The sequence below is a fragment of the Tasmannia lanceolata genome, unplaced genomic scaffold, assembly GCF_043159265.1.
Source record: "Tasmannia lanceolata isolate RefF3 unplaced genomic scaffold, GAP_Taslan_0.1 ptg000015l, whole genome shotgun sequence".
Classification (NCBI taxonomy): Eukaryota; Viridiplantae; Streptophyta; class Magnoliopsida; order Canellales; family Winteraceae; genus Tasmannia; species Tasmannia lanceolata.
This window is the reverse complement of record NW_027518692.1, coordinates 55,899,967-55,960,914: the sequence shown is the minus strand read 5'-3', so window position 1 is coordinate 55,960,914 and position 60,948 is coordinate 55,899,967. Positions and strand designations below refer to the sequence as shown.

Sequence of the window (60,948 nt, the reverse complement as noted above, 5' to 3'; positions counted from 1 at the left end):
CCTTCCAAGCCAATTTTCTCGCTCTCTCTCTCTCTCTCTCCCCTAGCTCTTCTCTTTCAATTTTGGTAATGACACCCCCTCCCACTACTCTTATCAGGTTGGCAAACACTACTTATCACTTTCTAGGAGGTAACTTTTACCCGCAACTAGTTTAAAAGGTGGTCTTACCCCCAATTAGTTTGAGAGAAAGGCCGAGTTGAGTTGAGTTGAGTTGGGTTGAGTTAGTTGAGTTTAAAAGGACGTCTTAGATACTCTACGGAAGAAAAGGAGAAAGGGGGCCTAATATATCACTTCTCCAGACGTTTAAAAAACCATCCACGTACTCCGAACTAGGGTTAGGGTTTTGCAGAAGATCTGAAATCTCTGCAACTCCTAATCGCATGAAAACCGCCATGAATGGAAACATCAAAGAAAAACCGAAGGAGAAAGGCAAGCTCCTCCTCCTCTTCCACCTGCACCTCCTCCGCTTCCCTTCCCTCCGCCATCTCCAAGATCTCCGTCGCACAGATCTGCAACTCCATCGGCTTCAATGGCGCCCAGCAATCCGCTCTCGAAACCCTAACCAACATCGCAACCAGGTACCTCCAAACCCTAGCAAAATCCGCCTCTTCGAGCGCGAATTCCACAGGCAGAACCCACTGCAATCTCTTCGACGTAATCCGAGCGATCGAGGACTTGAATTCCATCCAAGGATTTCACGGCGCTTCCGATATCAAAAAGCCTCTTATCGATTCCTCAATCCTCCGTGAGATCATGAGTTTTGTTAGATCCATCGATGAAATCCCTTTCGCTCATCCGATCCCTCGCAAAAGTTCCTCTAACCAAATTAGGGTTTCAAAAACTTTCTTCGAATTAGGGCAAGATCCGCCGTTTTCTCACATTCCGGCATGGTTGCCTGTTTTTCCCGATCCAAGCAGTTATAAGGATAGTGGTGGTGGAATTAGGGTTAGGGTAATTGAAGAGAAGGAAGAGGAGGAGCGAGATGTAGGGAATTGCAGAAATGACGGAGAGAGTCGAGATTTGCCTGTGGAGCGGGGGAAGGTGAGATTGAGATTAGGGTTAGGGTTTAGACAGAAGTGTGTGGAGTATGGGGTTTACAGAGGGAAGGAAAGGGTTTTTTGGCGTGGTGGGGATGAGGAGGAAAGGTGAGATTTAGATTTCGCGTGTTTGGTTTTGTTTTGCCAAGTACAGAAAGATCCTTGTAACGGCTACTATTCCCTTTTTATCCTTTGAGAAATCAAATAACAGTTGTGCCAACTATAGTAAGTTTTTGGGGCATTGGCAATCTAGTTTTCTTATCAATTTCGAGTTGGAAAAAGTAAAAGCAACGCCTTTACTTACTTTGATAGTGAGAAGAAGAGATCGAACCTGAAACCTCAAGCTTGAAAATCAAAGCCACAACCGTTGAGGTACAGGCCCAGCCTTTGTAAGAAAAGAAAAGCTGTGTATATAGAATCAAGCCACATTGACCGTGATGCATGTCAATTTTGGCTCGGGCTCGAATCCTTAACAAGCCGAGCCAAGCCCGATTTAGGCCAGGCTCGGCTCGGCTCGTTAAGGCTCATTAAGAATTTAATATATATATATATATATATATAAGGAAAGTGAAGCTACACCGCCGGTGTAGCTAACTTAGCTACACCGCCGGCTTAAATACAATGGGCCCACATTGTTTTGGTGATCCAAACCATTCATTTGATTGGCCCTCACATAGATAGGGTGTCCACCAAAAATCAGCTCCATAAGATCATCCCAACCCTTCAAACTGTGGAGGCAAAAATGGACAAATTTGTGAAGGTTTTTACACGTTCATTTTTGCCTCCACAAATCGTAGGGTTGGGATGATCCTATGGAGCTGATTTTTGGTAGACACCCTATCTATGTGAGGGCCAATCAAATGAATTCTTTGGATCACCAAAACAATGTGCGCCCATTGTATTTTAAGCCGGCGGTGTAGCTTCACTTTCCTCTCTCTCTCTCTCTCTCTCTCTCTCTCTATATATATATATATATATATATATATATATATATATATATATATATATATACACACACACACACACACACACTAAAAGGGTTGTCGAAGGAGTGAAAGGGGGAGGCAAAATATGTCACTTCATTTTTAGAACCCCATTTGTTACTTGACCCCCCCCCCCCCCCCCCGGCCCCCCTGCGTAGTGTAAAAAAAGTAGTCATATTACACTAGATAGGGCTGTACAGGGAAGATGAGGGGTGTGAACTTAATATAACCTGAGCTCGGTAAGGCTTGCGAGCCTGGCCGAGCCAAGCTTTTGAGCTTATCGAGCCGAGCTTGGCCAAGCTCGGCTCGGCTCGTTTACACCCGTATCTACGTAGCATATCTCCAGTTAACGATAGGGGTGTCAACGGATCTAATTCGGATCGGATCTACCTATGTATTTTGGGTCATGGTCCGTTTAGATCCTTTCTGTGTATTTACTTTCAACGTCTTGAGTCATCAATTTAGGAGTGCAACTTAGGCGGGTTCAACCTGGAAAAAAGTCAGATTGGGTTGAGTTCGGGTTGAGGGCCTTGGCAACTTAACCCGAGTGAACCCAACATTTTTAATTAAAAAATTTTTAAGCTTAAGATCTCAGGTTGGGTTGGGTTGGGTCGGGTTCGGGTTGAGCGAATGGTTCCTCTGGTTGGGTTCAGGTTGGCCTCAACCCGAATGGTTCCTCTGGTTGGGTTCAGGTTGGCCTCAACCCGACCCGAGTTGCACCCTTAATTAGGGGTGGACATGGTTCCGGTTCGAACCGAGGAACCGAACCGAACCGGCACATATGGTTCGGTTCGGTTCGGTTCCGAAATCCGGGAACCGATGCAAATTCGGTTCGGTTCTGGGTTTGGGGTTCCGGAACCGAAAACCGAACCGAAAACCGACCCTCACCTTAAGTCCTTAAGTTCCATACCTCCTCATTTGATAAAATCACCCCACGCCCATTTTAATTGACCCCTTTATAAGTTTTAATTCATGCAGGGGATGGAAATATCATTTCCACGAGATTTTATAGGGTGTGGGGTGTGGCCCTAAAATCTAGTATTTTTAAAAAGTAATGTACGGCCCACTTCATAGGAATATCCAAACCGTTCATTTTCTGCTTTTTCATGCCTTAATCAAATGTAAAATGACGACAAAAAACAATAAATATCACCCAGGTTGTTACTAGCCCACTACTATTACTGTCACTATGGTTTGCGCCTTGTCGCATGACAGATGTAGATGTTTAGCAGAATTGACATCTACTAAATACTAAACAGAGGTTACAGGGCCATTGGTGAAGGTTGGGTAAACTCAGAACCGAACCGAACCGATTATATATGGTTCTGGTTCGGTTCGGTTCCATATATGTATGGTTCGGTTCTGGTTCCAAAATCAGGGAACCGATTATATATGGTTCGGTTTTGGGTTTAGCCCAAAACCGAACCGAACCTAACCATGTCCACCCCTACCCCTAATCATCATCGTTTTGAATAAAACCACAGATTGGTTTGTCCTGCACGAATTTTATATGAGAGAAATTATATGATGTGTGGCCTTATAAAACGTATTTTTATAAATACAGTACGGCCCACTGCAATAGACTATAGACGGACGGTGCATTGTGGAAACTAATATAGATCAGACAGTTAGGATCATCCCATGAAAATGTTTTTGGGGGCACAACCTATTTACGGTGTGGCCCAACAAATGAACGGTTTGGATCATCCTGTGGAGTGGGATGTACGGTACTTTTTGAAAATATGGGTTATTACGGCCACACATCACATAAAATCTCGTCCTACACAATTATAATTTTAAAAGAGATAAGATATTCTATACACCATCAGGTTGCGTTTGGATTAACGGAATCGGAATCAGGAATCAGGAATCAGGAATCAGGAATCAGGAATCAGGAATCAGAATTGGAATCGACAACATACTATGATTCCTATTCCAGATCTCGAAACAGAATGGAAAATTAGAAATAAATAATTTAATTAAGCAAACTCCAGTATTCATTTTGATAGACAGGAAACAGATTCTAGCATTTTTTTTTTTCTCTCCTTTAATTCTGCACCCCCCCCCCCCCCACACACACACACTAGAATCTGATTTTTATTTTAACCAAACACGGGAATCAGAATAAGACGTCAATTCCAGTGCTTGATTCCTGCAATCAAAACTTAGCCATAGTGTGTGAAGGTAGTTTAGTGAGTTGCATGTGTCCATTATCCATTACTAATCTAAACTTTATAAGCAAATTAATGCTAATAAATAAAGAAATTAATCTGAACTACATACAAGCATCTGGCTTTTAAGATTAGGTTGAAGGTCAGGGAAAGAGCTGAAAATGTCGACTTAAGACACTTCATTCAAAAGGAGATATAATAATTTTAAATAAAAACTTTATGACAAAAATACCCTTGACAAATACTCTTTCATTTACAATACGAAGGGTATTTTTATACATTACACCAATCAGATATACGATGCTCTGAGATTCTGTGACCATGTCGGGTCCAATCGGCACAATTTCTAACTTTAAGATGTACGATCGACGGATCTAGCCGTCGTGCCCAATTCCTGTCCAACTAAGATCAGACCCTTTGGTTCCGTAGGACCATCAATGTCCGTTGACACCCATAGCAAATGAGCATTATAAAGAAGAAAGAAAGAAAGAAAGAATAATGATGCAAAAATTTTCAAAGTTGATGGTTTTTCCATTGAACCTCTCAGGCCCAATTCCTTCAGCAAATATAACATTGCTTTAGGCATGCTTGCAATAAAACAAATTTATCGTATATACATATCACATATTGCATGAAGTTTACTATAACCGCAACACGTTTTTTACTTGTGTAATATCCGGTAGCAGACGATGTTTACCTTCTAGTTTAAGCCTAAAAACACCGAACACAATCTATATAGCTTTGGTGCGTGTACACTCAACAGAAATATTCCAATACTATACCAATGTTACCAGCATACTTGTGATGGATAATCACTTGCCGCACTTGAACCCGTGGCAAACCGACAGTATTATGATCAGAATCAATGCAACTAAAATCCCCAGAACAATCAACTTCATCTTCATGTTCTGCAACCACATTTTTCTCCTCATTTGTGTTCCCTGATTCCGAAAGGTTTGTGCCTGAAATTAAGTCAGGAAGTTTAATTAACAATGGTTGTAGATCAAGAGACAACATGGATTCAAAATCCAAATTCTGTCTATAGCTTTGATGGCCTGATTTTCTTGGTTTCATTCATGCAAATCTCTTTTGAGATTTTTTTTTTTTGAAATGAAATATAACAAGCACCTACCCCGTCCCGGAGAACCTCAGTCTTGTCTACCAGGACCTCGATCTTCTCCCCTCGATCAAGAACCTGCACAATCCATCCAAATGAAATTCTGAATATGGGTGAGGGGGTATATTGTACAATGTAAGTTTGTGGAAGATTATTGGTGGAACTACGTAGAGACATTGAGATGAATGATTCATATCTATGTGAAGTTTTATAGGTTCTACTGATCTATTCTTCTGTTATACTAACATGCTTTCATGAATTGCTCAGGTCTAATAGTTTACATGCAGAACAAACGAAAAGGTGGATGATTTCCAGATTCACTCAAGGTCATGCAACCAAGAAAAGATAGCATTGAAACTAAGATCAGCATAAACGGTGATCTATAGAGAAGGTTCTTTATTCCTTATTTTTAATTTGTGAAGATGAAATTGAGGCAACCAGTGATTACCACTGCATTGTAGTAGTGTATGTGTCTCACCTTTTTTTTTTCCTTTCTTTTATTTGGGGGATGTTGGTGGGCGGGGTGTTGTAGTTATTTTTATGAGTTGCAAGCCTATTTTCAGCTTCTCTTAAGCTTCAAAAGACTAAAAGAATTCAATCTAAGACTTATCGAGTCGAACAATTGCTTGTTGTCTTTTTATATTAGTATACAGTAAGAAGCCCCAATACCATTTTTTATTTTCAATAATTATTTTAAGAGCAAGTGAAAACCCCAATTTTTTATTTTGTCCCGAGAAAAAGTTACTTTATTGATTCCCAAAATTTGACACAGCTAATTTCAATTTGGTACGGAAGACAAGATGCCATCTGGCCTGATTACAATCAATGTAAAGCAAACTGTTGCACCTGCTACAAGCAAGAACCATTACTCGACTTGACACAATTACATCCATCTCCTGTTTATCCAGTCCTGCTTTGGCAAGTTTGTCCGCTTCCTCATTTACAGAACAGAGCATGTGAGAGAATTGAGGACGAATGGTCCTACAATAATTGCGAACTTGAGGTAATGCTTGACAATTTCCAAGGACTGGATGTCGTATCATTGGCCCACGCTATGACGTTTGAGGAATCTCCCCCTACTACCAAGGGAAGTTATAGATGCGCCGAGAACCACCTGATACCCCACAAAGGGCTCTAGCCTCTACCTCATTAGAGTCGCAAATTGACACGAAACCGACCGAGGGGTTTTAAATTCTCAACAAAACCGACACAAAACAACCAAAATATTTCTGTTTCCATCCCCACGTAAACGCATATTGAAACCAAAACTGTAAGCATATTAGCGGAGCACTATATAAGTACGTGTAACATAAGTATATTTATATGAATTGCCTGGAATTACATGTGAAATGCAGTATTATTGAATTAACAGACATGTGCGACAGAGCATGTCACTAGGTGTTTGATGTCGGATGGTTGTCTTCAAGATTGAACCAGCAAAGCTCAGAAAGGTTTCCAAGAGACTCAATATGGATTACAAAATTCCAATATGTAATAAGTTATTGTAACAAAAATACAACACAATGAACCAATTAGAGAAAACATTAAATATTAGTAAAAGATTAGATTGCAGCTTTATATGACCAAATTTAACTTCCGAAGCAACGAGTTGAACTTTTGCAAACTTCATCAAAGAATTGCCGGGATATATAATATATCAATGATAGGAAGTTTTAGTAGAGCAAGAAGCAAAATCTAAAACCTATACTTGTCTAGCTTATCCGCGTACCAAGTCTGAATTTTAATGAAATCAAAGTGTAGTTGGGTTTCTGAAATGAATCAACACTTACCTTATCAATATTATCCATCATAACACCTTTAACTTCTGAAACCTGGGCCTTCACTTTCGCAAGCTTACTTATCTCCTCTGGGTGATCTACACAATACTGCATGTGTTCCTTCAGTTTATGCCTGCAATATCAAGAGGTAATTTGCTATCAGGCAATAAAAGAAACAGATTGCAATCCCCATCCAGCCTTCCACTGCCTTAGGTCTGACAGAAAATACCCGAATTCCTTGTTGAGGCCATTAGCACCAGCTGTTGCTGCCTTCCCACCCCCATACCTTGACGTAAAGTCATCCTTGACACGCTCCAGAAAAGCCATGGGGATTTGCCTTCCGACTGATTCATCAGCAACCACACAATACGCTGCAATACCCCCAAAAAATAAAGAAAGAAATGAATAAATAAAATGTTAGTAAATATAGCATTCACGTAGGACAGACCATGCTCAAACTTCATATCTGCATGATTATAGCCACCAGACAACAAAAATATTGGGGATTTGCTACGGACCATCGCAGAAGGCATTTCATGGACAGGCTGTTGCACGCAAGAGCAGCCACCTCAGATGAACTAAATGAATAAGACAAAATCTGATTCGGCTGCTCTCTCATGCAACAGCTGGTCCGAGAAATGCCGTCTGCGTTGGTCCCTAGCAAGTCCCCAATATATTGAAGCAATGACCCTACTAGGAAACAGAATGAATGAATGATAGAAGAACCTAATGTTTCTTCCGGATCCTAACCTTCAACAGATGAAATGCTTGGAAAACATCCGTCGTACACATAATATGCTTGTTGAAAACTACAAGAATGTGTCCAAATAACTAAATGCTTCACAGTGTGGCGCTCTAATTCATTTTATACATATAATCTGTGGCTCTAAGAATAGTATAAAAAATTACTTCAACAGTTATATCTTTTCGGTTACGGGCTGCACAATAATAAGAAGATATTATAATGCTGTAAAGCAGATGGTAAAATCCTAGAAGTACCAAGTCAATATGAACCCTGTTAAGTATAAAAGATTAAATAACACCATCTCCAACTGCTTAAGCTTTTGGAGTAATTGGTTGCTTCACATGGTATCAGAGCAATTGGCTTGGGTTCAAAACTCCCTGATATTAAAAAATCCACATGAAATGGCCAACCCAAAAAGAGGGGCCACATGTGGCATGTGTAGGCCAACCCTAAAAAGAGTGACCACACATGAGGGGTAGTGTTAAAGTATAAAAGATTAAATAATGCCATCTCCAACAGCTTAAGCTTTTGGAGTAATTGGTTGTTTCACAAACCCCATGGAAACAAATTTTTACAATTCAATTTGAATCCTATTTGACAAAAAATGGCTCATGAATCATGCAAATGAAGTGGTGTTTCATGATTTTTTTATTTATTTTTTTGGTAAGTAAGCAGTGGTGTTTAATGATTGCAAGTGGTTTAAAAGTTAGTTTAGAGTACTGGTTGAAGGTTGATGACATGGAATAGCAAATAACACACTATCTTCTTAGTATGTCAGATCGGTCACAAGTCTGGATGCTCTTCATCTACATAGTTTTTTACACCATATAAATGCCATTGAATGGTATACACTGGCTAAATTTTAATGCGGGGCGTCAAGTATAGTTAATGACAAGTATAGTTAATTCACTTTATTTTTCATATTCTGAGGCAGGAATAATAAGAATTTTATTTAAGATATAAAGAAGCTAATGCCACTTTGAGGAGCAATTTCCCTCTTTTCCATCTCTTCCTACTACAATTACAATCCCGACAATTTAGCAATTTCAAATTGAAAGGGTTCCCACCACTCAGTGCAAATAACCATTCCCAACAAACTAGCTTTTACAACTATGAAAATTCAACCTCCTACCTCCACATCCCCTACAAGGACCCCATCACACCTAACTTCCTTTGTTCAGTTATCCCTTGTCAATTCAAATTCCCCTCTATTCGTGCGACATTCCCATCCCACAAAATATGGTGTGTTGCATGTCACCCACCACAAGATGAATCTTGTTCTAGATATCATTCTTCAAACTCGCACCATTGTTCCACGTGGCATATGGCTCCATGCCAGCCAAACAAGATTTTAAATTTCGCTTTCGGTTTCGATCATCAACAAAACGGAAACATTTCGGTTTCAGTACAAAATTTCGACCGAAATCTTGTAAAATCACGGAAACATTTAGGTACGAAATCAGTCGAAATCTTGTAAAATCACGGAAACATTTCGGTACGAAATCACGGTCGTAATGAAATGGGCAAATGAATTGGGTTCAGGCTAAGGGGTTTAAAGGGAATAACCCATTAATCAAAGAATCACAAGTAATAAATATACTAGAATCACTCGAGCATTTTTCATGATTTCACACCTAGTGACTAGAGACAAGGCATCACACCTAAGAAGGCTTGGAAGTCACACGCCAACTGCAAGTTGTTGAAGAAAATAAATTTCAAATGATTCCTTCATTTATCATCTATTCACTACCAAAATAATAATGTACAAAGAACCATATTTTAAGAGATGGGGAGAGATGAGTATAACTACCTGGTGACATGGCAATAGAAGAAGAGAGATGGGTATAACTACCTGGGAGACACATGGTAAGAGAAGAGAAGGGAAGGGCATAACTACATGGTTGACACGTGGTAAGAGAAGAGGAGAGTCGGAGAGATGGGTATAATTACATGGGTAATTGATGCATATAGTAGGCCAATAACTCTACAGGTTTCTTCTCCTTCCTCTATTCGTCTTCTCTTCTCATATTCTTCTTCTACTTCTCCCTAAATTCTTCTCTTCTACTTCTAATCTTCTCTTCTTCTTCTTCTTTCTCTTCCCAGTCCTACATAAGTAACACATGGCAAGAGATAATGAGAGATGTGTATAACAACCTGGGTGACGCATGGCAAGAGAAGAGGTGTATAACAACATGGGTGACACATGGAAAGAGAAGAAGAGCGATGAGTATAACTACTTGAGAGATGCATGGCAAGAGAAGATGAGAGATGGGTATAACTACCTGGATGACACATGGCAAGAGAAGAGGAGAAATAAGCACAAATTTCAAACCATCCTACTAGAAGTGGAGCAATGAAAACAAAACAAAACTTCAAAAACAACAAACTAAACATGTAAGTTCCAAAAAAAAAAGGGATAAACATATGACTTCCCTTTTCACCAAAAAAACTGATTTCCACGAAACACAAGCGCAAAGGCATAATCCAACCTAGGGCAAGAAATCGAGAATTCCAACCTCCGTTCGTGTTGGGAAAGTTTTCTTTTTCCTAAATTAACCAGGTAACATAGTTTTGGCGGGAACCAAAAGAAGAAAAAATTTCTGGGTTTTCTAAAACAACCTAAGCTTATAAAAAGGAGAGACAACATGTTTCTCTTTGTTGGGAAGCTCTTTTTGTGGCGGCAGCAAAGATGAGAGAGAGAGAGAGAGAAGAGTGCTTCTTCTTGGGCATTTTCTCGTGGGGTTTCTGCTGTCTTGGTTGAGAGGACAATGGGAAGGTTTGTGGGATAGTCCCATTGTAATCCATGTATATTCTTTTTCTAATAGCCGAACCACGTAAAATCTTGGTGTTCATCTTGTGGCTTGTGTTTATCTTTTTACTTTTCTGTTTATGTGTGCACGATCTAATTGGTTTTGCCCCGATGAATTTTCTCAACAATTCAAAGTTCAAAATAAAATTGTTACATGCCTAGATATGTCCCACTCAGGTAGAATAAATTAGTTTACATCTTGTAATATTTTCTCACTAGTTGCAGATAAGGGATATCTAGATTGGCTTAGGTATGAGTTTTAGAGGAAGCGATCAAATGGGTTTATGTGAATAGGTTTTTTCTTCAAAATCAATGAAGAAACTTGTTACAGAAATTGTATCTTTGTACATAGAGAAGGACTCAAGAGGCTGATCTACCCTCTAAGAAGATCAATCATAGTTCTGGGTCTGTAATAAAAACAGCTAAAAACATAGAATCAAACGAGATCTCTAATTACTTCAACCAAACTCAATTTCAGAATCTGAAAAGCACAGAAAGAAAGCAGATCAGAGAGATCAAAGAGACACTTACTAAAACCCTCGGCCACAAGATAGTTAAAGGTATGCCCATCACACTCATAGGTGAACTTGTTATTCGTAGCAGGAAGCTTCTTAAGGCAATCTGATGCTATGGTCATGAAATTCCCCGAGAATTCAGTGAATTCTACAAGAATTACTGTTCCACGAGCAACTGAAGCGTAGATCAGAGATTTCTGACTCATTTTTTAGGGTTTCTGTAGATCCTCTGTTTTCTTCTTCTTCTTCTCCTCCTCCTCCTCTTACTTTTCCCTCTCTTAGAAAAGAAAAAGGAAAGAAAGGAGAGAAAAAAAAGAAGGGTTTGAGGCTTTTGAAATTGCAGACAGCTTTTTCCCGCAAACTACACGGGAAATGATGGATATTGCTTTGCGTCTCGGCTACTATTAAAATAGTCTAAATAGAGACCTTTCTTTTGGCTTGGATCTATGGAAAATAAAATTATGGAAAAGAGTATTTTTTGAATGGAAAAATATTCCATAGAAAATAAAATTCCAGTGTGGATTCCAAGAAAAATATTTTGGACGGAATTTTTTTTCTTGAGATAAATATTTTTTTGGCACGATTTAGAGTGAAATGATATGATTACAGTTAATTGAAGGTCCCTCTAAGTAAAAAATTATTAGGGCGGTTCAAGTTATCTTTTTACAGAAGTTAAAAAAGTAATAAATTTTAGAAATATTTTCCTTTCCATGTAAAATGGACGGAGAACAAATTTTATGCCCATTTTATCACTTAGGTTCGTTTCTTTCGAACTGAGATGAAGGTTAAACAAATTTTATGGCCATTTTTTCACTTAGGGTTAGTTTCTTTCGAACTGAGATGGACGTTAAACAAATTTTATGCTCATTTTAAAGTGTAAAACGGGTAAAAATAAAAAATTTACCCCCATTCGACGTAAAATGGGGCTTAAAACAAATTTCACACGCATTTTTCTACTGTAAAATGGGTATCAAATTTGTTTTGTGCCCATTATACGTGGAAAGGAATAGAGCCTTAAAATGGACTTGTTAAACATTTGTTTGGTCTTCTGATCACGTTTACATAGATGTTTGTATGGAGCTGTGTACACTTGTTTTAGTAGCTAGTCAATGGGTTGTTGTTTTATTAGTTACTCAATGGGTTGGTGATTTTATATTGTTTGTTTGGTACGATGCCTTCTAGGTGATGTATTAGTAACTTGTGGTAGCATTCTTAACCTAATTAGTTTACTTTTTTTTTCTTAATTTAGAAGATTCTTCAATCTAACTTACATAAAACTTAGCATCCAATTTCTAAAAGGAAGAAAAATAAGTCAGATAGAGAAGAGATAAGGCTCAGTGAAAGAGAAACTCTCTCTCTCTCTCTCTCTCTCTCTCTCTCTCTCTCTCTCTCTCTCTCTCTCTCTCTCTCTCTCTCTCAGTTTGTTGGAAATATTTGCCAAAATAAATAAAGGGAAATATTTTACTTTTGAAAATGGGTTTTCAAAGTGATTTTGTAAAAAACCAATGGAGACTAAAAGTTTAGTCCTACATTGGGATTTGGGAGTATATAAAGCATTTCAGCTTAATACTAACATGGTGGGTCATAAGACTGTGTAACACATCGTCTGCACACGCATGTGAGGAACAAGAAGGTGCCTTAAGTGTTTTTTTTTTTTTTTTTTTTTAATATTGACATCTAAGTTGTTTATGACGATCAGGCTTGATCCTGGTCAGACATACCATTTTTATTTATATTGACATCTAAGTTGTTTATCACGATCAGGCTTGATCCTGGTCAGATATACCGATCATATGATGATCGGTTAAAGACAGTCAAGTTATATATCATTATCTAGACCGTAGGTTAGCGACTAGACACCTACCAAAAGTCGAGAGTGATCCTGACCATAGATTCACAATTAGTTGCAAAACTAATGGTCAGATAACGGATAGATCACGGTCCAAACGGTTGACTAACTATCCTCTGATGATTAGACCCATGAGTGTGTGCAATTTGGGGATAATCTAGATAGTATACTCACGGTCCAACAACCAGGATTTAGTTCACACTTATCAATGATGATCAGGGATGCTTTTTCATATTAGAGGTCACTGATAGGTCAATAAAAGGCCAATAATCCAATGAAAAAACACAATATGAATACAGAGTAAAACTATGATTTGTAGAAAGCATTGGAAGGAAAGCGCATATGTAAAGATGTTGGGGACAAATTTCACCTTTACTGAAAGACTCTAAGAAAAGCCTCAAACACATAACGGAGCCCATTATTTCCAAAGTAGAGGAAGAGTACATGCTAAAAGATGACATTGAAGAGCATGATTCTAATCCTTCCCAGGCTACCATGAATTGTGAATTCTCATCTCCACTGAGAGACCCCAGATTTATCATGAAAAACAAATTCACAGTAGCCAAACGTGCCCTTAGAATCGCTCTAAGTAACTCTGCCAAGCTTAGGAAAAGGAAAATGATAAGGAGACCTAGAGTAGGACATAAAACGGGACCTGCAATGAGAATATGCCATGTGTTAAAGAAAAAAGGGTGGAAATTTGATTCTGTCTCGCTATTTGGACGAGATTTGGAAAATCAGGCTTCGCGGCCTTAGGGTCGAGTTTGCCAAAACCATCCCTTATTATAACTTAATTATTGCTTCTCCATACTGCAAGCTGGTTATATCTTTCATCAATTAGGCTCCATTTCTTTCGACGTAAAAATGGACGTAAAATTTGTTTTGTTTTATGTAATACAAATTTTAGTGAAAAAAAAAAATGTTCTTGTTCATTTTACTCCACTTCAAAATAAACTAACTGTCACATGGTTTTCACTCTAAATTGAAAAATTACACTCATAAGAATTACAGTTACAACTCAAAGGATGGATAACCTCGTCGTGTACATCCACAAAAATGAAAATTAACGCCGGAACTCTCTTCTTTTTATTTTTTAACTTTTTTTGTTACCCATTACCAATTGAAGAAACCAGGGCCTCCCCGTGCAAGCAATTCCTTTCCCGCATCCTTTCCCATCAGAATCATATCTTCAAGGGCATATGGACCTCTTCTTGAAGTTTCAAGTACTGAAAATAAGAAAGAAGATAAGTACATTGTATTGATTAGACAATAACTTGGTAAAATTATCAAAGTACCAAAAGGATTATTACCTTTGGTTCCATCAGGAGAAGCCACCAAGCCTCTAAACACGCAGTCTCCAACCTCGTCGCGATATGCATAGCCTGCAATTGGAGTGCGACAAGACCCATCCAAGGTTTCAAGGAATGCCCTTTCACATACAACAGCCAATCTGGTTTCCTCATGATTCAATGAAGCTATGTACTCCGCCTGCATGAGTTAAAAATCTCAACTCTGGTTAGACAATTATCATAACATAATTGATGCAAAAGATTTTACTCCAAGTCTCTATAGTTCTTTCTAAGAATCCCTATAGATGCTTTACTCAAACTTGAAAAATTCCAGTTCACTCAGAATGCCCATCAGCTTTGACACTTTGAAACCTTGAGGTCACAGGTTCGATCCCAGCTTATCTACGGAAAAAACCTCTGACACTTTAAAACTGATGATGCCCTTTATAAACTTAACTATTTCATCCAAAGTTACCTGGTCCATCTGGCTACTCGTGAAATTGGCTCAATTCTTTGTGTTAGGCTTGGTTGGGTTGGTTTTTGTACCGTTTAGTCACCATGAGTCTCTCTATGGTTTGTTGAAGCAGATCATCAGATGTCATCTTTAGGGTCTCACAACCATATCTAACTACTAACTACACAAATCTAGTCGGTACCATACGTGGCACAATATTGCTTGAACTACACTTACCATTTTTTATCACAAATTTTAATATAATTTGAAGAATTCCAGGCTATCTCAGACACATTCTTTAAGTGGTGGTCAGGTTGCAACGGATAATGTTAAGACATACCATCTTATCATCATTGGTTCTACAAGCTATTCCAATGGCCCCTTGAGCAATTGCTGGAAGCATTTCATCAACAGAGAGAATAGAAGTGACATTATCTGTCATATCTAGGCGCTTCAAACCTGCCAATGCTAATAAAGTTGCTTGAACCTCCCCTTCACTAAGTTTTCTCAGCCTTGTCTGAACATTGCCTCTGAAGTTGACTACCTGCAATAAGGGAATTAAATTAAATAAATGCTATAAAGAACATGCAAAAGACACTTGCTCTGATATGAGAAAAGTGAACTCTTTGAGAGTACTCACACTGAAAGTCATTCTAATTCGGCATTCAATTTATAGAGATAAGAACTGGAAAATATCCAATTCCAAAATCAGAGTAATCAAATATCTATGAATGAAAGAATTTGATGGTAGAAGATATGGCACTCATTTTGAGAGCCTAAAACAAAGATCAAGAGGCCTAATGGCATATTGGAAAGCAAAGTTACTCCTGAGTTTGGGCATGTTAATTAACTTGCTCAGAATAGCCTTCCATTGAGTCTACCAAAATTATTAACCATTCTTATATTTAACATAAAATACTTTAAAAAGCTAACCGGAAACATTCTTTGCTTAAATGACGAGAACTAAAAGGTTTTGCAGGGTCAGTCCAATGAAAAAACTCATGAAAGCTCAATCTGTCAAGAACGAGGGCCCTAGTCTTATCTTATTGATTGAAATTACTCAGATATCAGGTAAGGTACATCAAAGTAATTTGAAGTTAAAGATGGTTTTCCTTGGCCATTTGACTGCCCACCAAACAAGGAATGCAAATTTATGGCACCCCAACCGACTCCAAATTGATCTCCTCAGCGAGAAATCCTTAGAAATGACTTCAACGTACCCCAAATGATCTCCTCAGCAAGAAAAAGAAAATAAGCAAATAAAACATTTTTTTTTGAAAGAGAAATAAGCAAATAAAACTTACACTATTGAGTTGACATTAAAAAAAAATTGTTATCTGTGGCCTGAATTGGGAGTGACCTGATTCATATCCTCTAATCCTGACCACCCCCAAACACCCACACACACAAATCATAACTCATAAGTCTGGAACAAACCATTCTGATGTCTTTTTTAGAAAGGTAATGGTAATTTATTAAAGGACAATGAATTCTGACGTTGAAAGTGAATGAAGACAAAACCACTATGATGTTATTGCCAAAGGTGTAGAACCTGGTTCATTGATTTTTTAAGGATTTTGATACATACATGCAAGGCTTTTTTTAACCGATGCTGTTTTACAACCTTCTTTTTGAACCACGGTAAAGAAGCGTCAAGACCAAAAAATGGGTTTAAAATGTCTATGGCTTAAGAAATTTTGAAAAAAAAAAGGCAACGGAAAAAAATGGGCTTAAAATGTCTACAGCTTAAGAAATTTTGAGAAAAAAAAAAAGCAGCGGAAAAAAACTGTGGGTAAAAAAGATGGCTATAAAATAGCATCGTTTCAAAAAAGCCTTGCATGCATGTATCAAAAATCCTTAAAAATCAACAAATATAATCAAGTTCTAAAATTTAAAATAACCCATGATTCATTCATCTCACATCATATTTAACTAACCCATATTATTTATAATGAATTCAAGTGAGGTGGTCCTTTTCGTTTCTTCTTAGATAAGAAACTGGAGGACCTGGGGATAGGGAGATATGGTCAAACGAACTACCAAAGATGCCTAGGAGAATTGGGTGGGGGGGGGGGGTGGGTGGGTAGCCAGAAAAAAAGATTTCCCATGTCTTAATATGATAGGGGAGGAAAGAGACAATTAAAATGGAAATTGAGATGAAGTGGAAGCAAGAAAACAGGGTAACCGATTAAAGAGCTGAACTGTTTTTGCAAAGTGACATCATTTAAAATGTGAAATCCATAAAACAAGGTTGAATGTTTAAAACGCGAAATCCCAATAAAACGAGAAGTATTGCTAACTATAGCTAGAACTGGTTCTTGAAAAGATTAATTTAGACATTGACATGATGGCGAGTTTGTATTTGAGGGAAATTGTTGCATCTTACACGTTATGGAATTTGGACGACATCTCTCAGAGAGTAAACAGATGCTCAAGAAGGTAGAAAGGAACTTATATTATATCTATCACAGGGAAAATCATGAAGCAGCTCTTTTGACAAAGAAACGAAGACACTTTGGCATTAGCTCTCAGCTCTATTGTGACGATAGACCAATTTACAAAGGCTCATGGCACCCAAATAATGGACCATTGTAATGGAGAACATGATTGTTTAAAGAGACTAAAACTACATGATTTTACCATTTATAGATATGTTGAATTTCAATCATATGCTTTAATCATCATGTTTGCAATCTCTAGAAATGTACTTTTTCTACCAAAATGTAACAAGTGGGTTTGAGGTCATAGCAAGAGATGGCTTAAATAACATGGTGGTGGAAGGGGACTCATTGAATGTGATTCGATGGCGCAATGGCCTTTAAAAGCCACCTTGGAGATTTTACAAGATGTCTGATGAGATGTTTGACTGGATGAGAGATTCCGCAGTAGTATTTCAGCATGTGCGCCGATCCGCCAATGAGGTGGCAAATAGCCTTGCTAGAGTTGGAGTTTCCAAGGAATCTTTGGTGCTTTTTTATTCTCTTCCTCCTTGATTAGTCTCTTAGCTTTATTCTGGTTCTTAATATTTTGTTTTTTTCCATCTTTGTATTGACCAACTCGGTCTTCTTTGATTTTTAATAAAAATTGGCTGCCTCTTTCAAAAAAAAAAAAAAAAAAACAAGTAATGTAACATCAAATTACGCTCTTACTTTGAGTGATGGATATCTGTAGAGTATCTGAGATTGTCTGCGGAGGGAAGCACTCCCAATAATGCTTCCAGCTGGAAGCTCAGTTAGAGAAGCTGCACTCAAGGAAATAAATGCATCTCGCACATCCTCCCGAGGAAGGTTACATGGTAAAATCATGCCATCTGGGAAATATGTAGGCACATCCTTCATAGAATGAACCGCAATATCGATTGAACCCTCCAAAAGTGCCTCGTCTATCTCTTTTGTAAAGAGGCCTTTACCACCTATATCTGCAAGTGGCTGATTTAGTATTTTATCACCTGTTGTTTTGATAATTATAATTTCAATAGCTCCTTCTTCGGCTAGCTCTGAATGTGTTGAAATGAGCTTGTCCCGTGTTTCATAAGCCTGGGCAAGTGCTAGTGGACTGTCCTACAAACACAACAGAAGGAATATCATCCAACAGACGGATTACGAATTCAAGCATCCATCACAAGATAGAAATAATCACATATTATTAAAAAGTTGGCAGATATTGAAATGAATCTGTTTCACAAAAAAGAATTGTGGATAATTGCATTCCTCTAGATAGAGAAAAGTTGGATAATTGTATTCCTCTAGATACAGAAAAGTCATACCAATTAATCCATAAAACTAACAATAATATGATGAGTCAAAATTATAGCAATTACAATACTCCCCTCAGAGAAATGATTTTCAAGAATCCATCAGTCCATTCCCTCCCTCCCTCCCTCCCTCCTACTGCTGAATTTGAAAGCCCATTCCAACCAAATAATGCCACTATAAAACCTATCAGCATTCTAACCAAGGCAAAATTCCATTAGAGCCAAATGGCAACCCATTTTATTTCCTATTTGCACCTATTCCTAGGCAACTGAATTTCTTTCACACAATATTTAAATAGGAAGAATGAATGACCTAAAAAATCCAATTTTCAAAAGCCCTTTTTCGATTTAAAATCCTCGAATATTAACTGCACCGTACAGATGATACCCAAAATTTGGAACGCGAGAAATCAACAATTGTAAACAGTAATAAAAGATCTGAAGTCATAAAAGCAAGTTCTGGAATCAGCGATTAACACATTCTAAAGTAAACTCTAACTAAAACTTCCAAACCTACAAGAAAAAAAGAGAGAGCCAAAACAGCAATAACCTCAGAAAAGAACCAATAAAGAAAAGTATTTAAAGCTGCCTTAATGTTGGAATTTTTGTATTTTGGAGCGATGATTAAAAATAAGAATCTCCCTCTTGCTTTGAAACGTCTTGTATTATAGTGTTGCCTTGAAACTTAAACCCAAGACCATGTGTGTTGTGAGAGTGTTTGAAATCCAATGCAAAACATTTAGTCCCACATTGGCAAGTTGAAGAAATTTTTGCCTCCTTATAAGAGGTGGTGTAGAGACAAAGGCTTGGGCCTTTCAAGGGGCATTGGATTTGTTTGGGTGAGCTCATTATAACATGAAGTCATGAACAAACGTAAACACACACATCCGCATGCCTGGTCGGGCAGTGTCTGAGGTCGGGTCTAGGTCTAGGTTTGGGTATTAAAACTATTCCTTTTTATTTCCCAACGGCTTTGTATTTTCCGTCCAAAATAGTGTGTTTGCTGTTCTAAATTTACAATTACTTTTTAAACACAAAATCCTACAATTTTAATTGCAGACATACACAATTTAGACATCCTTTCCTCTTTGTTGCCGTTTTTGTGGCTGTTTTCTATTGGTTGTGGATTGTCTTCTCCAAACAGCGATGAGAAGTGACTGTTGTAGAAAGACGTTTCCTCTTCTCCAAGGGGTGTGTTCTTCTTAATAAAGAGAGAGTAGTTCCAATGCCCAGTGTTTTGTAGAAAGACGTTTCGTCTTCTCCAAGGGGTGTGTTCTTCTCTATAAAGAGAAAGTAGTTCCAATGCCCAAAAAACACCGAATACAAAAAACGATCTATTCTCCTTGAGCATTTTTGCTTTTTGTTCCTCCTCTGTACCTTTTGAGCACAGTTCTAAAGTGATTTGAAGAGAACCAATAAGCGAGTGCACGTCTAATGGAGTCAGCGGGCTGTTTTATCTTGGAGCGCCTATTCGCGGATCCCAATTGCAACGTAGGGGATGAATACGATTATTAAGAAGAGTGACCAAGTGGCACAACTCAGACTTTTCTCTTCTTCAACAGTCAGCAAACATATCTTTCAATCAAAGGTTTTATCTTCAGATCGAGAAGTGCATTCGCCCCCATAAGTTATTTCGTATACTATTTTATTACCTTCCAACAGTCCCAAAACCGTAGTAGCTATATATCATAGATCATCCATTTCTATTTTATCCAACATTTAATCATTAGAAAACTATGAAGTAACCAAACAACAGCAAACCCATAAAATTATTGAATTAAGAAAATTTTAATTAAAATAACGAAACCCATAAGAAAACAAGGGATAACCAATACAGCACAACCCTAAAAAAACAGAAACAATGGAGCCAAAGTATCAAAAACTGTCAAACCCAGGAAAAAAACATGAGATGCCCAAAATAGCAATGACCTAATAAAAGAAATAAATGGAGCAAAGTCAAACTAGAACAACCAATTCCATGAGGAAAAAAAACAGATACCCATATCAGCAATAGCATTTTAAATGAGATACCTGAAGCACAATCTAAATTTAACAACCAAACCCATGAGAAATTAAGCAGCAGAAAAAAAAACCCAATAATTAATTTTGAATGAGGGTAAACATACCTCCCTCTTGTGCCTATTTTTATAAGAGAGAGCTTTGTTTGTAACTGCTGTTCAACAGCAACAGCAGCTCTCGTTACCATAAGCTTTCTGGCATGAATGGGGGTTAGGGTTTTCAGGGATGGGGGATGAAACCCTAGTGTTGAAATGGAAACAGAGAAATTGAGAGGATAGAAGGTGGGTTTGAGGGTGATTTTCTCCATTGCAGGAGAAACTCAGAACTGAAGAGGGAAGAGTTTTGGGTTCCAATATTTGATGCATATTGGGTGTTGTGGATTATTGAGTAGGAAGCAGATAATGTCAGGGGATTGACCAATCACTCCACGAGATATTTGGTTTTTACTTTTGTGGGCCCACTGAACTTTGCAACTTTAGAACTTCCATCAACCCTCTGGTGCATGATTAACCTGTTATTGCTAGTAATTTTGTGAATGGAAGTGAGGTATTCACCCCCCTTTCTTACTTGGGACAACCCTCTCTATTGTATTTATTGCTACTCTTTTACATTAGAAAGGGCTGTACCAAGTAAAAAATGGCATGAATAGGTCATTTGTGAGTGTATCATTTGTTCTAGAGAGAGAGACATTGAGAGATCTTATTATTGAAAAAATGCTAATTATTGTGGGAAATTTGTTTTGGTAAATGATATATTAACCCCATTTTGTAACTTGGGACAGCCCTATCTAGATTTTAGTGTAAAAGAGTAGTCGTTAATGCAGTAGAGGAGATTTTCCCAAGGGGCAAATATATCACTTCCCTTCTTTTTTTCTTCTAAAAATCACCCATGGCCATGGGGCTACCCTTTTCATTTTACTTGAATGAGTTAGTTGATATGGACACTCACAAGTCTGACCCATTCCTATAAGTTTGATCCTTATTGGACGATCCTAGCCCCTCTACTTGTATTACAAGAGTATAATATTATCATTATTTGGGCAGGGATTTAACAATGTTGTTATGTATATAAAGTGTATGTGAATTAATGTCTAAGCCGTTCTAGCTCAGTTGGTAGAGCGCGTGGCTTTTAACCACGTGGTCGTGGGTTCGAGTCCCACGGATGGCGATTTAGAAAGTGTGAATGAAAGTTTTGTTTTTTATTTCCTACACTTGGCAATCGTGCATATCCTCCGCAAGGAGGCCTAATGGGATCTTATTATATAAAGTGGAATGCTAGACTCACATGCATCCTTGCAAAAAATAGATACAAGGGCACCCCCATTGGCAAACATCCTAACTATGGCACGGAAAATTACAATCCCCTGTCATAAAATGCTAAGTACAGATTGAATAGGCCCGGTTAGGATTGCATGGATTTATTTTTTTTTTGGAAAAGTTTGGAAAAGAAAAACTTTTCTAAAATTTCATGCTTTCCCATTGTTTGACTAAGTATGAAAAAAAAAAGTGACTTAAATAAACCACATGTGACTTTTAATTTATAATAATATACTTAAAAACACATCATTTCACTTTAAACTGTGGAAGTAAAAAAATCCAAAGGAAATTTTTTCCTTAAGAACTGTTTTTCCTGCAATCCAAACAGGGCAAGGAATTTAAAGAGAGACTCCTAATTAATCAATACAAGTAAACAACATACGCTATGTGCCAATTCAATAATTTATTCAAGAAAACAACACATTTTTAGGAGTAATTTCTTTGTAACAATTAAATACCTTATATTTTAACTCACGGCTCTATTAATACCTCGTAAAAATTTAGTTACAAGAGTACCGGGAAACAACCAATTACTCCAGAAGCTTAAATTGTTCAATATCTCGTTGTACTTTAACACTCCTCCTCAAGTGTGGCCCCTCTCTTTTAGGGATGGCCTACTCGTGGCACATGTGGCTCCTCTTTGGGTTTACCATTACATGTGAATTTTTAATATCAAGTAGTTTTTTAACAAAACAACTTATTGAATCTTTTTTTACTTTAACAAGTACATATTTTCGAGTGTAAACATTTTCCTCTTTATTTAAAAGGGGATAAGAAATTTAACAAAGTGAGTAGTGCCATTATAATAAAATGGTGTGGGGATATCAGTTTCCTTTAGTTAATTAGAAAGTTAGAAACTTAGAATTATTCAATTGGAGGGTTTGTGCTCCCCGGAATGAACGGTCAGGATTATGCTGTTGTCACGTGGCGGGGCCGATCACTTGGTTATTATATGTATCATTATGCCAGGCTCTAGAGTTCGAAAAAGCGCGGGACACCTTCAATCAGGTGAAACCGTAAAAAGCATATAAAGAGGAAAAGGGGAAAACTAGGGTTAGGGTTTTGCATTTTGGATTCATGGAGGAGGAAGAAGGAGACTCGATCGATGGTCTTAGAAACACAATCTCCGGACGAATCGATCTCTGCACTGAGAAACCGATTCCAGATCTGACGGGTCAGATTCATCAGCTCCCCTGCTGCATTAAGCACGATGGCCCCTCTGATGTTTCTCACTATTTCAAACCCAAAAAAACTGGTGATTTTCTTATTCCTCTCTTTCTGTTTTTTCGCTAATTCTCGGATTTGGTCATCGTCTACTCTCTCTTTTTTCAATCTTTTTTTTGTTGTTAGGTGTCGTTGTAGAGGGTTTGGAGGTGGAGGAGGCTTCATTTAGAGGGAGGAAGTTGCAAGGTGCCTCGATTCCATTGCCCGAAGGGTATTGTGGTAAATATTTTTATTTCAATTTTCTTGGAATTACTTTAAGTTTTGGTTGAATTGCATAATTTGCATTGAGTGAACATGATATTGCTCGGAATTCATTACTTTTTCTTCTTGGTGAAGTTTTTGGAATGAAAACAACAGGTTATGTCCTAATTTTTCGAAAAAAAAAAAAAAAAACGAGAACAACCTATGTCCAATGAACAGAAATAAGCTGTTTGGCCTGTTCTAAATCTCTCTCACAAACCCTCTCTGCTCCTCTTTCATGTTGGGCAAATACTAGATAAATAGGAATTCATTGATTTTTTTTTTCATGGTTACTAAACATGCCATTTGTGTCAAGCTTTTTCAAAGGTGTTGGGAAAGTTGCCTTGTTTCCTATCTGTAGTTGGAAACTAATAAGAGGTTTTTTTGTAGGTTTTGGGAAATTTTATGATGTAAAAAGCATGAGAAGGTTTGCTCTTATAGTGGGTGGCAAACAAGAGAGGGTTTTCTCTTGTGCGAGGTGAGAAAGAGAGAAAGAAAGGGGAGAGGAGTGCTTCTCAGGGTTTTCTCTTGTTTTTTTTTTTTTAAAGAAAAAAAAGAAAAAAAAAAAGAAAAACAGGGTTCTCTTGTGTAGGGTCTTGGTTGAGAAGTTAAGGAAAGGCTTGCAATTCACGGGTGTTTGCAGGTTAATCCCATTGTAATTCTTGTATATTGTTTTTTCATACGGTTACAATGATCATCGGAAGATAGAAAGATCGTTTGAGAAATTCTTGTTCGAGGTAGAGCTTCACATCTAGGGTGATCTGAGATGGTGGTAAAATCGAGCTCTACCTAGTTCAACAATGGGTTTGATGGAAAGGGCAATTTCGTCTTATGGCAGATGGGAGTGAAGGACATCCTTGTTTAACATGGCCTTGCTCAGTCGTTGATGGGAAGTGATGGGATGACGGAGATGATAGCGGATGCCGAGTGGGAAGAAGAAGGTCAGATATTATAGTAACACTGATATTTGACATCCCTCCTCCCCGCAAGATTCAAGCCTCTGACGCCCCTCAACTCAACTCAGCTCAACTAAGCCTTTGTCCCTAACTAGTTGGGGTCGGCTAATGAAGCCTTTGACGCCCCTCCTCCCTGCAATATCCAGTGAACAAGAAGGTCAGATATCAGGGTTGCACTGCCAAGAAGTGTAAGCTACCGCTTGCAAGGCCAACAAGAAGATATTGAATTGGGGAAAGCCACCCACAAGCTTGAAAAGAAGGCCAGTTGCATCTCCGCCCCCTTAGCTCCCAAGGTTACTGAAGCTGAGCTCGATCACCATCATGAAAAGGAGTGCTTTTAGATTTTGCCGCGCACTGACACCACCAAGAAGCGTTAGCAGCGTATCTGTCGACGAGTACGAGTGGATTGTGCTTGTCGCTAAGCCCAACAAATGGAATAGAATTTACTTTTCTAGGCTCGATCTCTGTCGTCATGGATCTCACAATTGCCGACTCTCCAACAGATCGCTGTTGCCGCACCCTGGTAGAATTCCTGCACCAACACCCCCTTGATTGTCTTTGGTACCATCTGATCCAGCTCGCCAAAAGCATGTTAAAGGGTGCAGAAAAGCACCTTATCTTGACCCCTACATCCTTTCTGGCTTTACCCAAAAAATAACAAAATTTCTCAGATTTCCACCTTGTATTTAGAACCTCTCATTTTACTCCAAATTGTCTCACCCGACGAATCGCTGGTTGCTCTTCTTCATGAGTTTCGGGTTTTGAAACCCTTTTTTTTTTTTTTTTGGTCTTTTTCAGTCGAGCCACGTGATTGCAATGGTAGTTCTCTTACGTTGAAGTGATGTAGTTCTCTTGAAATGATTACTTTAAAGAGCAATTCCATTACAATTAAGATCGGTATCCAACACAAGCCCATGTGGAAAAAGAGTAAATTTCATTTCCATGAAGATCGATACCCAAAATCAGGCCATGAGGAAAAGCATAATCCCATTCCCATGAGGATTAGTACCCAAAACCAGCCCAAGATGAAAAGCGTAATTCTATTCCCATTAGGATTGGTACTCAAAATTGGCCCATGTGCACTCACTTATCATTTCCTAGCTTGCCCATTAAAGGCAACTGTCCATCGAGACGCATTGGCTTTCATAAGCCCACTTTGCAGCCCATCTTACAACCTATGTCCCCTTCTGCATTAACGGCAACACATATCAGTCATAATCATCAGCAAACACTCATTAACAGATCAACTAGTATGCATCAAATCTAAAGATTTGACTTACCTTTCTTATGGGGCATTTTACTTAATCAAAATATGTCGATTTTCAACCCACACACGTTTGAGGGGGCCTGTTATAATATATGAGATCTCACCATTGGATTAGATTAAGCTTGAGTAGGCAAATATGTTAGATTACAATTTTTCTTATCCTTATCTATTTCTAAGAAAATTCTTATTATCCTTATTCTTATCCTTATCTATTTTTAAGTTTGTCATTATCCTTCTACATTTGTCCCTCAAGTCTTCTATCTAAGCACTGATTAGGGTTGATTGTAATTTAAAAAAAAATTAGATAAATTGGTTGGAAACCATTACATAGGCAAGTGGTTACGAGACGACTTGGATTTAGGTTCTTTGGTTTGAGTCTCCTCAGCCGCAGTTAAAAGGTTTTACAGTTCAGTTAACCATGCTCATATACCTAGCTCTTATGATTATGTACTAGCACCAAAAGTCATTGCTGGCCTTCATATTCTTGAGGAGCTGGCTTTGTGCTTATGTTAATCCATGTTGCATGAGTAGGGTCGGGGTTCAACACATTTAGAGAGGGTCAAACTTGAAAACCTTTGAAAAACCGGGCACGGAATTGTTCCTATATTTTAATCTATTTCTGAAATTCAATATTTTTAATAATGGATTATAATATTTAATACAATGCCAACTGCAATTGGTTATGTGAATGTAACGCTCTATTTTCATAACAAAAGATTATTATTAGGATGGATTCTTGGACATAAGTGAAAAACCTATGGTTTGTAGAAATCAGAGTCTGGAAGTGTTACTCATTTACTCATACCTAATCTGTGATGTCAGAGTTAAGCTCATATCTAGCACGAATAATTTGTCTGGAGGAATCCATGTAACATTGATGTAAGCATTGCAAGTTTGCAACATGTGTGTATACGATGTGCTTTGTGCAAGTTAGAATTTTCTTGAAAATTGGAGTTCCAAATACCATCCGTAATCTCAACCATGGTTTTGAATTTCTTCGAAATAACCTGAATGTTTCCATTTCCATCCCCACCAAAACGAAATATTCACGAATTCCTTCCACGTCATTATTTATCTGAATTTTAACAGAAATTCCTGAAATTAGACCAAAATGGTTGGAACGGCAAAAATAAATAAAAATGGAACGATTTTATGATTTGCATTTCATTAATGCAGATAATGATATTTGGTATGCAACATTATTGAGCTTCATAGAAAAGTAATTGTATCTTATTCATGGGTTGTTAGATCGGCATAGGACCAATAATACCTCGTAACTCTATGGGTACTGACATAGAGTTTGGGGTCCTTAGAGGGGAGACTGGTCGTTGTACTTTCTTATACTTTATTACATTGTACTTCTTTATTGCCTTTACCACGACATGTGTGACAATGCATGTCACTAGTTGTTCAATGTGATTAAGCCATTATGGATGGCTTTCTTGCTTATGGATGTACTAAAGTCCATGCTGGAATTTCATGCTTTAAATATCTATTACACTAGTGCCTGGATATGCATGTTCCTACATTATCACATGTTCATAAGCATGTGACACTATCTACTTATGATTTGCCAGGACCGTTGATTAATTTGTGTTTCATGATCCCATTTTTATTATTTCTGTCCTTGATTCTTTTGTACGTGGATTAAATCTGCAGGATTTGTCTTGGAAAGGATGAACTCGGGGAAAAGAAAAGATTCAGAAATTTCTGAAGAGAATTCCAATTGTTGGGAGGCCCGTGCAAATTTTCAAAATATAACATATTGGAATCATGACAATCTTCCTTCAAATGATGATGCATTTCCACGATTTTTTCATTGGTTCTCTGTGGCAAATGCTGTAAGTTTTGCTCAATTCCCTTGCTGGCTTATCTGTAACTACAGAATAACTTGCATGCATATTTCTTCATGTAGGAAAACCTCACTGATGCATGTGGGTAATTTGCTCCCATGCAATGCGCATGAATGCATGCATGTTTACTACCCAAGTGCATGTCGATTTGTATATCAATATATTTATCTACGTATCCATCAATCTAAGTCACCTTGCTGATGAAAGTTCCTAGCCCGTCACCCAAAATAAACCTTTTTTTTAAGGGAATTGCTAGCGTCCATCGCAAAAGGCATTTCACGGCCGGTCTGTCGCATGTCAGGCCAATCACCTCGTGAATGGAGACAAAAGCTGTTGTCTTTATTCACGAGGTGGCTGGTCTGACATGCGACAGATCAGCTGCGAGATGCCTTTTGCAATGGGCCCTAGCAAATCCCTTTTTTTAATGGAAGCAAAACTATTTTATTAAAACCAAAACGGGGAAAATACAAAGCCCAAAACCGGGGTGGTTGAGGAGCAGCAGCTACAATATCTATATGTAACATGAAAAACCAAGATTCAAAGCTTCTCTCAACCAGAGAATAACATAAACTTGGCACAAAATATCTCTAGGATTCGTTTAATGACATGCACGGTGACTCAGCATCCAAAAGCTATTTCTAGCCGTAAATGCATGAATATATACATACATAGGTGGGCACACACACATATAATATGTCTAAATCTGTCTGTCACCCTACTTTCTCTTTTCATTATAAATCGCATGTAGATAGCATTTAACTGACTCTGTAAGGTATATCATGCCATCTTAAATCCTGTTTGCATGGATGCAGTTGCACAAGCCTGTGACGGCAGATGATTTGGCTTCTGCTTCTACTAGGCAGCAAAGGTGATGGACTCATTGAGAAGATTTTATAGGGTTGCTTTTTGTATGTTGTTGATATAATTTATATTTTAAACCAACACTGGCAAATCGACCAGTCTGTAGTCTATTGGCTCACTGACTCTATACAACGTTGGGTTAATATTAACATTATAATTTTTATTTCCAAATTGTGTGTCCTTAATATCTTTTGGTTGGGTCCACGAGTTCTCGGGTGATAGGTCTCCAAATAAAACGAATCCATGGAAAAGTTTATGAATTCCCCTCTGACTGGTAGCCAAGGTGCACTTCAGAGAGACATTGCAAGTTTCTTAATTAAATTAGTGGTACACTCTCATTCTCTCAATCTCTTTGTCTCCACATTCAATCCCCTTTTTGTCTACACTAAGAGGCCTTTTTCCTCCTTGAGCTTATTCATTTGAACTTGTGAAAAAGGATTCTACATTGCCAAATTATGAGATTGTTGGGCGGGTTTTTGTTCATGTCTACTGGATAGTAGGAGCTCCAGAGAAGTCATCCGTGACAAGAAGTCGGAACGTATTTTTGTGGCTCCTGCCTAAGGGCTTTGTTGTCCCCGGTGTTCTGGCTTCTTACTTCAAAGTCAAGACAAATGTCTGATACAGTAATGAGACAACTGCATCCAAGTAAGTTATCTACGCTTTTGTTCAATTCTCCCAACATTAACCAGGATTATAAATGTTGGTAAGCCATAGGGGACCGAACAAAACACTCTCTCTCACACTTGAACTTCTATTTTATCAACTTTACAGTATTTCTCAACACCTACCAATTAATGAATTGATTCGTGTAGGATTTTACGAATTTAAAGCAGTCTGTGTACTCATGTCTGTTAATATTGTGAACAAATGAAAACACACTCAAACACATTTGGATTTTGCAAGTTTGTGAATCACCAAACTGGCTTCTGTTTCTTTAGCAAACAGAATACCAGATAGAAATACGAATAAAGAGGAAACTTTGCGGTAGAAAGCATATAGAAAAACTAGAAATTTGTAATCTCCACTGTATTTTCGTTGTGTATCTCAATTGATGGGTCATTCGTCTTTTTATAGACATATTGGTGCCTTTTCAAGTGGAATTGGATGATCGCACATGGTCAATGCAGGTTGTAATACGATCCTTTAGGCCTTGTTTGGGTTGCAAGAATTTTCTAGAAAAGTTTGGAAAGGAAAGGGAAGTGATATATCCGCCCCAGAGGCATTGATTTTACTTCATGTCAGAAGGATCCAATGGGCTTGATTGCCACGTACAGTCGTACACTGCTGGTGGGTGTCCCAAGTAATAAGAAGGGGCGAATTTATCACTTCCCAAAGGAAAATATATATGTAAAATTTCCTACTTTTTTTTTACACATGACCAACCCAATTCAACTTTTCTTTTTCTTTTTTTTCCATTTAAAAAAAAAAAAAAGGCATAATCAAGCCATTTCCCTCTAAACTGTGGAAAGAAAAAAAAATTTGTAACAAAAATTTCCTTCAGAAATGCTTTTCTTGCAATCCAAACTGGCCCTTCGATCACACCTAATCTCAACTCTACGATCCATGTTTTATCAAGATCATGTCAAATGCAAGTCTGTAGTCCAGATTGGACGAGGGCGATTATTTGATTGTTAGACCACGACTGGTCGTGAATCTACTGTTCAGATTGCTTCTGACAATTGGTATGTGTCTGGTCACGATCCCACGGTCCTAATTGTACTTGTTCTTGATCGATCTCATCTAATCACCGTACGATCTCATTTGATTACGCCAACCAATTAAGATAGCCCCAATCATGATCAACATCCAAATTTACTAAAAAAATTTAAGCCAACTAATCACATCTTGTGACAATGTATAAGTTTGAAGTGTGCAAACTGTATTAGTGTCCTATGGTCCATAGTGTCCAATGGTCCGCTAAGGCTCCGTTTCTTTCAACGTAAAAATGGACGTAGAATTTGTTTTACGCTCACAGAAAACAAATGCTACATCCATTTTTTACGTCGAAAGAAATGGAGCCTAAGTGACAAAAAAAGACATGAGATTAAAATAAATGTTCATCGGTTTAGTGCTTTCTAACCATCCAAACCAGACATTCAAAACCCTATGAATAAGCCTAAGCAGATAAAGACAGTTTTATGGTAGATGAACAACCCCAAACTTGTCTTTGTTATCGCATTCCTTCTATTTATTTATTCTTTCATGGGTTTTAAGTTATTAAAATTGTTTACTTAGAAGGCATCATCTCTTCCTTGTCAATAGTAGTTGTTAAACATTTTTATTTAGATAATCCAAAGGAGACTTTCTTGGCAATTTCAACATTAAACAACTCTTAAGTTCTAAAATCTTTTCACCACAACAAAGGAGTTCACACCCACTTGTCTCTCACAGGTAAGCTGAATAACTCCGGCTCCATAAATACATAAGCCACAAGCACAACAACAAAACCATTTTCCCTTCTTTCAATCTTTCTTTTGTCGTGGGCTCTTCTCTTACGCGTTTTAGCCGGCATCATAATCCTCTTATATCAAGGAACCCAACCTATCCCACCTCATTAAACACCTAACCCTCATTCTCTCCCCCTTGCACCTTTTCTTTCTCACCACCCTTCTCAAGAACACAAAACCTTCCTTCCTCTAAACATGAGTCACTACGATCAAACCCAAGCTCCTCCTCCTGGTAATTCTCCTTCTCAAATCTCTGGAACTTCTTAGTGTTGGATATTTTTAAAATGTTTTATTTTGTAAAATAGAAAAATGAGGTTTTTTCAAAGAGAAACTTCTGTAACATGGTATTTCCTTTCAAAAGATTCTTGTTGTCAAAAGGTGTTATCATTTTAAAGGGTCCCTTCATGTCTTTTTATCTTCTACTTTGGATCACATTTTTTAACAGACCATCTCCTCTTTTGACTCTTCTCTATTTCTCATTTTGCAAGGGCATACTTGTTGCTTTGAACTTGGGGTGCAGCCCATGTTCTCAGTGTAGACATTGTATCCTCGGGACTTATTTCCGTGCATAAGCGGGAATATTAAAGTCTTTAAGGCTCCGTTTCTTTCGACCTAAAAACGGATGTAAATTTTGTTTTATGTTCATTTTTACAACATAAAACAAATTTTACGTCCATTTTTAAGTTGAAACAAACGGAGCCTAAGAGCTAAGAGAAAGCTCCGGCTTGCCTTGATTACTTCTCTCTCTCTTATTCTCTTTCTCTCTTATTCTCTTTCTTTGCTCTAAACAATTTTTCATTCACCATACCAATTTGCACCAACGGTTGAAATGATCTTTTTCCTCTTGTTATGTTTTGTTGTTGGATCTTAATTGTTATGGCATCTCATTCTCTATAACTTGTTAGAATAATCTTCTTGTTCTTGTGAGGGTTTGTTGTTTGATCTTGATTCTTATGGCGCTTTGATATTGCAGTCTATCCACCACCACCCAACGTGTACCCTCCACCATCTCAAGGCTACCCACCTCAACCCTATCCCCCACCATCTCAAGGATACCCACCACAAGCCTATCCCCCGCCGGGGTACCCTCCGGCAGCTTATGCTGCGCCGCCGCCTTCGGCCGGTTATCCGATGAACAATGGTTCTGGGTATCCCCAACAACCTCCTCCAATTGAAACTAAGAGTAGAGGTGATGGGTTCTGGAAAGGATGGTATGTTCTGTGAAATTCCATTGTTTCTTTTATCAATTTATTCATTTTGTTTGTTCTTAAGAGATGATCTGGTGTATACGGTATACACCGGATCATCAGTCTATGGTAAAGTTCCTCAACATGCTCTTCCTTCTAGCAGTAGTTGGGCCTTGAGTATACATCTAACTTCCCTGATTGATTTTTCATTTATGTTTTGTTTTTTTTCTTGCCTTGCAGTTGTGCTGCCATTTGTTGTTGCTGCGTCTTGGACATGTGCCTTTGAGGGCTTGACGGGGGACTTGATTTTCTTTTATTTTAATTTCATTGTATGATGGTGGTGATGTATTATTCTCTTGTTGGGGTGTAAGGAAGGGAATTCTATAGTCCTTTCCAATTCATGATTACATTATTCCCTTAAAAAGTTTTTTTTTTTTTTGAATTAGTACATGAAACTGGTTGGTTTTAGTCTTCTTCTTTGGCTCGACGGATTCAAATTTCTTTTCGTAATTGGCCAATCATGGAGATATGGAAAGAAGATAGTCTTAGAAAATCCAATCTTGAGTAGAACCTCATCTATCAAAGTTTGAAACACTGTTAAAAACTCCTGTGAGTTAATCACTGACTCGCCTGTCTCGGCTCGATTTTGGTCTTACTGTTGCAATAAAAAATTCTTTTGAGTCGACCGAGTCAATTAAAAACGAGCCACATCAAACATAGACTCACCCAAGTTCACTTGGTTTTAATTTTGGAATGCTTGTGTGATTAAGAGTTTCTAAACAGTGGTTTAAGGAGCTGTACTCAAGGATAATTAGCGACTAAGGGTCAACTAAGGGTCTTAACATATCTGATGTAAGGCTAGATTGATGGAATCAGATGCCCTTTTCCTTCTCAAATAAGGGTCTTACGAGATTATAACTAAAAGTCCTAATTTAACCACTCTGCTGATTTGTGATTTCTTTTCAAGTACTGCTAGGGATAACCGAGTTGGGGACCAAGAGTGGAGCTGAACAAATAACCTCTTCACACATTAGCCATCTTCTTCCTTGTTTTTGGCTTTCTCATCCTTGAAATTGCAAAACTAGGATTTGGATATGGTAACTGAGTTGGGGGAGCAAGAGTGGAACTGAACAAATAGCCTCTTCAAACATTAGCCGTCTTCTTCCTTGTTTTTTTTCTTTTTGGCTTTTTTGTCTATGAAAATGGTAAAAATACCCCTCATGCCATGTGACATGTGGGGATTTGTCAAGGGTCTCCCTAGCAGCACTCTTTCGTTAATTATCTTGAGGATTATAATAAGACTTTATCTTCTAAAACTCCTCCACAGTTAAAATAGTAATGACACGTTTGGCTACCCTGATTTTTTTTTCTCATGATAAGATAGCATCTCCAAGTGGTGAGAAATGGCAAAAATTCAGGAAAAAAAAAACTCAAGAACGAATTTTTCCTTATTTTTAGCAACTTTTCATCCTCATGCCAATCGTGCCCCCACAAATCTCCCTCCTTATCTCACCACTCGAGACACTAATTTATCATGGAAAAAAAATTGGGCGTCTAACACTCCAACTATACGAGCGGGTCCAATGCGGGCCACACACCTGCCCCTCTCTAATCAAGAATTAGGGTCACCCATTTCAAAAGGGACCTAGAGCAACTTATGGTCTTGTGGAAGTCCTACCAATTCAACCACTTGATCACTGGAGATATACACTCGTGCTCTCCCCTCACAAACGTTTCATTTCATTGAAATCTGAAGTCTTAAAACGTTTTTTCTATTTCAAATTGCACGTTGAGAATCTCTTGAAGACTAAAATTAAATGTCCACGTTCAGAATGGGATGACGAATATTGCAACCTTCATTCCTTTCTCCACTCTAGTTCAAGGAATCACCATGGAAAGAGATACCCAAGAGATTGAACAATATCATCAGTCCCCAAAACAGTATGCTGAAACAGAGCTCAACAGTCTGATTGATTCCAATCAAATCTTTACAAAAGATTTTGGATGGTGTATCGCCTGATGAGGGAGCTTAATAAATGGCAAAGCCCAAAACTGTTTCTGATTGGACCATGCAGTACACTATACAAATTTCTTGACAAACTTATTCTAAATTAGAAGAGGTCATTACTTCATAAAATAAATCTCATTTGACCAAACAATGTCTGTTCGAAGGTGGAAACAACTAAAACTGATCCTCATTTGCACAGGAGTTCCTGCACCCTATGGAACTAGTGAATGTAACTGTCTTCCTTTTCTCCTATTCAAAACAAAAGTGTCTAATATTCTCTTCCTATGCTATCCAGATTTTCAACTCTTCCATTTCATAATCCTCTTCTCCTTTAACAGCAGTGATAGATTGAACTGCACCGAAATCAAGGGCTCCAGAGTTTGATTACTCTAACTAGTACTCTAGCTCTCCCAAAACAAAAACCTTCTATAATTATAGAAGTAAAAATCACAATATTGATGACCCAACACTTGATTTCTTCCTGTTAGCCTCAGCTGGATAAGAAAATTTATTAAAATGGGAAAAGATACAACCAGCACCTAGTCACCAACGGGCGAACAAAGTTAAAGAGCTTGAGAAAAAAAAACATGGCAAAACCTCCCAGAAAGGCAGAAGAGAGACAGATAAGCTTGCTTCTCTCTCATCTAAAAGTTCTCTTAATAGCATCTAATGCTTTAGAAGGTATGCTCAATCTATTTTAACTGATATCTACCTTCCACATGACACCTTTGGGATGGCCATCAAGGGACTGCAATCCGAAATCAATTGCAAGAACACCAAGATATGCATGCTGAGAAGCAGTTTTTTTAGAATGATGCAAATCAGTTGAAAGTATCAGAGATCTCAAATACAAGGATGAATGATCTCATATCTCAGGTATTGTAACAGTTTTTTTAGAATGATGCAAAGCAGTTGAAAGTATCAGAGATCTCAAATACAGGGTTGAATGATCTCATATCTCAGGTTTTGTAGCCTGTCAATCTTTGAAATTTGGTGTTACAGGTTTTGTTCAACCAAATATCAAGTTCCCAAAGAACGGGCATAAGTAACATGCCTTATTGTGTCCTGCAGTTGTTCAGGGATTTGGAAGTTTTGACTTCGAAAAAATGTTGGGAAGGGCAAGGAATTTCAGGGCTCCCCGATTAGAGTATTCAGAGAAAGAAGATATTATTGAGATTTATTTTGTGACTATGTTGTCAGATTTGTATGAAGATCAGCAATTCAGTCACAAACATGGAATCATCTTGAGCGATTGGTCAAAATGGCAACTTGATTTCCCATCCAACCTCTCCTAGCAAATCTGCAAATAGGATTGTGCAGAGGCAAGGACTGAGATGGTAAGTCACACCATTGCTCTTCCAACAGATCACATTTAAAAAGTTTCCTTCGATAATAAGACGGTCTAACTCAGTAACCATGATTCATCGAATACCAGCCAAGAGAGCCTGCATTTTCTGCATTGGTAGCATCCTACTTGCCATATGGCCAGATACCATCTGCCTCACAAAGAAGGCCTCCAACGCGAGAGGACATAGAGTTCTCAAAACTATAGGACTATGAAATTGCTCGCTTCGGAACCCTAGTGAATGATGAAGGGTAGTTGATATTAATGTATAGGATATGTTAGCCCACGTGGGAACTGAACCATAGTGAATGGTGATGAAGGATAGCTAATGGAAATGTATAGGATGATGTGGCCAGCGAGGGCACTTCAAACATTTCAAATAAAAGTGTCAATATTACAAAAATAGTCCCCGATTTTCATTAAAGATAAGCATCCCATTGGGATAACCAACTCTAATGAGGCAGACGTTAGAATGGTTCTCCAGGGCATCACAATTCTAGAGAGTAGTCTTATGAATCGAGTGATAGTGGAGGGAGACTCCCTTAATGTGATAAGGTAATTTAAGGGGTCTCATGCCTTTCCGTGGAGATTTGCACACTGGTTTGATGAGATTCAAGATTGAGTGATAGAAGGTCAGCTAGTAGTGTCAGAAGGTCAGCTAGTAGTGATGCTAATGGCTAGCTAGGGAAGAGGTATCTAAAGAGAGCTTAGAGACGTTTGAATTCTCCCTCCTTGAGATTTTTCTACTGTTGTCTGTCTGTATCTCTTTCTTTTCATATTTGTACTGACCATCTCGATCACGGGGTTTCCCCTTTTTTTCATTAATATAATCCTTCACCATTAAAAATAAATAAAGATAAGAAGTACGCATATCAGCTCCCATCTAATATTTTGACAAACAAACATACAAGTGCATTTTGTCTCAAGATTTTACGAGCAAAACTTTCTCAGCAGGACCTTTCAAAAAGATAAACCACCTTGGGCTGTGTCCCATCAATGGAAAGCTCACCAAGCAAATAGTTAGCATGCATATGTGCGCGCATTTGAACCAATCATCCACTGGAACATCCCTTAATTTGATCGTTCAAAATATGATAATCTGTTACCACCCTGAAAACATATGTGCACCAGGTGAACTGATCATCGGCTGTAACATACATTAATTTGACTGAAAAATTTGGCATCCAACCTGATAATCTATTTAACACCTGAAAACATGTAAAAAGTGCTTGGCGACTTCTAATCACCTCTCCTTAAAGCTCATCAAAGGTTTCAAATGCCTATGATAGGTGTTACAAATCCAACTTCCAACAATCAAGCATATGTGAAATATCAATATTTGAACCTCTAGGGCCTAAATCTCACTTGTCATCCATTTAAAAAAAAGGTCTCATTTGGCATACTTAGGCCCAATGATCCATGCCATAAAACTCCACCAAACTAAAGCCATCGCTCGCCAGCAATTTGAATGCATTCAAGATATGTTATAACTTCAAACAAACCACATATATGAAACACCAAAATTTTGAACTCCCTAAAGGCAAGAGTCTCTTCTATTTGCACATTTAGCCTTTTTGATCCATCCTCCATCGTTGGAAGGATTTTTCAACTGAGCACAAAAGTCAAAGCAAACCATTAACTTAACCTAAATAAGTTGACAAATAAATGAATAGGAGGGTAGTTTATGGTCCCCCACACAATGCAATCGAGGAAAGTCCAGGTAACACACTGTAGGGGAAATGGTAGTAATGTCAATTAGTGCTCTGACGAAAATCAAGAATCATAATAGAGTCACAAGTCATTCTATTTGTTGATATATGAAAGCAATCATTCTTCTCATAAGGCAGTCTTACAATATTAATGTCCTCACGGATGCAACGAGGGCCCTCATAATACACTTTAAAAGCTACAACTTAAAGAAACTTAAATGCCCTTATGACTTAAGATTTTCGTAATACACTCGTAGGCCCCATTTTCAAACCTACAATCTAAAGAAACTAATTGATAGTAGTGGAAAAAGATCATGACGCCCCTCCTATAACTTAAGAGACTTAAAAGATGCCAAAAAAGATGATCCCCATCACCGAACAACAACCAAGCACCAGATAATAAGAAAAAAAAAGGAAACAACCTACATAGCGTTCCATCACCATCCTCGATTAAGATCGAAAAACTATAGCTAATTAGCACTCACTTCTTCCAGCACACCCCTTCCGCTAGCTCATCTGCCTCGGCATTAAGCCATGCGCCCCACATGCTAGAAACTAATCTCATGTTTGCAACCAAATCAAAAGACTCTTCAATTGCTACAGCCAATCTCCAAGGGTATGCTTTGTCACCCTACATCTACATAGTTACATAAAAAAGTCTCCCACGATGATGAAATGGCCATAAAAAATGAATCTGCCCCAATCTCAACCCCAATGTAGTCGTTAGACTCCTTAACGTCTAACAGGTCCCAAGTAAGGCAAACTCGCTAAGCCTTCATTGACCTCAAACGATGTCTACAATGCTTGCCGCACTCGGATCACCGAAACTAGATCCATTGAAAATTATTTTTAAGATATCTAGTGGTGGAGGGATTCATCTACGCATCACCCTCTCCAAAGCGCCCTACAATTTGTAATAATCCTATGATCTTTAACTTAGATTATGATACACCTTTGAACTCCTCACAAACTGTTGCCCAATACATGATATGGGGAGGTCTTTTTCAGCAAGGTATGATTCATCAAAGCAAAAATGCTCCCAATCATGCATCAACAAACCAAAAGATTGAAAAAGCCTTAATATCATTCTTCTCTATACAACGAGAAATTCAGATTTCCCATTCACTTATATCTTTTTCAAATATTTACCACCCAGAAAAGATACAATACCAAAAAAAAAAACATCTATGACTCATTATTCTTCAGAACTAAAAACCTAATTATGCAATCCTAAAGGCCAAGTGCCTTTTTCCTTACAGATTGTTCCAAGAATGATGGCATGAGGTTGCCCATTACCACATTAGATGCTTTGTTTTAAGAGATCAAGTTGATCATTACCATTAGATGCATTGTTTTAACTGATCAAGTTACATGAGCCAGTTTTTCCTTCAGAAGATATAGCTTGCATCAACATACCAGATTGCAGTTTCATTTGGTTCCCTAACTTTAATCAGGCATCAATAATAACTAAGAACTTTGCATATCACCCTTAGTCTCTCCTAAAAAGTAACGATGCAGATTACCTGAACTAAATCTTGCATCTTCCCTAACAAAAGCAGTGATCAATCTAAAAATGATATATCTTTATTCGTGAAACCTGCCCCTCCGAAAAAATAGTAATAATAAATAAACGAGAGAAATAAAACAAAAGAAACATAAAGCACTTTTCATCAAGTAGACACTTGGCATAACAGTATCATAAGGAAACCCATTTCATGAGGACCCTACCACAATTTTCAGTTTGGATTGTTCCTTGAAATTGTTGTCAGAGTAGCTCAATTAGGAAGCTAGGTGGAATCTACTATGCCTAGATGTTCTTTCAAAAAAGATGTGCTAAAGCTTTAGTTTGCTAAGGACCACGCAAATAGTTGCAATTCAGTGGAGACGACATTGTTCCTCCGAGGCTAAAATAGTCATTTCCGAATGTCGTCGTTCCTACCATAGATGAGTGATTATCACTCCATCTATACACAATAAAAACACCAACTTTGTAGTTGAGTAGTTGCTAAAGTTGGGTTTTCTTAAAATTTTATCAAATCTTAAGATTCTCTTCAGTCTCATACTCTTATTTACTTTATATAACCATAGCTTTCAAGTTTTTATGTTAAGTAATTAAGTTTGTTGTCAGAATATGTAATGGCAAGTATTTAAGTACTTCATTGGCACTATTCACTTTAATCGTTAAGCATTGAAGTTTGTTTTCAGCATACATTTTACTCCTCTATTTACAAATAATTATTTAAACTCTCAAGCTAAACCACACGTGCAATCATCCGAGTAGACATCTGATGTCCCAACATAAGATGCCCCAACTGCATGGCTTGACTTGCGGTCTGTTGCCTTGGTTTTATTCCTATCATTCTATTTTTTTCCAAATAAATAATGCTTATTTCCTATACTTGAATTTAAAATAGAAAAAGACATCAGAGGCATTTGACCTGCATGAATGCCCAGTAATTTGAATATTGAATGCCTGAACACTAGAAGATGAAAGCTATAGACTCACTAATTTGTGTGGTTACAAATTCATATCAATAAGGTTCCAAAGCTGGGAAAAAACCTAATCACACGATCAAGCTCCACTTTCTACTGCAATAGAAGTGAAACCTGTTTCTTTCCATTTAACGAAATAAAAAGTAGTCCAAACAACACAAACCCACAAAGACAACCTTATTTTTCATATGAGAAAGCCACAAAATCAGGCTGATATTAACCTTCCACCATTCCTAACCAAATAAATCCTTACCTTTGATTCTTTGTCAAACACAAACAAAAATTAATGCAACCAAAACAAAAACAATATGTAAACAGAAGAAACATACTAAAACAACATAAAAAAAAAAAAAGTAAAATGAAGATGAACTGATTAAAGTAAACTAATTACCGATAAGGACCCATTTCCAGCACACAATTCACTCCCGAAATTTCATATACTCATTAAACAGGTATTGTCTAACCTCAGCACTAGAAAGAAGCACAGACCCATTTCAATTCTCCATCAACTCGATCCCTAATCGGATCAAATAAACCCTTATTGTCGTCAAACAGAGACGGAAATTAATGCAACCAAAACAAAAACAACATATAAATAAAATAAATTTACTGAAAGGAAAAAAAAAAAGAATACTAACCAATTAAACTGAATACCAGTAACTAACCATTTCCCAAACACAACAAATGAGTCCAAACACAATTTAATTATGAAATTCCATATCCTCATTAATCAGCCTCAGTCTAGCCTCAAAATTAGAAACAAACACGAACCAATTTCACGTATCAAGCAATCCTATCTGAAATCAGACCGAACAACCTCAAACTACCAAAACATACAAAAACCAGTGTTCAAAAACTCCTTGACTCGACAAGGAACTCCCCCGAGTCGACTCCTTTTTGCCTTGGCCGCGTTCCGCATTGCACCACATCCGCATTCCGCGTTTTGCCCTACATAGTCATTAAACTCCTTCGACTCTCCCAAGTTATGACCGCGTCAACCTCGTCAACCGCATTCTTGGCCGCGTCCGCGTTGAGTCGACAAGGATTTTTCCTGGCCGCGTTCCGCGTCAAATCCGCGTTTTTAAACACTGACAAAAACCCTACAAACCCAACAATTCAAGATCTAAAGAAAGCAAACAGAAGGACCTCAATCACCGTAATCTAAAACCTGAGCTTGGTAAATAATCACTCACCTGTTCTTAGCAGTAATCTAAACCTGAGCTTGGGGCATAACCTAATAACCAGTAATTACCCATTTCTAAAACACATCAAATGAGTCCAAAACCACAAATCAATTACGAAATTCCATATCATCATTAAACAGGCACAGTCTAACCTCAAAACCAGAAACAGACACAAACCCATTTCATCTATCAATCAATCCGAAATCGGACCGAACAACCTCAAACAACCAAGACAAACAAAAACCCAAGAAACCCAACAAATAAAGATCTAACCTCAAAACTACTCATATTTCCCGAACACAAAAAAATAAAGTCCAAAACCACAATTCAATTATAAAATTCCATATCCTCATTAAACAGATAAAGTCTAACCTCAAAACTAGAAATAAACACAGACCCATTTCACTTCTCCATCAAACAAAAAAACCCAATAACAAAAGACCTAAATTCGCATAATCTAAAACCTGAGCTTGGTAAAGAACCACCTGTTCTTACCAGTCTTGAACCGCTCCTCGAACCGCACCTTGGTCTCCTTCGCAGCAGTAACCTTCTTGTCACGTGATTGAAGAACATCTAGGGTTACAACATCCTTGAGATCTACATCTAGGGTGTAGCGAGTAGGCATTATGTGGTTGTAATTCACCAGCTTTATGAAGGCCTTTACGCGAGATTTCTTCGCAGTTTTTTTGGCAGAATCCTTTCGAATTACCTTCTTAGGGTATTTTGCCACTCCGGCAACGAGACAGTGGCCGTACGGACGATCGCGGGTCCCATCGTCGAACGATCGGACGATCACCGCTTTCCGGCCGGCAAATCGGCCCTGCAGGATCAGCACCGCCTTGTTCTGCTTCAGAAATTTCACCATTTTTAAGGGGGTTTCTCTCTCTCTCTCTCGCTTCAGAAACCCTAGAATGTATCAAATGAGTATTTATATGATGGGCATAGGGTAAAGAGGTTTTGCCCTAAAATCCTAGCCCTCCAACTGGATATTATGGAAACCTCTATACATCGGAGGTTTGGATCATTCTATGGAAATCATTTTTGGGGCATGAACTGTTTACCTTGTGGGCCATTAAATGGACGGTTTGGATCGTCCTATGGTGGGCCATACGGCACTTTTAAACAAACATATACAAGTTTATATGGTCTAAGCCCTTATAGCCCCATATTTTTCAAAATGTACCGCGAGGACCACACTATAGGATGATCCAAACTGTCCTTATGATGGGACACAACGTCAATAGGTTGTGCCCTAAAAAAATCATCTCCGTAGAATAAGCTTAGCCCTCCGATCTATAGAGGTTTCCATAATATGCAGTTTCTTTAAGATTGGAGGGTTGGGAACATCCTATAGAAAAGAGTTTTTGGGCACAACCTATATACGTTGTGGCCCATCATGGATGGGTTGGATCATCCTATAGTAGTAAAAAATACTGGACTATAAGGGCTGACAACCTAAGTGAGTTGTACGCCGAAAATCATTTATCGGAGTATTAGGATCATCCTAAGTGAATGATTTTTGGGTCACAATCTATTTACAGTGTAGCCTAACAAATGAATGGTTTGGATCATTCTATGGAGTGTGCCATACAGTGCCTTTGGGCCCCACCCACACACCTTACAAAATCTCGTATAAATAATTATGGGGAAGGGATATGTTTGCCATCTTTTTTCTAGTGTATTTATTGCTACTCTTTTAACCAAAGGTTGGATCCAGGCTCCCCAGTGCAAATTCAGTGAGGATAGGCTCCACCTAGGGGTGTAAACGAGCAGAGCCGAGCCGAGCTTGGCCAGGCTCAGCTCGGGCTCGGTCAGGCTCGGCCAGGCTCGCGAGCCTTATCGAGCTCAGGTTATATTAAATTCACACCCCTCATCTTCCCTGGACTGTCCTATCTAGTGTAATTTGACTACTCTTTTTACACTACGGGCCTACGGGGGGTGGTCCAAGTAACAAATGAGGTTCTAAAAAAGAAGTGACATCTTTTGTCTCCCCTTTCACTCCCTGGACAACCCTTTTAGTGTGTGTATATATATATAAATATATTAAATTCTTAACGAGCCGAGCCGAGCCTGGCCTAACTCGGGCTTTGCTCGTTAAGCTTAACGAGCCTGACCAGCCAGCTCGGCTCGGCTCGTTAAGGATTCGAGCCGAGCTCGAGCGAGCTTCCGAGACCGAGCCAAAATTGACACCCTTAGCTCCACCAGACGGCCAAGACCCTATTTTTACCTCTACTACCCTTTGATGTGCTTATGGGCCGCTACTCTTTTAGTCTTTTTATACTAAAGGGGGTGACACGGGGAGAAAAGTGAGGTGAGTATATATTAAGGATTGGCCCCAATAAAGGTATATTTAGGGATGATTTTGCCTCTTTTATACTAAAGGGGTTGGCACGGGGAGAAAAGTAAGGTGAATATATATTAAGGATTGGACCCAACATTAAAGGTATATTTAGGGATGATTTTGCCGGTCCACATTTTTAGATCAGCCGCCTTTAACAAGCTTTACCCACCATGTTAATGGTTTGAGTTATGAAAAGCAAGGAGGCACAAAAGAGAATAAATGGGCTTTCAGTCTATAAATTCCGTATTTGCTCCCTCAAATGGGTGGATTCCCATTCTTAAATTATTGACTTGATAGAATTTTGAGAAAACCACATTATGTCGAGAGAACATTTCTACACACTAGCTTAAAATACAGTGGAGGCCCACATTGTTTGGGTGATCCAGACCATTCTTTTGATTGGCCCTCACACAGGTAGGGTGTCCACAAAAATCAGCTCCATAGATCATCCTAACCCTTCGAACCGTGGAGGCAAAAAATGGACAGATTTGTGAAGGTTTATACACGTCCATTTGGGAAAGAAGTGCTCCTCAATTCTGAAACAAATAAAGGGCAATGAATTGAATCATTAGAGGATTTAAGGATTCTTCAAGACTTTTGCAATGGATGCATATGCTTGCATTCCGAATTTCTTTTCTTGAGCCCTTCCTAAGTATTTATCTTTTTTACCACCACCATCCATGCAATGAATCAAGTACTCTTTCTAGTGTAATTTTTATTACCGGGGGATTGGGAATTCATGTTGTGGGATTTAAGTTTTCAACCTTGAACCCTCTCCTTTATATCATTTGGAAGATCATTCACCTTTTATTTGCTCAACTAAATCTCTCTACAGATCAAGATCAAATCACAGAAGGAATTATTGTCTCTCCTGAGATCTCAATTCATTGCTCTGAATGAGACCATGCTTGCACTCATCTAATTACTTCCTCATAAAATTATAGATTTTATGACTGATCTTGAACTATTAAATTAATTAACATCAATTGAATTTCATATTATACTTCAACAATTTTAACATTTTGTGGTTGATCAAACTCAGAACTTGTTTTGGAATTGATCTTCACTGAGCGGACCTTCTTAAAAGGATTTCTCCCCTTTTTCTCTGGGGAGGCATGGTTAATGTCCTCCTCTGTTGTTTCTTATTCAATATATTAAGAAGGTCCGCCCCGGGCCAATACCAATTCCGGGTTAAAAAAAAAAAAACTGGTTTTTGAATTGATTGTGAAGAGTAATTAGCTGAATGTGATATTGCCACCATAACATCAACGCTGTTATTGTACATATACTCTATCCCCTGTCTGGGCGTTGTTGGTCATATCCAATGTAGGCTTTTCGGATGTTCCAATGAGAAGAAGTGACTCATGCTAAGTTGATGGAGTAAAAAGAGGTAGGACCAGATCGAAAACAACTTGGGTATAAACAGTGATGAAAGACACGAGGGCTATGAACATAACAGAGAACATGACCTTAGATATGAGAGAATGAAAGAAAATGATCCATGTAGACAAACCCAACTAGTGTCAAGATTAGACTTAGTCAATTTGGGCTGGGTAGATCCTTTCACCTTCTTCATGAAAATTTTCTAAATGATTCATTAGCAGTCCCCAACTAGTTTAGGACAAAGGCTTAGTTGAGTTGAGTTTCCACAAGACGTGTAAGTCTTTTCATTTTCGACGAGATAGTGGTATTTTTTGTCATTTTCGATGAAGTACGTGTATTTTTACCATTTTCCATTACCTATAGATAGTTTGTCATTTTCTATGATAAATGGGTAATTATGTTACTTTCTATTAGACATGGTTATTTTTATTATGTTTAAGAGATAGGATTATTTTATCACTTTATACGCGGCAAAGATGTTTTAGTCATATTTCACGATATATGACTTTTTTTTTAATCATTTTATGAGTTATAGGTATTTTGGCCATATTTGATTAGGAGATTTGCTAGGGACAATCGCAGAAGGCATTTCGAGGATGGTCTGTTGCATGAGAGAGCAGCCACATAGGCTCACTTTTCAACATATTTTGTCTTTATTCATTGGGATGGCTGCTCTCACGTGCAACAGACCATCCGCGAAATGCCTTCTGCGATGGTCCCTAACAAATCCCTTTCATTAGATATGGGTATTTTATTATTTCCCATTAAGATCGGAGGGATGATTTAATGGGTTACAAACTATCTATTTTTTGAGCCCTCAAATGAACGGTTTGGATCCTCGTAAGAAGTGGGCACAAGTCACAACCATACTTACTGCAAAATACTAGACGTCACAAGCGCACACCATATAAAAATCTCTACAATCATATACAGCACACGAGCAACAAAAAAAAAAAAAAAAGGAAGGCAAGAAACTCAACGGCATCTTATTTCGTCATAAAAAGGGGAGAGGAAAAAAGAGGGCAGAGAGAGAGAGAGAGAGACTTTACATCTTTTACACTTTAACACACGAATTAAATGAGGAATGATAGATGCAAGGGCGCCCTTACATAAAGAGCAGGAAAAGGGCCATTTATTGGATCGATGTCATTGAGTGCAACCGAATTTACTTTTTCAACAATTTTAAAAGATTACATAAAATAATGTGCATCCAATCAAGAGCCCTTTTCCGGATCTTTATGCAAGGGCTCCCTTGGATGTTGCATCCATGGTTTGAAATTTTGGTTTCGATACCGGTTTCGGTCCCCCGGAAAAATGAAATTTTGACCGTAATTTCATGAAACAAAGAAAACTATATTTCATATGGTATAAAATTTTGGCCGAAATTTTGAAAAATATTAACATAATAAAAAAAACAAGTTTTTTGGGTGTAATTTCAGAAAAAACGAAATTTCGTTTAAAGGTGATTTCGGTGTCAGTCTTCGGTAAAATATAAAAAAAATAAATTAAAAAAAAAACAGGTTTCTTGGGTGTAATTTCAGAAAAAAAGAAATTTGGCCCTAAATTCAGAAATGTCGGCCGAAATAAAATTCCGAAATTTCTGTTAAAGGTGATTTCGATGTCGGTCTCCACCGAAATCCAAAATTTCGGATTTCGGTCGAAATTTAAAACCATGGTTGCTTCTATAATTCCTCTAAAAAAATATTGAGAGAGAGAGAGAGGACTTAAATCAGAAGCAAATGAAAAACCAATATTTTTCCTTCCACAAAAAAAAAAAACCATTATTCTTCTGAAAAAAATAGAAAAGGAGATGGAAGCAAAAATAAAACAACTCTTTCCTTCTCAACTGGAGATTGAGAATCTCCTTGGTTGTGCAACTTTGGGGGAGCAAAAATCAAAGGGCCCAACACTTTTCAAAGAAATAATTTTCTTCCTTTTTCTATTTCATGCTCCCCTACCCACCACGTCTTTCAAAGAAGACAGTTGCGTTGACAGAAAAAAATATCAAGTCTTTTTCAATTTTCTAGACCCTTCTTGGTTCCATTAAAATCTTCTATGGTGTGCGCCCCATTACTGTCGACATTATAAAGCATGGCCTTTCATGCCCAAACAAAAAATAAATAAAAATAGTCCAAATAAGAGGGGAGTTTTCATGCGGTGTATCATGTAAGCCCGTGTAGTCCAGTATTTTCAGAGTGATGATTTAAACCATCCATTCGTTGGGCCACAACTTAACTAGCTTGTGCCAAAAATCATTTCTTAGGCTGTTTTTTTGGTGTAAGCCCGACTAGTCCAGCCTTTTGTTTTTCCTATGATCCAAACCATCCATTTCATGGGTCATATCATAATTCATAAATAGGTAATAGGTTGTGTACAAGTGTAAGCCCCGATAGTCCAGTATTTTTTCAAAAAAGTACTATACGGACAACACCATAGGATATCCAAACTGTTCATCTGATGGGCCATTGATAATTAGATTGTGCCTCAAAAATCATTCCCATAGGATTATCCTAGCCCTTTGAACTATAGAGGAACCCCATATTATGGAAACCTCTATAGACTGGGTTGTTGGAACTATGGGAATTTTTTGGGCACAACTTATTTACATTGTGGCCCATCAAATGGGCGGTTTGGCTTATCCTATGTTTTGGCACAAACAATACTTTTTTGAAAAATACTGGACTGTCCTATATAGATCAAAGGGATAGGATCATCCCATCGGAATGTTTTTTGGGCACAGCCTATTCACATTGTGGCTCAACAAATGGAGTGTTTGGATCATCCTATGGTGTTGGTCGTACAGTACTTTGCAAAAATACTGGACTACACGGGCATACACCATATAAACAGTAGAAAAGAAAAGCAAAAATCCCTCCAAATCCCAAATCGATACAAAAAGCCAGATATTTGGTACTAATAACAATTCTCTAGGTATGGATTTTTCTAACAACTCTTCTGCAATCCGTGCAAGCTGGCGATTCCTGTTGCTTCTGAAGAGATTCCTGCTCTGATTTGCCAAATGGGCAGTGTGGGAAAGGCTCTATTAGGGCACTCACACTCTTCAAAAGACCCTCAAATTCAAGACCCACCTCACAAACTTTATTACTGGTTGGTGAGTCTCTTCAAATCCCCTTCCAAGATTGAATTTTTCATTCATTTTGATACTTTTTTTTTGTATTTTATCTATGCATGAGTAGGTACATCTCACCTTTATGGGTTTTGCTTCTTTTGTTTCTGCATTTTGTGGGTTTTGGGAAGAAGGGGGAAAAAGCCATTTTGATTGTTGGGTTGAGAGTTTTCTCAACTTTCTCGATTTGGGTTTTGTTCTGCCTTTGTATTTTCTCTAATTCTTCTTGTAGAGAAACAGAAAAATATGGGAAATTTGATTGGTATTCTTTGATTCATCTTTATTGCATTTCTTTTCTGTTGAACCCATTTTAGATTCTGTGTTCGGTTTATTTTGGCCCTTCGGGGAGGCTGTACCTCTAGTCCTACCTTGCATTTCTCTTTCTTGCTCTTGCAAAAACAGAAAGAAGATGACTTTTTTTAATTTTTTTGGGAAATGATATGAGCACAACCATGTTTTAATAACTGCACTAATTCATCTTGTCTTGTATCATTTAAGGAGCTGTCAAAGGTTATTATAGTTCCCAAAAGCTCTTACAAGGCAATTTAATTAAGAAAAGACAAGCCAAGTTTGTGCAATTATTAAAATATCCTTGTGCTGATATCGTTTCCTTTTTTTTTTTCTCTCCTTTTTCTGTTATAGAACCCCAGTTTTGGATTCTGAGTTGATTTGGTTTTGTTCCTGTGGAGGGAGTAAAGTCTAGATCCTTGCATTCTTTTTTATTCCTCTTACAGAAAACCAAAGAAGATGATGTATTGTTGTTTCCATTACTAGCTTTTTTTCTTATCTGTGTTTCTTTGTGCCCCTTTAAGTGACTATAGTCCTTGTTTTACCTTCACGATTTCTTGATTCCCGATACCGAAATCGGAACATCGATGTCATTTTGATTGAAGATCTTTGTTTGCCTTTTTCTCTTATACAATCTCATTTTTAAAGTCTTATCTGGGTTCCTACAAAATCTGATCTGCCTTTTGAATAAAGGGATTTTGATACTTTGTTTTGGTTTTTGAATTTTCATTTACATAATCCTTGCATAGTGTCGGGTTTTAGTCGTTTCATCATGTGGTGGGACAAGTTCATAATAGTTGTTTCAATTTGCTTCTATTTGATAAACAGTAGACACAACTTTTTGACTTTGGTTTCTTTTTTCATCCAAATATATGCTTATGATTCTTCGTTTGTTTTAATCATTTTGAATTCCAAATGTTAAATCTTAAAACTTATCTTGGTTTCTGCCTTTTTATTTGGAGTTATTTATGTGAAACAACCAATTACTCCAAAAGCTTAATCTGTTGGAGTTGGTGTTATTTAATCATTTATACTTCAACACTCCCCTTCACATGTGGCCCCTCTTTTTTTGGGTAGGCCGTACACCTGAATTTTTAATATCAAGGAGTTGTTGGGTTTTGAACCCAGGACCTACCGTAAGGCAATAGCTCTGATACCATGTGAAGCAACCAATTACTCTGAAAGCTTAAGCTGTTAGAGTTGTGTTATTAAATCATTTATACTTAAGCAATTTCATCTTTAGTTTTAAATAGTGTTAGAGATTCTTTGATTAGTTCCATGCAGGTTTAGCGAAGAATGGGCATGGGCAAAACTTTGGAGATAACGGCACATCACTCTGGATCGACACAGTCAGATGAATCGGCTTTGGACATGGAGAGGACTTTCTGTAATCACCAAAACCCACATTCCTCAAGTCCACCACCTCTGCAAGCATTTGCATCGGGCGGTCAGCACTCCGAGAGCAACGCCGCCTACTTCTCATGGCCAACCTCTACTCGATTGAATGGTGCAGCTGAAGATCGTGTGAATTACTTTGGGAATCTTCAGAAAGGAGTACTTCCCGAATCTCTTAACCAGTTGCCGGCGGGGCAACAAGCGATCACATTACTTGAACTTATGACTATACGGGCATTTCACAGCAAGATCTTGCGCCGTTACAGTCTGGGTACAGCCATTGGCTTTCGGATTCGACGAGGTGTGTTGACTGAAATACCGGCTATTCTTGTCTTTGTTGCCCGGAAAGTTCATAGGCAATGGCTCAACCACATCCAATGTCTACCCTCTGCCCTTGAGGTGAGTAAAGTGAAGTGTTTGTGGTTATCCTTTGAGAGATACCTTTTTTTTTTTCTTTGTACCATAACTTTGCAATTATGCATTATACAATGTCATGGCTTCGTGAGATTTCTTTTCATTATGTTCTGATTAGTTTTCTACAGCTCATGTTTGACCATGGAATTTAAGTAAAATTTTGATGCTTTAAATAGGGACCAGGGGGTGTATGGTGTGATGTGGATGTTGTGGAATTCTCGTATTTTGGTGCACCAGCACCGACTCCCAAAGAGGAACTATACTCTGAGCTTGTTGATGGCTTACGTGGAAGCGATCCGTGCATAGGGTCAGGTTCACAGGTAATACACTATTGCTTATTTATTCAACACCTTTCCTGTTCTTATATAGCTGTTTTAATGGTCAAGAGAATAAAGGGTTATCTTTTGATGCCAAATATTTTGTGTATGAAGCTTTGTTATTAGAAGTAGATAAAGTTTGCAAAACAAACTAGAAAGATAGAGGGTAAGGACATAAAGCGACATCTAGGCAAGAATGCTCTTTGTCTTGCATATATGCTATTGACACGGTTGAGTTTTGCATTACTTTCCTAATGAATGCCGCTCATTTAGACAGCGAGCTGATTTTGCAAGTTTACTCAGATGGCTTCATCGGGGAGTCACAAGCTGATATGAGTCATTTTGAAACCTTTTTTTTCCAATTTGAATTGAGCCTCTCATTTTTCATCTGCATAAAAAATTAGCTCTTTGTTGCATGAGTACAGATACGAGTGTCGGAATCCGACGTGGGTATCAAGTGTTGATATGGCTAAAAAAAGGGATTCATGGATTCATCTAAATTTAATTCTTTTACATTATAATTTGGTTATATATTTGGAATTTTGGTAGGTTAAGTAAATATAATGTTTTATTTTCATATAAAAAAAACTTACTTTTAGGATAGATAAAGCTTATAACACGTCGTAATTTCATAATTATTATAGTATTTAGAAAAAAAGAGATTTAAGATATTTAGAAGTGTGATAGTGCGGGCTCCCACACTCGCGCACTCGGACTCTATGCCCGCCCGCTCTTGCAGCGCTTGTTTCTTTTTTGTCTTTTTCTTTACATCGTTTTCATTTCTAACTTTAGGGGCCCTCGGCTCTATCACTCTTTGAAGGCGTTCGTCAATGAAAATCAACGGAAGGACATCCTTTCTTTTACCTCCACGAGACCCCAAGTGAGTCGGAATCTCACGTGGCTTGACTAGAGTCACCACCTAGGAGAGGGCCTAGGAGGCTAGGACCCACATGTGGCTCCGTAATCACAGTCTATGTCTCCTTTTGATCAGATTCATTGCATGGTTACAAGGAACAGAAGGTGTTAGGCACCGTCCCTGCGACATGCATCCTTTCTTACACCTCCACTGGTCCCTGAGCGAGCCGGAATCCGATGTGGCTTCACTAGAGTCGCCATCTAGGAGAGGGTCATCAATCCTCATGGATCACATTATCCCGAATGGATTCATACTTAGGCTAAAGATTGATGGTGGTCATCAATCCTCTCAGGATACGGTTTCTCTCGCATAGAGTGACAAGGGTAGACAAAGACAATGGGATTTGACTACAGTTTAATGCTATGAGTGTAAAGAGTTTGGACACTTAACATCCAATTGTGAGAAGAGGAACACCTGCTCGTATTGTTGCTGGACGGATCACATTATCCCAAAGTGTTTCCAATGACCCGAGGCTCGTGGAGGCACATGAGAGTAGCGTCAGAGCGCCCCAAGTGGCGGTAGTATCCAAGGGCCTCCACGGTGCGACAATGGTTCTCATGGACCTCCTTGAGGCAGCAATGGTGGAGCCCAACAAACCTAGCAAACTACTGCACATGCTATAGGCATAGATCAGACAACATCTACGAATCATCCCTCTACAAATGCTATTAGAAGATGATTATAAACTATTGGAAAAGCTCTTTCCAGTGCCATTTGAACAACCCTCTTTGGTACTAAGATTTTTTAGGTAACTTCGAATGTTTCATAGTTTCGTGCCTTTTCTCAATTTCCTCTTCATGATCGTGGCGTTGAGATTCTAGTGCCTTTAATCAATTGACTGGAGTGCATAAGAGTCTTTCCATTCGGTCAATCATCCATGTATGTTAAATTCTGGTTTAATCATGAAAAAAGTTGATGCTTCTCGAGTTTCTTTTCCTTCTCATTGTGATACAAGTTTACTTATAAAATGTACTCAATTCTCCTTTTTTTAATGGCTATAAAATATCTTTTCCCACAAGCAACCATGTTACCACGACACCTTTTAAACTAGTACATAGTGCACAAATTTCATCTCTTCAGGGACTATTTTGTTACATTTCATTTATTGATGATTTGTATATAGTCTATACATGGGTCTATCTTTTTTGTGAAAAATCTAGTCATAAATGTATTTCTCATCTTCCCTAACCTGCTGAAAACTGAAAATGCAATTTCAATCAGCTAGTAAGATCTTCCATTGTGATTAAGGGGGATGTCTCAAATTCCCTAAGGTTTTCACCCCTTATTTTGATTGATATAGCTACTCTCTTTTAGTAAGATCTTCCATTCTGATTAAGGGGGATGTTTCAAATTGCCTAAGTTTTTCACCCCTTATTTTGATTGTATACCATTCAATATATGTTTGCTTCCGAGTACATCTGTGTGTGAGAGTGTTACTATTTTTAGGAGGGGACTTCATTCGGTTTGGAGAGAGGGAGGGATGGCATTAAACCCCTTATTTTGATTGATACACCCACTCTTTTTTTTCTTTGCATGTAGGGGTGTGCATACCATTCAATATATGTTTGTTTCTGTGTACATCTGTGTGAGAGTGTGTTACTATTTTTAGGAGGGCACTTCATTCGATTTGGAGAGAGGGAGGGACGGCATTCAGTTTAGAGAGAGGGGGTATAATAGGCAAACTACTATTAGTTTGTAACGAGTGATTTTAGTAATGAAGGAAAATTTATGGGTATTATGGTTGAGAAATTTTGGTGAAGGGGTTTTTAATAATTTTCCCAACAAAATATGCCAAAAATAAGTAGATTAAAAAGTATACAGGAATCTGCTGTGGAAACTGCGTATCATTGCATTTCTGGGACCATAAGACGAAAAAAAGAACATTGGCTGATATGGATGTGGGCGGCCCAGTGCACGAGGCTCCTGCCATTGCGGGGTCTGGGGAGGGCTAGATGTACGCAGTCTTACCCCTGCTCTGCAGAGAGGCTGTTTCCCTGACTCGAACCCATGACCACCAGATTAGCTATTATGGATGTAACCACTGATATTCTAATTTCTACGCATTGGTTTGGCCACCGGCTGATATGCCTGCTGATGCAAATATTTTAAACCTGGAAAATTATAGGGGAATGCACAACCAAGACAGCCTCCCAGGACAGTCAATCAGAAAAGGCCACGTGTCCTGGTTGTTTCAATGAACAACCGGATGAACTGTAACTCGGTTTCTCATTAAAGCAGATCAACGGGTAAATGAGACCTGTTCTCACTGGCTCTCCCAAGGTTTCATCCTGATTGTGCGTCCCCTAGCATAACTCTTTAACCCTTGCATACATTGCACATGACCACAGTTACAAGATAAACCTCATTCCCATAAAGTGAACTTTAAGTATTATGTCATTATTTATCCGTTTCTATTGAAAATGCACTGATATTTGTTTGTTTTGTTTTGACTTCAAGATCTTTCTTATGGTTTGGAATCCATTTATTATCAAATCCGAGTGTGTGTTTCCATGTTCATGTTTGTCATTATTTGGCTAGTTGATCTCCATTCTTATATTCTTCAGCTATCAATACTATTGCGTGCATATTTAGGTTGCAAGCCAAGAGACATATGGAACTCTAGGTGCTATAGTGAAGAGCCGAACAGGCCGCCGGCAAGTTGGTTTTCTCACGAACCGGCATGTTGCGGTCGATTTGGACTATCCAAATCAGAAGATGTTTCATCCTTTACCGCCCAACCTTGGACCCGGCATGTATCTGGGTGCAGTGGAGAGGGCAACATCATTCATCACAGATGATCTTTGGTATGGGATTTTTGCTGGAACAAATCCAGGTAATATGAGTCACTGGGTCCGTATTATTAGTGCCACTTGTTATAATTCTGCAAAGTTACTCACAAACTAGCAATTATATTTTATGAGGTTGATAGTCTTTTAGGATGTAGCAGTCTACTTGGGTTGGAACCTTTTCTTGTGATCTACTAGAACCTCATGAAATGAATCCTATGTGTCTAATTTAACATTTTGTTGATGGTTTCATGCGGTTCTTAGTTAGCAAAAATGGTGTTTTTTTTCTTCAAAAAATGCCGTTTAAAACTCGTTTTAATGGTTGCCGTTTAAAACTTTTAAAGCCAAAAAAAAAAAACTTTTTGAGGAAAACATTTTAAACACGTTTTTTTGACCAACTTTCCAAATTTATCCCTACTATATTTTGTAAATTACAAATTTTTAAATGCATTCTTTGTGTTTCCGTTTTTTATTACGTTTTTTTAACCAAAATGGTATTAAACTCAAATTTTTGCCATCCCGTTTTATTGCCGAATCACGTTTTGCTAACTATGCTCCATACATGCCCATTCCTATTTGATGCACCTGCAGAAACATTTGTGAGAGCTGATGGGGCGTTCATTCCCTTCGCCGATGATTTTGAGATCTCCAATGTCACCACTTCAGTAAAAGGCGTGGGTGAAATTGGCGATGTCATGGTTGTGGACTTGCAGTCTCCAATCAATAGCCTCATTGGTAAGCAGGTGGTGAAGGTTGGGAGAAGCTCTGGTTTGACGACTGGGACCGTAATGGCATATGCTCTGGAGTACAACGATGAGAAAGGAATCTGCTTCTTGACCGATTTTCTTGTTGTGGGTGAGAACCAACAAACGTTTGACCTTGAAGGTGACAGTGGGAGCCTCATTCTCTTGACGGGAAAGAGTGGCGAAAAACCACGGCCAATTGGTATCATATGGGGTGGAACAGCTAATCGTGGGCGATTGAAGCTTAAAAGCGGTCAAGGTCCAGAGAACTGGACTAGTGGAGTTGATCTTGGGCGCCTTCTCGATCTGTTGGAACTTGATCTTATCACAACCACTGCTGGTCTTCAAGGTTTGTGCTTGTTGCTTTCTAACTTTTCTTGGCGTGCACTTATGTCACAAATATCTTCGATATTTTCGCGTTTTTATCACGTCATTTTGATAAAATGATAAAATCCCAAAATAATCTTGAGATTTTAAAATTTTAGCAATATTTTCATTTTTATCAGAAAATATTGCGATAATATAACAATATTATCCCAATATTCTTACGATATTTTTTATTTTTTATTTTTCTTAAATTTTATATATTTATATATTTTTAAATAATTTTATTTTTATTGTTTTTTACTGATATAAACCTGAAAAAATAAATTTTATTGTTTTTTACTGATATAAACCCGAAAAATAAAATAAAAAATACCCCAAGCCTTTGCCGAGAAATTCCCGAGAACGATATTTGTGGCATAGATGTGGACATTCTGATTTTGTTTTATAAAACGTCTAACTTTTAGAGAAACTCCTTTTTCTGAAAATTGAATCTTTTCCACAGGACAAGTCTGATGGTTTCTATATATGACTTGTGTTTTATAGAAGCTATGCAAGACCACCGAAATGCCCCGGCAGTAGGCACATTGCCGAAAGACAAAATAGAAGAAAATTTGGAGCCTCGGGGTTTTAACATGCAAAAATTTGCCATGGAAGGCGCTTCGAGCTCTAGAATGAACCCACCTTTTGCCCAAACTGAGTTCCATATAGAAGATGGGGTCGAGGCAAATCCCAACGTTGAGGAGCATCAGTTCATTCCAAGCTTCATCGGCTGGTCTCCGTTACATAAAGATCAAGACGCCAACCGTGAACCAAATAACCTCTCTGCGTTGAGGAATGTCACCGGCGAAGAAGACCTTTGTGTTTCGTTGCAGTTGGGAGAACGGGAACCCAAGAGACAGCGGTCGCATAACTCATTTTGCTTAGAAGAACCAAGATGAAGTTTGTGTCACTTAAACGTAGAAACCACCCTATTGGTTATTTAGCCATCATCAAAAGGACTTAAAGAATGTATGGATTGAGTGGATGGTTACTGTTTTATGTTGGCAAAACCTTGTTACTTGGGTCCAAATGGGCTAAATTGGATCAAGGGGCTGACAAATTCCAGAATCTAAGTTAAAAAAGATTGCTGTTTTGGGCCTTAGAAAACACAGGATCAGAAAGGAGCATTGGGAGATTATGAAATGATGAGAGGAGAGCAGTTAATGGTCAGAATTTCAAACTAGTTTAGTGGTTTTGCAGTTTTGCATATTTTAAGCAGCATATAGATACTTTGCACATACAGATATTTAATAGAAAATCTTCAGGTCAACTTGGTTGTTTATCCCTAGTAGCTCAAGTTCCATTTTGATGTATTTAAATGATATTATCAGAAGAATATATTTCTCTTTTGTTTTGGGTGAGATTCTACTTCTAGTCTTTTTTTACAGATTGTATTACAGAAGCAATTTACAGTATTTATGGAGTGATTCAAATAGATTGATCTCCCAAGAAACAAAGCATAAAAGGGGAAAGAGAGAGTGGAAAAAAGGAAGCAAGAAAACCATATTCTGAGAAGTCTCCATCCATCTTCTTTGGTTTATTGATCAAAAGGGGAAATAAAAAACCCACCCTTTATCTCCTTATTTTGCCACTTTCCAGCTCTTTTCTCGCTTTCTGGACGTTTCCCTATCCCCAATTCCCCATTCATTGTTTGGTTGCTAAAAATTCGAAATCTCAGTTCGGTAAGTCGGTGTTCCAATTGCTGGCATGTAAGGCAGTTATAAAATTTTCCCATTTAAGGCGTTATTTGGATTCCAAGAAAAACATTTCTGAGGAAAGTTTTTTATTGGAGGGAAATGATAAGATTATGGCTAATTTAGAGGGACATTATCATACTGTCATAGATAGAAGGTCACTCTAAGCAAAAGTAGAGGATCTATTCAAGTTATTTTTTTTTTCCACGTATAATATAGGAACTTCTGGAAATGTTTTTTTTCTTTTCAAACTTTTCCAGAAAATTTCCACTGCATTCTATGAAAACTTGCAACCCTACCAGAACCGGAATTTTTTCTCTTGGAAACAAATTTCCATTAGTTTTTCCAATATATTTTCAATGTTCATCACTGTCCATTGGGGCGTCTTTGTTGGTTTATAAATTAGATTGGGTGAGAGAGATTAAAGGAGACTAATTTGTTTCATCACTATCCATTGGCCCTGTTTGTTTTGGACTTTTAAAACCTATTGTGAGTCCAAAACTGATTATTAGACTCCAATTTAAGTTTAATCTTGAGTCCACTAATCAGTTTTGGACTCACAATTGGTTCTCAAAATTGAAAACAAACAGGACCTAATTGTTATTTGCATGTGCTTGGATTGGAAGTAGCCCAAATCAACCCTATATAGTTAAGTGGTCAATTAATAGTAAGAGCTGTGTCATGTGAAGAACTCTATCAAATGTATTTCTATAAATCTAAGATTGGTCTTTTGCTGCCATCTAACTGATCATCAGGAGATCAAATCCCATCAGAGATCTGATCATCCAGAGAGGCAGTAGAAGATCCATCCCCATATGTCAGCATATCTGCCTCTAACATTCATCACACAAAAATTTGCCTCTATTTTGCCTTGAAGCATTCATCAAGGTGTAAGGTCCAATTGAGTTCGTACCTTTTCAGTTCGGATGAACCCGAATCACAATATGATGAACCCAAATCACAACATGAACAGTAAAAGAAAAATGCAAATTGAACCAATTAAATGAATATTAGTTACAATGCCTATCTGACACAGGAATATGAAAATACCTACTGAACTATGCAGAGCTATGTTTGACAACCTAGGAAAAACATTCCATGTAAAAGTTGAGAGGGCGGGAAAAAACTCCTAAAAATTACGAAAGCAACAAAATCAAATTAAAGTGGGTACTTTCTTTTCGAGATTGTTTCACATACAACCAAGTGTAGCCTGGAAATCAGCATTTCAGTATTTTGTGATGGGCTGAGATTAAAATAAAAAAACATGTCTTTTAATCTCAGCCCTTGATAGAAAAGTGAAAGGCTGAATTCCAGGGCGATGGAGGCGAAATTGCCATTTTCTTTTCGCTATACTGTTTAGACGCACGTAGTACCCTCGTAGAGTAGTGGTGAAAGTAGTCAACTTGTAAAATCTTGGAAAAGTATTGTCCAGGTAAATCCATGCGAGTAGTGGTATGTGTTGTTTGGATGCCTGTAAATGACTCGTAGAATGCTGGAAAAGTACAGTAGAATGGTCTCTCCACTCCCACTAACTCACTCGAAAAAAATGCCATGAAACAATTCAAGGATAAAAAAGATAAAACAGTTGCACTTGGCCTATGATTCCTGTACCAAAAAGCCTGAAAATTTTTATTCTGAAATTTATGATGGTCTGAAAAGCCCATAAGCTAATGCCGCAGGCATGAAACAATCAAGAACCATGAAAGAACCCAGCTACTGAACAGCAAAGATGGCATCACCTGACTGTACTCAGTGTTTAGCATCTTCTTCTTCACAGAATTTTGAGTACTGCTCTGAGTTCATCAAGGAACTCACCTCGCCCGAGTTGCTCTTCAACCTTTATGATCCATCCATTATCATATGGGGCTTGCATTCACCTGGGTAAACAAGATAAAATATTATATCAATGTCCAGCTTTTAGAAAAAGCCCACAGAAAAGTTATCAGTAGCGAGAATCAGGGATGGATGCATTGAATTATGAGATGCTTTCTGCTCATCAAGTTTATAACATAATTCAGCTATACAAGAAAGCGTTCTTACAAAACAGTGCAAATTTCACCTGATAAAGAGCGATGCGAACTACTGAAATAGCTCTAGTTTTATAAGAACTTGAACAGAAGAGTTTACAATGCCCAAGACCCCCATGTCCCCTCCACTAAAGTAATGCAAACAGAGACTCCCATATACTCTTAAGTAGAGAGAGACCGGTTTTTAACTGGGCATGGCCGGTGCCTAACACCTTTTGGCCCCATAATCAGAAAGAACATGCTTATTTGATGACAGTCCGGTGCTAGCCGAGTCACTTGGGCACCCTTTCATCATCGTTCATGGGATACCACCATTCTAGCAGTGGCATCAGATTCCAACATATAAGAGATTACTTCTGATTTTTGTTTCTTTTTGGATGGATTTTATATGGGTTTTAAAAAACCTCAGTTTTAATTATTTAGGGAATGATTTTAGGTTGGGAGTTTCTATTTCTAAATGTAATTAAGATCTAAGTTAAAATAGAAGTCTTTTGGGCCTGTTTTAAAGGTCTAAGGCTTTGTTCTTCAACCCAGAGGTCGGAGGTTCGATCCCAGCTTACCAACCAAAAAAAGTTGAAGCAAAAGGTCTTCAGCCTAGTTTTTTTTTTCTTTTTTCTGAATGGTGAAAAGATTTCATTACTGAAAGAGAGACTGAGAAGGTCCCAAATTACAGCAAATCAAAGGAACAGAAAAAGAAAGAATAGTACAACAAAAAAGGAGTTAGGGAGGAAGAAAATCAAACAACTCTAAACTCTCGTGTGAAATTCTTTCCCTTGCCAATTTGTCCGCCTCCCCATTGGCCAATCGCTTGACATGATGAAAGGATGTTGAGGCTGACCCCAATCTATCCTTTATCTCATCGAATAGAGTAGCAAATCTCCAAGGAGCTACCTTTGAGCCTCTTAACCACCTGATGACATTAAGTGAATCCCCTTCAATCTATACCATGTTCGAATCTACGTTGTGGAGCAATTATATTCCTTGATGAATAGCCCAAACTTCCGCCTCGTTTGCATCTGCTATCCCGATTGGACCTCTAAAAGCCCATAATACTACTCCTCCTTCATTCCTTAGCAGACCTTCAATACCAGAGGGCCTTGGATTTCCCAAACTAAAGCCATCAAAGTTTAGTTTTAAAATCCCTTGGGCCGGTGGTGACCAAGCCTGAATAGTTTTGGGTTTAATGCTAAAGGCGTCACATATCTCCCCCCATCCATGCCATAATTCATAAGCCGATACAAATCTGAAGCTTCCTAGGGGTTTTTAGCCTGGTTTTATGCTAAGAGTTCTATTATTTCCTCTATTGTTCTCTTTGAGGCAGCACTATATTCTTCTCTCAATAGCTTTTATTGATGTATGAACTCTGTTTTTGTTTCCAGTTTGAATTTAGTTTGGAATTTGTGTTGGTTATTCTATTTATGCTGCACCAGTAAAAGCATAAAACATAGAAAAACAGAAAGGGCAGTTCACAACATCGATGAGACTTGGGGAAAATTGTAAATTAATGAAGAGAACCTCATAGAAGAATAATATATCTAAATAAACAGAAACTCGCTATAAAAATGTGCATAGTAGTTAAATTACCAATATATTTAAAATGTGCATAGTATTTTACATTCCATTAATTCCTCTCAGGAAAGGGGGAAAAGCCAATGAATTTGGTAGTTAAACGTATCTCAATCTATAAACATTTCCACAACAAGAATTCCGAAACTAACTAACTGCTGAATAAGTTCTAGAATTCTAAAGACAGAAAGGACTATATCGTTTAATTCCAAGAAGGTCATGTGATGGAAGAAATCTACTAGAAACTTCCGCAATGCAGTCGTTTGAGGGCTCCATTTCTTGGTCATGAACAGTGCTTGATTATTCTAGTTTAGTGTCTTTCTACCTTCAAAACGGTGTTTTAAAAAAAATCAATAAATCACTCAAAAAACTCAACAAGTCGTTTGTCGATCAAGACCTAGTCGAATTGAAGGAAAAAATTGGTTTCTTCAGTACAGGAAATATTCAATCGAGTAAAAGAAACTTGATCGAGTTCTTGACATATATCGAATATTTGAAATAAATTAATCTGCACATAGGTTTTAAACCTCGAGAAACTTGATAAGAATACTCAAATGAGTTCCTAGGCGATTTGAACTTTACTGTCATCAGCCCGAGTTGAGTAAACTGGTGATTAAACCCCTAAAGAAGGACATTAAAGGCCAACATGATTGCATGCTTGTGTGTGCACGCGCGCGTGCACATTTCAAACACTTTGATGGACCCTTTTTTGTAAATACCTTCCTTTTATTAATAAACTTTTGCTTTCAAATTAATACCAACAAAAATAACAACAAATAAGATTAGTAGCCTGCTTTCATCATGGAAATTTTGGCAAACATCACTACCTAAAGAGATTCACCAAAGACTAATAATCCAAATCGGATACAATAATTGTGAAATTTACAGTATAAAACAAAATTCTCCTTACGATTCAGATATTCCCAGACATTTATCGTAGATAGATTATCAATGCATTGAGTTCTCATTCAAAGA

At 38.0% G+C, this 60,948-nt stretch overlaps 8 protein-coding genes and 1 non-coding gene across 14 annotated transcripts in view; 5 read left to right on the top strand and 4 right to left on the bottom strand.

Annotated features, from left to right (window-relative positions):
- The first annotated feature begins 396 nt into the window (after nucleotides 1–396).
- LOC143892097 (transcription initiation factor TFIID subunit 8-like) lies at nucleotides 397–1,149 on the top strand. Its single transcript, XM_077396564.1, has one exon. It carries the CDS (start codon nucleotides 397–399, stop codon nucleotides 1,147–1,149), a length of 753 nt encoding a protein of 250 aa, XP_077252679.1.
- Nucleotides 1,150–4,701: 3,552 nt separating this feature from the next.
- Nucleotides 4,702–11,558, bottom strand: LOC143892542 (vesicle-associated membrane protein 721-like). The gene is made up of 5 exons (XM_077397249.1): nucleotides 11,172–11,558; nucleotides 7,316–7,457; nucleotides 7,099–7,219; nucleotides 5,324–5,386; nucleotides 4,702–5,153 (listed from the first exon to the last, which is right to left on the bottom strand). Exons 1-5 carry the CDS (start codon nucleotides 11,359–11,361, stop codon nucleotides 5,004–5,006), a joined length of 666 nt encoding a protein of 221 aa, XP_077253364.1. The 5' UTR covers nucleotides 11,362–11,558; the 3' UTR covers nucleotides 4,702–5,003.
- A 2,357-nt stretch (nucleotides 11,559–13,915) lies between these two features.
- Nucleotides 13,916–20,914, bottom strand: LOC143892541 (porphobilinogen deaminase, chloroplastic-like). Its single transcript, XM_077397248.1, has 5 exons — nucleotides 20,628–20,914; nucleotides 17,897–18,302; nucleotides 15,088–15,291; nucleotides 14,315–14,492; nucleotides 13,916–14,230 (listed from the first exon to the last, which is right to left on the bottom strand). Exons 1-5 carry the CDS (start codon nucleotides 20,825–20,827, stop codon nucleotides 14,118–14,120), a joined length of 1,101 nt encoding a protein of 366 aa, XP_077253363.1. The 5' UTR covers nucleotides 20,828–20,914; the 3' UTR covers nucleotides 13,916–14,117.
- A 700-nt stretch (nucleotides 20,915–21,614) lies between these two features.
- TRNAK-UUU (transfer RNA lysine (anticodon UUU)) lies at nucleotides 21,615–21,687 on the top strand. Its single transcript has one exon. It is a non-coding gene; the product is annotated as a tRNA-Lys (tRNA).
- A 1,100-nt stretch (nucleotides 21,688–22,787) lies between these two features.
- On the top strand, nucleotides 22,788–28,414 carry LOC143846145 (uncharacterized). Its single transcript, XM_077354565.1, has 4 exons — nucleotides 22,788–23,091; nucleotides 23,187–23,279; nucleotides 27,183–27,364; nucleotides 28,189–28,414. Exons 1-4 carry the CDS (start codon nucleotides 22,914–22,916, stop codon nucleotides 28,246–28,248), a joined length of 513 nt encoding a protein of 170 aa, XP_077210680.1. The 5' UTR covers nucleotides 22,788–22,913; the 3' UTR covers nucleotides 28,249–28,414.
- Nucleotides 28,415–30,661: 2,247 nt separating this feature from the next.
- On the top strand, nucleotides 30,662–32,344 carry LOC143846176 (uncharacterized). The gene is made up of 3 exons (XM_077354596.1): nucleotides 30,662–30,916; nucleotides 31,658–31,895; nucleotides 32,112–32,344. The coding sequence occupies exons 1-3, from the start codon at nucleotides 30,880–30,882 to the stop codon at nucleotides 32,155–32,157; spliced, it is 321 nt and encodes a 106-aa protein (XP_077210711.1). The 5' UTR covers nucleotides 30,662–30,879; the 3' UTR covers nucleotides 32,158–32,344.
- An 8,574-nt stretch (nucleotides 32,345–40,918) lies between these two features.
- LOC143846135 (large ribosomal subunit protein eL27x) lies at nucleotides 40,919–41,526 on the bottom strand. The gene has a single exon (XM_077354556.1). The coding sequence runs from the start codon at nucleotides 41,473–41,475 to the stop codon at nucleotides 41,068–41,070; it is 408 nt and encodes a 135-aa protein (XP_077210671.1). The 5' UTR covers nucleotides 41,476–41,526; the 3' UTR covers nucleotides 40,919–41,067.
- A 5,665-nt stretch (nucleotides 41,527–47,191) lies between these two features.
- LOC143892539 (protein NARROW LEAF 1-like) lies at nucleotides 47,192–56,047 on the top strand. 3 transcript variants are annotated; one of them, XM_077397246.1, is made up of 6 exons: nucleotides 47,192–47,446; nucleotides 49,034–49,543; nucleotides 49,735–49,878; nucleotides 53,384–53,624; nucleotides 54,169–54,669; nucleotides 55,191–56,047. In XM_077397246.1, the coding sequence occupies exons 2-6, from the start codon at nucleotides 49,046–49,048 to the stop codon at nucleotides 55,583–55,585; spliced, it is 1,779 nt and encodes a 592-aa protein (XP_077253361.1). In that variant the 5' UTR covers nucleotides 47,192–47,446; nucleotides 49,034–49,045; the 3' UTR covers nucleotides 55,586–56,047. The 3 variants fall into 3 exon arrangements, with proteins under 3 accessions (XP_077253361.1, XP_077253360.1, XP_077253362.1); XM_077397245.1 differs by having other exon boundaries at nucleotides 49,024–49,543; XM_077397247.1 differs by lacking the exon at nucleotides 47,192–47,446 and adding an exon at nucleotides 48,124–48,213.
- A 1,764-nt stretch (nucleotides 56,048–57,811) lies between these two features.
- Nucleotides 57,812–60,948, bottom strand: part of LOC143846131 (glycine cleavage system H protein 2, mitochondrial-like) — a 6,435-nt gene continuing 3,298 nt past the window's right edge. For all 4 annotated transcript variants that reach the window (XR_013234663.1, XR_013234661.1, XM_077354549.1 and 1 more), the window contains exon 4: nucleotides 57,812–58,257. The gene's annotated coding sequence lies outside the window, so the exon portion shown is untranslated. The remainder of the gene's footprint in view (nucleotides 58,258–60,948) is intronic.

Coding starts and splice junctions, on each gene's coding strand:
- LOC143846135 (XM_077354556.1), bottom strand. CDS start 41,475: ATGGTGAAATTTCTGAAGCAGAACAAGGCGGTGCTGATCCTGCAGGGC.
- LOC143846145 (XM_077354565.1), top strand. CDS start 22,914: ATGGAGGAGGAAGAAGGAGACTCGATCGATGGTCTTAGAAACACAATC. Junction 23,092..23,186: donor TTTCAAACCCAAAAAAACTG/GTGATTTTCTTA, acceptor TTTTGTTGTTAG/GTGTCGTTGTAGAGGGTTTG. Junction 27,365..28,188: donor GGTTCTCTGTGGCAAATGCT/GTAAGTTTTGCT, acceptor GCATGGATGCAG/TTGCACAAGCCTGTGACGGC.
- LOC143892542 (XM_077397249.1), bottom strand. CDS start 11,361: ATGAGTCAGAAATCTCTGATCTACGCTTCAGTTGCTCGTGGAACAGTA. Junction 7,220..7,315: donor GGCCTCAACAAGGAATTCGG/GTATTTTCTGTC, acceptor TTGATATTGCAG/GCATAAACTGAAGGAACACA. Junction 5,154..5,323: donor CTGAGGTTCTCCGGGACGGG/GTAGGTGCTTGT, acceptor ACTTAATTTCAG/GCACAAACCTTTCGGAATCA.
- LOC143846176 (XM_077354596.1), top strand. CDS start 30,880: ATGAGTCACTACGATCAAACCCAAGCTCCTCCTCCTG. Junction 30,917..31,657: donor AACCCAAGCTCCTCCTCCTG/GTAATTCTCCTT, acceptor TTGATATTGCAG/TCTATCCACCACCACCCAAC. Junction 31,896..32,111: donor GATGGGTTCTGGAAAGGATG/GTATGTTCTGTG, acceptor CTTGCCTTGCAG/TTGTGCTGCCATTTGTTGTT.
- LOC143892539 (XM_077397246.1), top strand. CDS start 49,046: ATGGGCATGGGCAAAACTTTGGAGATAACGGCACATCACTCTGGATCG. Junction 53,625..54,168: donor TTTTGCTGGAACAAATCCAG/GTAATATGAGTC, acceptor ATGCACCTGCAG/AAACATTTGTGAGAGCTGAT. Junction 54,670..55,190: donor AACCACTGCTGGTCTTCAAG/GTTTGTGCTTGT, acceptor TGTGTTTTATAG/AAGCTATGCAAGACCACCGA.
- LOC143892541 (XM_077397248.1), bottom strand. CDS start 20,827: ATGGAGAAAATCACCCTCAAACCCACCTTCTATCCTCTCAATTTCTCT. Junction 18,303..20,627: donor AAAATAGGCACAAGAGGGAG/GTATGTTTACCC, acceptor TTTGTAGGACAG/TCCACTAGCACTTGCCCAGG. Junction 14,231..14,314: donor TTCTCCTGATGGAACCAAAG/GTAATAATCCTT, acceptor TCTTATTTTCAG/TACTTGAAACTTCAAGAAGA.
- LOC143892097 (XM_077396564.1), top strand. CDS start 397: ATGGAAACATCAAAGAAAAACCGAAGGAGAAAGGCAAGCTCCTCCTCC.